At 46.0% G+C, this 69,417-nt stretch overlaps 5 protein-coding genes and 1 non-coding gene across 7 annotated transcripts in view; 4 read left to right on the forward strand and 2 right to left on the reverse strand.

The window, feature by feature from the left end:
- CWC25 (CWC25 spliceosome associated protein homolog) overlaps positions 1-99 on the forward strand; it is a 22,016-nt gene extending 21,917 nt beyond the window's left edge. Inside the window, 1 exon segment of the mRNA XM_043962732.1 lies at positions 1-99. This exon segment is cut by the window's left edge and continues 963 nt beyond it. The gene's annotated coding sequence lies outside the window, so the exon portion shown is untranslated.
- Positions 100-1,636: 1,537 nt separating this feature from the next.
- On the forward strand, positions 1,637-31,873 carry PIP4K2B (phosphatidylinositol-5-phosphate 4-kinase type 2 beta). Its single transcript, XM_044001121.1, has 10 exons — positions 1,637-1,915; positions 14,746-14,844; positions 16,483-16,579; positions 21,321-21,473; positions 22,102-22,248; positions 22,910-22,948; positions 23,430-23,543; positions 25,539-25,797; positions 26,524-26,627; positions 27,767-31,873. The coding sequence occupies exons 1-10, from the start codon at positions 1,758-1,760 to the stop codon at positions 27,845-27,847; spliced, it is 1,251 nt and encodes a 416-aa protein (XP_043857056.1). The 5' UTR covers positions 1,637-1,757; the 3' UTR covers positions 27,848-31,873.
- A 411-nt stretch (positions 31,874-32,284) lies between these two features.
- PSMB3 (proteasome 20S subunit beta 3) lies at positions 32,285-38,599 on the reverse strand. The gene is made up of 6 exons (XM_044001122.1): positions 38,438-38,599; positions 37,989-38,173; positions 37,035-37,142; positions 35,695-35,872; positions 33,347-33,441; positions 32,285-32,418 (listed from the first exon to the last, which is right to left on the reverse strand). Exons 1-6 carry the CDS (start codon positions 38,438-38,440, stop codon positions 32,370-32,372), a joined length of 618 nt encoding a protein of 205 aa, XP_043857057.1. The 5' UTR covers positions 38,441-38,599; the 3' UTR covers positions 32,285-32,369.
- A 7,140-nt stretch (positions 38,600-45,739) lies between these two features.
- Positions 45,740-45,813, forward strand: TRNAN-GUU. Its single transcript has one exon. It is a non-coding gene; the product is annotated as a tRNA-Asn (tRNA).
- A 4,842-nt stretch (positions 45,814-50,655) lies between these two features.
- PCGF2 (polycomb group ring finger 2) lies at positions 50,656-67,668 on the forward strand. Of its 2 annotated transcripts, none has more exons than XM_043963918.1 (10): positions 50,656-50,796; positions 59,390-59,532; positions 60,358-60,454; positions 60,995-61,050; positions 61,167-61,217; positions 61,679-61,787; positions 62,050-62,104; positions 62,290-62,388; positions 65,282-65,362; positions 65,682-67,668. In XM_043963918.1, the coding sequence occupies exons 2-10, from the start codon at positions 59,421-59,423 to the stop codon at positions 66,051-66,053; spliced, it is 1,032 nt and encodes a 343-aa protein (XP_043819853.1). In that variant the 5' UTR covers positions 50,656-50,796; positions 59,390-59,420; the 3' UTR covers positions 66,054-67,668. The 2 variants fall into 2 exon arrangements, with proteins under 2 accessions (XP_043819853.1, XP_043819854.1); XM_043963919.1 differs by having other exon boundaries at positions 62,293-62,388.
- A 1,239-nt stretch (positions 67,669-68,907) lies between these two features.
- CISD3 (CDGSH iron sulfur domain 3) overlaps positions 68,908-69,417 on the reverse strand; it is a 5,527-nt gene continuing 5,017 nt past the window's right edge. Inside the window, exon 4 of the mRNA XM_043964640.1 lies at positions 68,908-69,403. Within this exon, the coding sequence (XP_043820575.1) occupies positions 69,224-69,403 (180 nt within the window). The 3' untranslated portion in view covers positions 68,908-69,223. The remainder of the gene's footprint in view (positions 69,404-69,417) is intronic.

Here is a 69,417-nt window from a genome sequence, read left to right on the forward strand (position 1 = left end):
TTATGTCTCTGGATGTGAAGTTTATGGTTCCAGAGGTACAACAAAACTGCCAACATGCCTCCTGGCTTTTAAAGAAAAATAAAATAGAAATTCTGTTTATTTTCTTGTGTTCCTTTATGGTGGTGTTGGTACATTGTTGGTGTTTAAAAGTTGCTGTCACCAAAAACAAAATACAGTGAAACTTTCAGGTAATACATGAGGTACCCCCCCCCTTTTCCTTCCATCTTTTTGATCAGTGTATTTCAAATGTCAGTGAAGGATTATACAGTTAAAGCTGGAAATGGACCTTTAAACATAACCCTGGTCTAATCCCCTGCGTTGTACAAATGAGGCCCAGAGTGCTGGTAAGTGGCAAGAATGAACACTGGAGCCTTGACCTCCCACCTTCACATCTAGCAACTGTGTCAGGGTCTCTAGTTTTTCAGGCATTTTCATCCAAAGTAGGAATATTCCTTCATTTTTATCCGATGCTGATTTAAGCTTATTCACTATAATAACCTCTTCTGACATTCAAAATAGACCATAATGTGTTCTGTCTCACTGCCCTAGGTTTAGGGATAGAATTTCACACTGCCCTCTCATGCTAGGTAGGGAAATTTAGGGGGTAATTATGTAGTTGCACACAGTCTCAACCCAAAACTCTTAGTGCGGCTTTTATTGCTTGAAAACTGCAAAAGGACTTTAGGACACTATATCTTAAGCTGTAGAGTTAGGAGATGTGGGGCTCCAGGGCACCATGGGGTCAATTCTCAGCAGCTTAGGTGTCTTGGTTTTGAAATACGCAGCAACACTTCTAACCTAGCTGATTCATCAGTTATATATGTTCAGTAAGAGATTCTTCCCTTGGGATGCATACGTCATCATCCCGTGTGCAGTTTAGGTAGAAACTTGATGTAGCCAACCTGAGAATGAGATGACTTAACCCAAGCAGCTGTAGATCCCTCAACTCACCCGATTTAGCGGGAGAATGAAAGGGAGGCCAGGGTGGGAGGATGCTGGACCCATTCATAAAACCCAGAGTTCCCGGTCTTCTTTCTCATTGCCCCGGGGGAGAAGGGGCGTGTCCCGCGGGTGGAGCACGCCCTACGTCCAGGGGAGTGGGACAATCCATGCTTGGAGAGAGCAGGGGGAGATTTCCTTCAGTTTTCCAATTTCCCTCTCCAGTCTACTGCCTTCCTCCCTCGGGGTGGGGATGGTACGTCCCACCTTCCTTGCATTTCATCCCCCGTCTCCCCTCCCGAAGCGCGGCAATTGCCGCCACTTGGCGCGTCAAACTGAGGGAAAGGAGCCAAAGCGGGGCTTGGGGGGCCGGGGGCGGGGGAGCCCCCTGGCGGCGGATAGCTACATTGACCCTCTACGCCTCCCCTCCCCGCTCGGGCGAGGGGTCTTCGGGACTCAGAGGCCCGCCGGCTCGGGCCTGGTGCTGTCAAGCAGTAGCGGGGAGGGGCTGGCGGAGCGGCCGCCGCCTCCCTAGAACAGGCGGTACCACTGGGGTGGGGGCGGGCGGCTCCCTCACCTGGGGGCGGGGTAGGTAGCGGGACGTCCCGGCGCCTGGGGCGGGGGGGAGGGAGGAGCGTGGGGCGGACGGTACCACGGGGGCGGGGGTGGGGGGGGGAGGTAACGGGCCGGGCGGTACCATGCGGCGGTGAGGGCGCCGCCGCCGGGGCTAGGGATCGGGCCGGGGGGAAGAAGCGTCGGGCCGCGGGCTCGGGAGCCGTCTCCGCCGCCGCCGCCGCCGCCGCCGCCGCCGTCCGGGCATGTCGTCCAATTGCACCAGCACCACGGCGGTGGCGGTGGCGCCGCTCAGCGCCAGCAAGACCAAGACCAAGAAGAAGCATTTCGTGTGCCAGAAAGTGAAGCTGTTTCGGGCGAGCGAGCCGATCCTGAGCGTCCTGATGTGGGGGGCCAACCACACACGTAACCACCCTCCCGCGGGCCCCTTGCACCCCCCACGCACCGCCGCCGTCCGCGTGTGTCACCCTGCGTGCCCCAGTGCCCCACGCCCCTTGCATGCCTACTGCCTTCCCTGCCGCCTGCAGGCTGCGCCCACCCTCCCGGGGGTTCATGCACCAACCCCCGCGGCCCGGCCCCTTCGTCAATGCATGCACCCCACCCTTCTCATCATGCCTCCGTCGTGTGCGCCTGCCAGCCCCCCTGGATGCGTCTCCCCTAGACCTGGTGTCTCCCCGGGTAATTCCTTCCCATTACCCCTTTCCCTCTGCTTCCTGCATCTGAGAACCCCCCAACCCCCACATATACATACACAATAACTGACATGTTGTTCTGGCCCTAACAGGACCCCCACCCCCACCCCCCTAGACTGGAGCTCTCTTGGAAGGCATGGGGAAGATGTAAATCTCGCTCTCTCTGCCTTTCTCTTTCCTCTGTATCTCTGCTGCTTGTGTTCTTTCCCCCCATCTCAGCTTGTTGGTCAATCTGGGCAGGATTTGAAGGGTGGGAAATGGAGGGCAGTGAATGAAGAGTGGGGAGTGGGGCTGACCAGAGTCTTCTCCTGCCCTGATGCTATGATTCCACAAAGTTTCCCATCACCCTTGGCCTTAACCATCTCTGCAGAAATTCTGATTTTCCTCATCTCTCTTTCATCCTCCAGGTAGGATCGTAGTTATGTTGGATAAAGAAGTATATATGCTTGTACTAGTAAATAGGATCTTTAGTCTCTCCTTCTTTGCCAGCGATTCTGTAGGAAAAAGAGTAGAGAGAAGGAACGTAACTGATTTTAGGGTAGGTAAGCCCTGTTTATGATGGGGATGAGAAGAAATGTGTCTTTTTTGTGCCTTTTTCACCAGGTGTCATGCCAAAGAGTTGTTGTATATTTTAAAATTTTTACGGAGACTATATTCCAGGGTTCCAATGTCAGGTGGGAGGGGATATGGTCAATGAGAGTAAGGACTTTGTGGAAAAACACCAGTGTAAAATACTATCCCATTTCTGGGTTTCTTTGTCCATCGCTTCCCTTACCAGGACTTACTTGTCTACCAGTACTTGCCTAGGAATGGGATGGCAACAGGGTGCTGAAGCCAACTAACCTAGTGATCATTTAAATAGTCATTAGTCAATCTTTGTTGTAGGTGATAGAAAAGGGGAATTTAAGGAGTCAACCCTTATCTTCAATACCTTTTGGGTTCTCCAGAAATGTCAGTTTTCCAGGCCACCTCTGCCTCATTATCATAGGAAAGCACTAAGATCAGTTACCCAGATTTTAACTGAGAAGTGCAAAAGTGTGTAGGGCCCTGCAGGATTTTTTTACCTTTCTCTACAGAAGACTGGCTGGTTGATTGATAGGCAGTCTGCTGATTCAGGGTATTTGATCTTATTAAGGATGAAAAAAAGTATGCAATGAAAAAGTGTGCACGGTTTTAATGCCCTAGTTGGAAAGTTACAATTTCGTAGTGATTGTCCAGATAGGTTTTCAGGCTCACAACTGCCAGACCTAATTTAGGAGCACCTTTGGGCCACTATTTACATGAAATTCTGAACTTAGAGAGGTTATGAAATTTTGATCACCCTGCTTTTTCAGGGGTCAACCAGGGATAAGTGAACTATCTCATGTGGACTTTTATGTTCTCAAAAGTGGTAGGATCAGGTATTGAAATAGAGGTCTCCATCTAGTTTGTGTTCCTTCCATAGTATTCTTAGAAAACCCTGACCCTAGTGAGCAGCAGCTTCTTTGTGTATAAAATTGGAACATCTTAGCAATATAGAAAGTCAAAGATCACATAATATGCTTCCTCATTTTATGGGGAAGGAAACTAAGTCTTAGGTAAAGTGACTTTTCCAGGGTCACAAGAAAGACCTAAGGGGGTCCCAATGCAGCCAGAACCAGTGTTGTCTGGTGGATAGGCTTATTTTGGCATATTTCATTGTCTTACGTCAGGGATACACTCATTTGGTCAAGGGCAAATGGAAATTGTCTTGGTGTTGCTGAAGAAGCTTGGTAAGTTATTTTTACTTATTGGCAGGAAGTTTTACAAGTTGTGCTTGTAAATATACACAGGATCTGAGGAAGCTTCAGAATGACAGAGAAGTGGGTTCCATTAACTCCTATTAACTTGTCATTAGGAAAGGGTTTCTGGTCCCCATCTCCTTTATTAATTTCTATAGATTCTTGTCTTCTGGCTCTTGGGAATTTGAGGGAAGGCCCATGTTTTTAGGTATAATTTAGATCTCTGGGGAGCCTCACTGGTTCCATGCCTTCGGCCAGGAGGGATGAATCTTCCCATGTTGTGTAATTGCATCTCACATTATATGAAGACTCAGGATTTCAGTGTTCCTAGCTGTGAAATGGGAAGAATCCTTCTCCCCAGATGATATCAGCAGAGTACTTTAGAATCTGCAGGAGACGGAACTAATTTTACTTGGCAGATAGGCTTCCTTCCCTGGAAGACAATTTCCTTGGCTCTTTCCTGAACAAGAGCTCTTTAGCTTCCTAAATGATAAAGATTTTAGCAAAGCACTTGAAAGGATTTCTTGTGTAGTTGTTGTCTACAAGATGGAGTGCAATGAGATAGAAACTAGTACATTTAGGTGAATTCTGAGCCAGGTGAATGGCTGGGCCCAAAGGACAGTCATTAATAGTTCAGAGTTTAGCTCAGAAGAAAGTCTCTGGTCGAAATCCCCAAGGTGCTTTCTTTTCTGTGGCCCTGTTAGCATGTGTGCTGTTAGCATGCCATCTCTGCCTTTACCAGTCATTAATAAAAATGTTAATCAAATTTGCAAAAGCCACAGAGCTGGGAGGGAAATCGAATGCAGAGGACAGAGTTAGAATTCAGCAAGGTCTAGAACATCAGGCCATGTGTAATAAGATGACATCTAGTAGGGGGTAAGTAGGAAGTCATAGACTCTGGTTCAAAAAAATCTGTTTTGTAAATATAAGATGGAGGCCTAGCTAGATAGTAGGTAGTATATATAAAAATATCTTGGACTTTTAGTAGCATGCAAAGTGCAATATGAATTGGTGGAATGTGGCAGCCAAGAACTCCAATGTGGTCTTCAGTTGCATGTTTAAAAGCATAGTGTTCAGGACTAGGGATGGTGATAGTCTTCCTACTGTTTTCCTTGGACAGAGATCTTCACATCTGGGTTTTTATGTTCAGTTCTGGGAGCCTTATGTCAGTGAGGACATTGCTAAGCTGGAGAACATCCAGAGGATGGTAAAGGGTCTTGGGGTCATAAGGATCCCCTGAAGAAACTTGGGGATATCTTCCTTGAAAAAGAGAAGATATGGAGAGACTTGATAGCTGTCTTCAAGTGTTTGAAAGGCTAGTGTGTGGAAGAAACATTAACGTTGGTCTGCTTTAGCCCTATAGGACTGAACTAGGAGCAGTGGGTGGAAGGTACAAAGAGGCAAATTAGGCCAACAGCTAGGACTACCTCAGAATGGATTGGACTGCCTTAGAAGACAGGTTAGCCCTAACTAGAGGTCCTTCATCAAAGCTGGGGGAGCACTTCTCCGCTGTGTTATGAAGGCAAAAGGAAGTTTCTGGTTTGGATGGGGAGGAGCACTTAATGGCTTCTGAGGCCCCCTCCAATCTCAGTTGCCTAATCTGTAAAGTGAGGCAGTTGAATGAAGGAAACTTGAATAGTCCATTCTAACTCTGAGGTTCTGGAACCTCTTTGATTATTAAATCTCTCATTAATTTTCTATCTATGATGTCTTCCTAGGAAACCACAGGCAGCCATAGGGCCGTGATGGTGTCTTGGGCAGATGGTGTAGTAGGTATTTAAGATTGACTATGGCTTCACCTTAGGGTCATATTGCCATCTGACTTCACGGCTCATAAAGCACCTGGGTAAATAAATGTCCTTCAAATAGAGATGGGAAGGAAGAGTTCAAGACGGTGAAATAAATGGGCCCAACATTATGCCTGTTGAGGAGGTAGGGAGCTTATCATGGATGGGTAACACAGAAAGCCAACTGACATTTCAGAGGAAAAATGTGAAACATATTGATTGCTGAAATCTGTACCAGTCAGGGAGTGGGAGGAGGTTGAACAAAGCAGTGCTCAGGGGCAGCTAGGTGTTGAAGTGGATAGAGCACCAGCCCTGGAGTCAGGAAGACCTGAGTTCAAATCCGGCCTCAAACAGTTAACATTTACTAGCTGTGTGACCCTGGGCAAGTCACTTAACCCCAATTGCCTCACCAAAAACCAAACAACAACAAAGCAGTGCTCATTGTGGAAGCATGCAAGTAAAGGGACATGGGTATGGTGGATAGGACAGCCCCAAAGAAAGTAAGTTGGGGCTAGGAAACTTGTGGCTTGGTTAGTTTCTAAAGGGCCTTTGGCCTTGAGGAATCTTTTAAAACTTTGGGAGAATTAAAGGATTTCAAACCTTTCAAGACCTATTCCTATGACCTAACGTTTCAGCTCTCTGCCTGATGGTGACCATCTTCTTGCCCTTATACATTTTATTTTTTTATTGATTTCCTCCCCAGAATTAAGAGTTAAACATCTTCTTCCAAGTTACTGCTCTCTGAAGCATGATGTCTCTGCTTTGTTATGCCCATTCTACCATTTCCAGACTCCATCTCAGGCTACTTTGTATTCCTTTTTCCCACTTCCCTGTCTACCTTCTTTTTGAGTAGTCTTGGTCCAAAACCATCTCGTTTGTCTTCTCCAGCTCTTCTGCCTTTTAAAATAATCTTACTCATTTGTATTGTTTCATGGGCTTTTCTATGACTGATATCTCCCAGAAAAGGGTGGAAATCAGGGAACAGAAAGCCATCGAAGGATAGAAATAAACATAGATGTCACCTGACTAGCACTTGGGCCTCAAAAGTCCCTCTTTGGTTTTCATGTTTTAGGTCTGGAGGTCCAAATGTTTGTATCATCTTATTCTCCAAACACTCTTTTCTCATTCACAATAAAGTCCAGTGATTTGCACATTGAAAGTAGTGATCCTTTGGGAAAGTCGTCATTAGAACTCAGTCCCTTGGGTCCCAAATGCAGCTGTATGAAGGACAGTTAGGTGATGCCCTTAGGCAGAGGAGAGATGTTTAGAAAGGTAGAGGCTGGTGACTGAGTTCTCTTCTTTGGGCTTTTAGTCAGTCATTTCATAATTTATCCATGTTAATTTAGGCCTAGTGCTGGTTTAGATACGACAAAACAGTATTCCAAGGGATCTTCAGTCTCACCAGCATAAATGTTCCTTCCATTGGCATAGATTATAACCCATCTATGCCTTTATATGTGGTGATTATGAGGTGCTTGTGACTGGATAAAGCCTTGATTTTGGAATAGAGTAGATTTTTTTTTTCTTCCTACTTATTGAATTTCAAAGTACTCATTACTAAAAAGAGGAGAGCTGGCCCAGAAGTGTTTTGGTTGACTGGGAGATGATTAAAATACTACCTTAAGCATGTTCTTTCCTACAATGGTACCCCACTCCCTACAGAATGAATTCGGGACAGAAGTTGAACTTCAACACCCTTGATAATTCAACACAGTCTGGTTTCACCCAAGAAGATAAAGTCATGTAGAATCATTCATAAAGAGGTGGAGGGAACACCAGTGACTATCTAGTCCAACCTTCTCATTTTACAGATAAGGAAACTGAGGCTCATGGAATTGAAGGCCCAGGGTTATATAGGTAATAAGCATCAGAGGCGGGATTTGAACCTATGTCCTCTGACTCCAGTGTCCGTTCACATTTATTTATTTATTCATCTATTTATTTATTTATTCATTCATTCATTCATTTATTTAATTAATTTTTTGTGCTAGTAAGTGTCAAGTGTCTGAGGTCATATTTGAACTCAGGTACTTCTATTTTTTGGTTTTTTTGTGAGGCAATTGGGGTTAAGTGACTTGCCCAGGATCACACAGCTGGTAAGTGTTAAGTGTCTGAGGCCGGATTTGAACTCAGGTACTCCTGACTCCAGGGCCGGTGCTCTATCCACTGCGCCACCTAGCCGCCCCTGAACTCAGGTACTTCTGAATCCAAGGTCCATGCTTTATCCACTGCGCCTCCTAGCTGCCCCCCAAAACAGAACTTTTTTTGGGGGGGGTAGGGCAATGAGGATTAAGTGACTTGCCCAGGGTCACACAGCTAGTAAGTGTCAAGTGTCTGAGGCCGGATTTGAACTCAGGTCCTCCTGAATCCAAGGCCAGTGCTTTATCCACTGCACCACCTAGCTGTCCCCCAGTGTCCTTTCCATTGTACTGAATTACTATATGCTGGACCAGGAGTTCAGAAACTTGGTTCTGTTTCTGGCTCTGTCTTGGGGGTTTTGGGACTGTGGTAAATCATTTCCCCATTCTGAGTTTCAGATGCCTTATCTATAAAATGTGGCTGTTGGACTAAAGAAATTTTAATGGTCCATCTTGGTTTATTTAATATCCTGTTTGTCTAATCTTATCCTAATTTACTTTTTGGTAGGAAATCTTTACTTCAGCCAGGTCAGTCTATTCACTGTTCCCTCAGTTCTGTGTGCTTATTTCCATCCTCCCCCCACCCCCGCCTTCACTGCTTGTTCTTCCACAATATCCTCTCCCATACCCTGTGATTATTCATTCCAACTAATCCTTTAGGATCCTGCTTATGTCTTATCTCTTCCATGGATTCTTCACTGGCCATTCTAACCCATACTGATCTTCCATTCTTGAAAACTACAGGACTGTAGTGTCTGGGTGTTCATTTTTATATTTAATCATAGGCAGGTACATCTTATTTAATGTTTTTAATTGGTTCTGTGAAAATATTACTATGACAGGGGGCAGCTGGGTGGCGCAGTGGATAGAGCACTGGCCTTGGATTCAGGAGGACCTGAGTTCAAATCCAGCCTCAAACACTTAACACTTATTAGCTGTGTGACCCTGGGCAAGTCACTTAACCCCAATTGCCTCACCAAAGAAAAAAATAAAATATTACTATGACAAAGTTATAGGACCCAATTGGTTCCCTAATTAAATCATTTGATTTACATTTCAGGTAGTCAGGCAAACATTTGTACAAGGTCTTATAATGTTTCAGTAGGGTTTGGTTAATAATGTACTAATTTCATTCTTGGGAAATGGCATCGATTGGGGCTGCCTTATAAGGGGTCTGCCTGTACAGTCTTATAAGGCAGAATCACAGAATATGAAAGTTAGAAGGGGCCTCAGAGGTCACCTAGTCCAGCCCATACTTGAATAAAAACATTCCATTGTGGTTAGCCATCCTTTTTTGAAGACCACTAAGTGGAGGGAAGGGGTTGAGAAATATGAGAGGTGTAGTGAGGGTAAAAATGAAAAGGATTTGGCAACTAATTTGGCACACGAATGAGGAAGAGTGAGGAACCTAGCAAATCTTGTGCCTAGAAGGATGATGGTGTCTTCAGCAGAAATAGTGAAGTTAGAAAGAGGGAAGGATTTGAAGGAAAAAATGAGTTTTCTTTTGGACCTGTTGAGTTTGAGATGCCTATGAGGCATCTAGTTTGAAAATTCCAACAGGCAAGTTGGCAGTGCAGGACTGGAGCTAGGAGAAAGACTGGCTAACTATCTAGAGCTAAGAGGCATCTGCATAGAGTTGATAATTGTACCTATGGGAGCTGATAAGATCACCAAATGAGAAAGTGTAGAGACAGAAGAGCCAGGTTAGAGCCTTGGGGTATATATGGTGGAAGATGGGGGGGGGGGCGTGGATGGATGTCCAGTCCAGTAAGGGAGACTGAAGAGTAGTAGTTAGATAGGGGAACCAAGACATCAATGTCAGGAAAACCCTGAGATGAGAGAGTGTCTAGGAAGAGAGGGTGGTCAACAGTAAAGAAAGATGAGGACTCCGAAAAGGCCACTACATCACTGGTAACTTTGGAGAAATCAGTGGGAGAAGTACTGTCTCTGGAGTATCTGAGTTTAAGTGCTGTCTTTGACTCTTACTGCATGTGTGACTTTGGGCAAGCCAGTTAACCACCCCAGCCTCAGTTTCTTCATCTGTAAAATAACAAGCTTGTAGTCTTTTATAGTTTCTGTGATGCAATAAACACAATTTCAGTTGAATGATGAGGTTTGAAGTCAGACTGGGGTTGGCAGGGGAAAAGAGTGAGAAGTAAGTTGAAGTGAAGTCGTGTATAGACAGGTTTTTTTTTTCTAGGAAAAGGATAGAGAACAATAGCTTAAGTGGTGGTTGGCCAAGTGAGGTTTTTTTTAGAAATGAGGGAGACCTGTGTGTGTTTCTAGACAGCAGGAAGCCGGTAATAGAGAGCAAAGAGAGGAGGGTGGGTGACGGGACAATCTTCCAAGCAGGAAGTGAGGGGATGGGATCAAGGGTAAAAGTAGAGGGTTCACCTTCAGTAAGGAGAAAGTTATCCATGTTTCCTCTGAGATTAGAACAAAGGGGGGAAGAAAACAAGGGATGATGTCAAAAGGTAGAGATGGGGGGGCAGCTAGGTGGCGCAGTGGATAAAGCACCGGCCCTGGATTCAGGAGTACCTGAGTTCAAGTCCAGCCTCAGACCCTTGACACTTACTAGCTGTGTGACCCTGGGCAAGTCACTTAACCCCCATTGCCCTGCCCCCCCAAAGAAAGGTAGAGATGGAGAATGGGGGGGGGCTCAGAGAAAATGGCCTCTTTTCTCAGTAAAGGATCAGGTCCCCTGCCCTGGGGGTGGGGTGTGTGGAAGGCTTGAGGAGAGGAGAAAAGGGCTCCAATGACAGAGACAGTTTCTTTCCATGACCTGAGCCCAGATGTATAAATTATCTATTGGTTTCAGTTGTCCATGCCAAAACACCACTTGGTGGCATAAATCATCAAGAGGGGAATAGACCCTTTTCCTACCTAGTCAGCCTGCACATAGTTGCTTTTACATTGGCCCCCACACCCTCAACTCTCAGGAGGGATACAGTCAGACGGATAAAACTGGCATTCCTAAACATGGTTTTGCAGTTATTTTCCCTTTCTCAGGCAGTTGAGAAGGTGATCTCACCTTGGTCCCATAATAAAATCTAAAACTTTGACTGTGCAGCAGTTTGCTATAAGCCCTTAATCTTCAGGTCATTTACATTGTCTCCTCTAGAGTGGGGGTTCAGCTGAAAAAGAGATAAATTGTATTAGAATCTCTGGCCTCTTTCAATGTACTAGGATGTACTTCTCCCCCCTCCCCAGACATATCTAAGCTTTATGGGAGAAGGGTGTAGAAATAAAGAAAATCTGAATGGTTTTAGTCAAAACTCAGGTTTAGCAAGCAAGTTTACTAAAAGGTAGCAGAAAAGAGGGCTTGCAAGTCCTCCAAAAGGTAGGATGTCTTCTCACTTCATCCCTTACTGTGACAAACACTGAGGTTTTAGCTGATGGGGTAGGTGTGGAGTACTTAGTCTTGGCCTCTGGGAGTTGTTATGGCACATAGCTGATTGCCAGAAGTAGTTGAGTTCTTTGCCTCAGTTTACACATTAATAAAATGAAGACTGGGGCCTTTCTCATTTCTGGGAAGGCAGGATTCCCCCCAAGCTTGAGTACATGAGTTTCCTGGGACTTTTTCAAAGAAAAGGATTTGAAAGATAAAAAGGGTGAGGAGTTAAAGGCCATTTCTAAGATTCCTAAAAGAATCTTAATGACTCTGGGTTGGGTATTTTTGCCGCAACAAGGGGTCACGTTGAGATGGTGGACGATTTGGATAAAAATCACCTGGCAGATACAATGCTCTGGCCCTGGAGCCTTTAGTCATGACTCAGATCACAGTGGTAAGTCTTGAATACATTAGTGGTGCTCAGAAGTGAGGCAAGGGAACATCTATGGCTAATAAGTCAGCTAGTTAGTCTGCCTTACAGTGGGAAGAGGGTGCCTGGAGGTGAGACAAGTGCCTTGACCCAGCCCTTACCTTACTGCACCAATGGGACTCTCACCCTTGTTTAACATTCCACCCCACTGTGTCCTGGCTCTGCTGACAGCACCAGTGAGTGTTAGGGAGAGGAGGATGAAAGGAATGGGATGATTCATTTCAGTCACTGGTCAGGGTTTGATTAAGAATAGTTGAGTATGGAAAACTAATAGAACTTTCTTGGGGGCGGTAACTCTATTCAGATTTTTGCTCTTTTCCCTAGCCTGACTCTTATGATGGGGATTGAATCCAACTTGGTAAATGATCATGTCCATCTCGATACACCTTTCCACATTTCCCCACCTCTATTTCTATCGTTCTTCTCCATTAATGTTAAAGAGCTATTACATGTATCGAAATTTATAAAGAAACAAACTTGGTCCCAAACAAGAGTGAGAAGACACCTTTGCAGAGGCTATGGATTAGAACATTGTATTGAGATCATTTTTTGATCCTTTGTTACTCTCAAGGAGTAAGAGGGATATAGAGAGAAAAGTAGATGATGTAAAAACAAAAGACATCAATGAACATTTATTTAAAATTTTTAAAAAGAGTAATTCTTAAATTCATTATCATTGGGTCATGGGAGTCTGAACTAAAAAGGAGCTCAGAGATCCTCTAGTTCAATCTCCATCTTTTCATATGAGGAAAATGAGCCCTAGAATGATTGACTTGGCCAACATGATACAGAGTCTACCCAGGTCCCTTGGCTCCAAATCCAGTGCAATCCAAGTAACATTTATTAAGCACCTGCTATGTGCCAGACACTGTGCTAAGCCCTGGGGATACAATTAATTTTACCTTTTTGTGTGTGTGTGTGTGTGTGTGTGTATGTATGTGTGTGTGTGTGTGTATGTGTGTGTGTGTGTGTGTGTGTGTGTGTGTGTGTGTGGCAGTTGGGGTTAAGTGACTTGCCTAGGGTCACACAGCTAGTAATTGTTAAGTGTCTGAGGCCAGATTTGAACTCAGGTCCTCCCAAATCCAGGGCCGGTGGTCTATCCACTGCGCCACCTAGCTGCCCCTGATACAATTAATTTTAAAAAACAAAACAAAAAAAGCCCTTCAATGAGACAGCCCTGGTTGCTGAGGGTTGAAATTATTTGCCTAGGATCATAGAGTGAATAACTAAGAACCAACCCAGGTCTTCTGATTTCAGTACTGATGCCATTTCATTTTTAATGTTTTATTGGTGCTCTTTTTTTCCTTAGATATCACTGCCACTTCCCAGCAGCCCCTGCCCTCAAGGAGCTTACACTCTAACAGGAGGGGATAACACATGGAAAGAGGGGGTGGACAAAACCAAGGGGTGCCATGGGGCAGTGGAAATCAGTCAGGGCAGCAGATGCAAAGGAGAATGAGCTGAATCCAGGTTCTGACTTCTATAAAGAAAGGCACTGGGAGGAATTTGGTGCTCCCATCAGGAGCATCCATCAGGAACAGGAGGCTGAGGAAGGTCATGTCTGTCAAGGCTTGAGTTATCAGCATGATAATAAGATTAGAGGTGATGAGCTTAACTCTGGAGGGGCATTTTGTTTTTTGGAGTTGAAACCACACAAAGAAGCAGATGCTTGGTGGAGATGCAGTGGGGTTTGGGTTTTTTTCCCTACCAATTGCAAGCCAATTTCTTGAAATTTTAATAGATGAACACAATTCAAATAGACTCATAGGGCTTCCCCGCCTTGTTACAGATGAGAAACTGAGTCCCAGATGGGTGAAGTAGCATACCCAAGTTGCCTGGGTAGATTTGGGAATCTTTTATTTTGCCCAAGGTTTTTATTGTTAGTCAGTAGAGTATAAGTAATGATTTAAGTGAGGCCTTCAAAGAGTTTGCAATCTAGTAACAATAATGTTGCATTGGTATACCACTTAATAGTTACAAATAACTTCTCATGAATTATCTCATTTTATCCTCACTTCAACCCTAGCAGGTATGTCATTCATTTGACTTTTAACTCCCTCTTACAGTGGGGCCCTACTTCCAAGATACACTGTCCCAAGCTTAGAAGGTCCCAAGTGGTTTCAGTTTAAGGAAGGGCAGGTTCGGGGAAGCTAGGTGGCGAAGTGGATAAAGCACTGGCCCTGGAGTCAGGAGTACCTGAGTTCAAATCTGGCCTCAGACACTTGACACTTACTAGCTGTGTGACCCTGGGCAAATCACTTAACCCCAATTGTCTCACCAAAAGAAAAAAAAGAAAGTCAGAGCAGGTTCTTCACTGCCTGGCCCATTCCCTGGTCTGTAGATAACCCCAGGCCAACTTGCTAATTAACCAGACAGCAAAACTTTGTGTGCTGTGGTCGTTAGCTCCCTCAAGCCTGCATTTTCAAATGGTATCCCCTTTTATGTAAGGGGTGAAATTGTTTGTCCAGAATCACACAGTGAATAACAGAATCAAACTCAGGTCTTCTGACTTCAGTACTAATGCCTTTTCATTTTTTCCCCTTCAGATATCACTGTCACATTCTAGTGGCACTTCCCCAATCTTTATAACAAAGAGGGACGTTTAAACAAAACAAATCAACCCACTAACCATATCTGATAGTGTATGCCTGATTCTGCAGCTGTAGTTTCCCACCTTTCTGACAAGGCAAGGTTCACCAGCTGTCTTCCAGAGTCACAATCTAGCACCTTTTGCCCTATAACATATCACCTCTTTAGTGAGGGAAATGATGTGCACAAATTAATTATCTATAAGATTGAATGTTATAAGTACCATAAAGGAGATATTTTAGGAGTTGAGAGAGTAGAAAAATGGGCCTTCTTTTGGAGGATCCAGTCAGATACTCACAGAAGGAATGGGGGCATCTGATCTCATCCTTGATGAATAAATCAGGTTTGAGAGGGAAGATGGGGAAGTAAGATGGGCTCTTGTTATCTAGGGTAGATTCCTCTTAAAGGCCTCTGCATAGTCATGAGCCTCATTGTTTTCTCCTTCAGATCAATGAACTCAGCAATGTTCCAGTCCCTGTCATGTTAATGCCAGATGACTTCAAAGCCTACAGCAAGATCAAGGTGGATAATCATCTCTTCAATAAGTAAGTTCCTTGGGTCACTTCTCTTGTGTGGAGGGCAGGCCTTCCCTTCAGTCAGAGAACTTTGGAAGCCAGATCTTGTGCCAGTGGCAGAGCCAGCATCTGTGAGGCTGGAAGATAACATAAAAGCCAGAGACTAATCTCTGGCTCTTTCCTCCCCCAGTGTCTCTCGATCTACCCCTCTTTGTCAGCAATGCCATGAGGCTCCCAGGGGCCTTCAGCTGGCCACCGAGGACTCACTGGGGGCCAGCTGGGATGGAAGCATCTAGTATAGGGCTGCCAAGCTATCTTGATCTTGGGAAGAGGCAGGAAGCTTCCTGGCATGTTTCTAGTCTGGAATGCCGTCAAGCTCCCTGTCGATACAACTCTCCTTTTCCCTTTGAGTGGCACAGGAACAATAAGCCTAGTGAGGAGCCCATTTTTGGCCTCCATGGCATCTCGGGTAGGAAGCTAAAACACTTGGGCTTTCTCTGTGATGATGGAATGGAGGACCCCAGGAGCCATCTAATCCTGCTGGCTCTGGAGGACTCCTGTGGTCTTTGGAGATCTCTGCCCTCTGCTCCTGCCATGGAGCATCTACCTACTGTCCACCCCACTTCCTTTGTGCTTTTGAATTCTGATTCCTTTTCTCGCATCCCACAGCCATGCCTCCTTCAGCAGCCTTACTGCCTTAACCCCACCATTCAGAGACTTGAGTTTGGTTTGTGAACCTCCCTCAATGTCTCTGCCACAGGGAGTAATGAGAACACTTTGTTCTAGAAGCCATCTCCACATCACAGCTGCCACCAACTAAATTGCCACTTAGCTAAGGAGAGGCAGCAAAATCTGAGCAATTGTGTGCATTGTTAGCCTCTGGTTGGGAGTAGGGAAGGAGACTTTGGTATACCTGGGGTCTGGGTGGGATCCAGTAGGATCCAAGGACTTTGGGCCCATCACAGTTGCAGTGTCCATTGACCTCGAAAAGTATTCCCATTGTTCTTGGACAAAAGCAGCGGGTTGGGGCGGCTAGGTGGCGCACCAGCCCTGGATTCAGGAGTACCTGAGTTCGGATCCGGCCTCGGACATTTGACATTTACTAGCTGTGTGACCCTGGGCAAGTCACTTGACCCCCATTGCCCTGCAAAAACAAAACAAAACAAAAGCAGCGGTCCTCTGCCTTTATTTGGAGGATTAGGCTGGGTACTGGCAATGGAATCCTCAATCAGATTTCTGATTGTTAAGTCCCAGAGCAGTGGGTATGGTTGCTTTTTCCTCCCTGCTGGGAACCCCATCAAACTCCAGAGGGGAGGAGGCATGGAAGCAGCAGCAAGCTAGAAGGCCTTCCAGGAAAGGTTTCAGTCTTTTGGTAGGAGACTCCTGGCTTAAAGCACCAGGACCAGTGTCATCTTCCATCTGTGTGCTGGCAAGAGGAAGGCAGAGGGTTTAGGCCATCATATCCCTCTACTGGGAGGTGATCTGAGCACTTCCATTGGCAGCAAGTCATGATATAAATGAGGGTCAAGTCTGAAGACACTTGACATGTCACTCCTCAGGGGCCTTGTATCATAGTCATGGAGGGTGGACTGGTTTGTATGGGTTCCAGTGAAACCCAGCAGGCAGAAAGGTTTTGAAATTCAGGAAGACATCTCTGTTCTTGCCTAGGGAGAACCTACCCAGCCGTTTTAAATTTAAAGAATACTGCCCCATGGTGTTCCGAAATCTCCGGGAGAGATTTGGGATTGATGATCAGGATTACCAGGTAAGGGGTGTCTTTTTCTAAAAGGGTCTGAGGGGTGGAATTGGTGGGGGTATGGGGAGGTGGCACAGGCCTTAGTGGGCAGGAAGCTTGAAGCAGCACCCCCCTAGGAAAATTCTGGTGCTAGTGCCACTGGTAAAGGCACCACAGGCATAGTGTTAGTTGAGAACAGTGCCTTGGCACTTTTCCTTGGACCCAGGAAACCTAAGTTGTAGGGCTGTTGGGAGGCGGAGCAATGGGGTGGAAGAGGGGACTATGAAAACCACTTCATTTTGGTCTGACGTTCCCAGTCTAGGCTGAAGACCCCTTCTTCGTAGTTTGACTTAAGAGAGAGTTGTTCCCAGCAAGAGATAAGAGGCTTCTTAAAGCAGATAAGACAGATTAGGAAAGGAAGACTTCAAGGCTAGTGTAACTCCTTCCCAGGTATGAGTGTCAGGTAATAAATAAGCCCCTTAAGGTTGGGGGAGGGGGGCAGGCAGGGTACAGTTACTGTCCCCTCCACTTGATGCCATTTATTTTCCCCCCTACCCCCGTAAATTGGGGGAAACTGATCCCATTATCAGGAACATTGGTGTATGCAGTATGACTCACACCTCATGGTTTCCCTTCCTCCTCCACCTCTTCTTCAGCTTTCTGAGCCTTTCTCCCATACCCAGCCGGCCCGCTGTCCAATGAGAACTGGGGAGGAGAGGGATTTTCTACCTCACCTAGGTAGTGATAGGAGATACAGTTAGGCCTTAATTATCTGTAAGCACCTGGAGAGATCTGTAAAGGCCACTCATACCTCCATTTAGCTCTAGTCATGGCCTCTCCTCTCCTCCAAGTAGACCTTTTGCTGGAGCAGAATGGGCCTGGCCTTCTCTTCAACTCGACTCCACTTTTCTCTACCCCCATCCTCTCATCCCTTTGCCCTAGGGGGGAGGCACTACACAAGTAGGCATGTGGCGGTAAGGCAGAGACTAACAAGGAATGAGGAGGAACAAGCCAGCACCTGAGTAATTGAAATCAACAGTATCCATATGCCCTGTATTAGGGTAGAGCCCAAAGTAAAATCCGAATTTTAGGAGAGAAGCTTGAGGAGCTTTTAAGCATCTCTAGATGTTGGAGTGATAGCAAGTTGCCTCTGCCCTGACTCACCTCTCATCCCTTTTGTCATATCTTGCTATGTGGATCGCTGTGCTGAGGACTAAATGGGGCTTTGGGGAGGATGAAATAAGTCAAGATTATTCAGGACCTATGCTCTTCATCTCTTTGTTGATTAGAAACCTTGGAAAAGACTATTTTCTTTCTCTGCTTTACTTCCTGCCACATTGGTCTTTCCAGGTAGAAGGTCAGGACTGGGAGCAATAAACATTTATCCACTGAATTTCTACTGTTGAGAAAGTATGAGACAACAGAGCCTTCTCTCAGTCTGCATGCACCTTCTCTTCCTGTTGGGCCTGAAAGCCCGGTCTGAGACTGGCTCTGACATTTCTTTTCAGACTGAGGACTTCCCCCAGCCCTTTAGTTCCCTTCCTCTCTTCACATATGAGGACTGGGCAGACCTAGGAGTAGCAATGTACGTGGGACTGTCAGGGACTCCTTGAATGTTTAATTCTTTATTAGTGCCTCAGTTTTCCATTATCAATAAAAGTGATGCTTCTTCCCTTCTAGGAATTAACCCAGGGAAGTTTGGGGTGAGAAAACTTGAAAAAAGTAAGGAAGGCATCAAGTGAGAGAAAGGGAAAAGATAGAGAAATTGAAGCATTTGCAGTGACCAGATTTCCTGGGCATAAATTCTTTCCCAAATATTTGTAAACAGCTAAATATGGGCCTTATGCCTAAGAATGACATTCTTACATTCATTCATTCATTCTAAAGAATAGTTTATTAAGTGTCTGTTGTTTACAAGGACTGTGCTAACCACTGAAGGAGATAGAAAAAGACATAGTTTCTGCTTTTTTTTTTTTTCGGGGCAATTGGGATTAAGTGACTTGCCCAGGGTCACACAGCCAGTAAGTGTCAACCGTCTGAGGCTGGATTTGAACTCAGGTCCTCCTGAATCCAGAGCCAGTGCTTTATCTACTGCGCCACCTAGCTGCCCCCATAGTTTCTGCTTTCAAGAAATTTATGATTAAGTAGGAGAGATATGACATGTACACAAATAACTCATAACAGAATGTGCTAAGCATGTAAGAGAAGTACAAAGCACTTCCCTGCCTCCTACTTCCCTCTTCCCCTCCAAAATAACCCATTATTTTTCTGCTAGTCTGGCAAACAAAATCATTTTCTTTTCCCCTGACTTTCTAAAGGGTTGCTCTTCTTTTTAAAAGAAATTTGATGGTTTGACAAGAATTTTTATTAATGCCTTTTTGCCACATCATTTCTCAGTATATTCTTCCCTGTCCTCCCAGTAAGCTTTCCCTTTTGACAAAGATTAAACAAGGAAAAAACAAAAGAAATAGTTTAGCAAAACCAACCAGCACATTGATAATGTTTAGCAGTTTATGCATGGCTTATTACCCATGGTCTCTCACCTCTGCAGTGAAAGGAGGGCAGTACTTTTTCTTAACTCTTCTCCAGGACTAAGCTTGTCATCATATTGACACAGCATTTAGTTTTCTTTTATTGGATTTTTTTCCCCATTTCCACGGATATAATTCCGTTTACATTTTGTACATTATTTTCCTCATTCTTCTTCTGACTGCATCAGTTCTTAGAAGTCCATTCTATGCTTCGCTGCATATTGTCCTATCTCATGGTGCAAGATTATTCCATTATATTCACTAACCGCCATTTGTTGAGCTACTCCCCAGGCAATGAGTACCTACTTTGTTTCCCTTCCTTGTCGTGACAAAAAGTACTGGGATGGCTGTTTAGGTATGGAGAGGATTTCCTTTCTGTCTTTGACCTCTTTACAGCATGTACCCAGCAGAGAGCTCTCTGGATCCAAAATTTGGACATGTTAGTCACTTTTTGTGTGTGTGTGTTACGTGAGTCACTTTTTATTGTCACGATCCCGATTTGCTGTCCAGAATGTTTGGACCAATTCATAATTCCACCATCAGTTTATTAGTGAACCCTTCTACCGCTGACTGTTTCCATCTTTAGACAAGTCATTTGGACTAGATTTTCCTCCATGGCTGCTGTTGGCCTCTGTCCCCCAGATGAGATAGTTTTTAAAAGGGGCAGAGAGCCATGAAGCTCCCCAGGAACTCTGAAAGCCCTAATAAATGCAAAGCAGGAGGCCGAAGCAGGGGCAAATGCTGTTCATTGAGAAGGGAAAGCAAGCTGCTATCTGCAGAAAGAGCCTGGCACAGTGTCCAGAATGCTAAAGAGCCATGTCCAGTGTGAGATTAGGTTGAAAGAACTAGGAATATTTAGCCTAGAGAAAAACAAGATGCAGGGAGAACATGATAGCTGTCAGAGTATTTGAAGGACTGTCATGTGGGAGAGAATTAGATTTCTGCTGTTGGTTCCAGAAGGTGGAATCAGGAGCAATGAGCAGAAATTGCCAAGAGGCCAGTTTAGGCTTGGGGTTAGGAGAAACCTCCTGCCAATAAGAACTGTCCAGAGATGGAATGGGCCATCTCAGGAAGTGCTGGGTCCCCCTTTAGAGACTGTCTTCTAGCAGACATTGTTGAAGAGCCACTTGTCAGGAGGATTATAGGCAGTAAGGGATTCTTTTTAGGTTTGGGTTGGATGAGACAGCTGCTGGGGTCCCTTCCAGCTTGACAGTTATATGATGTTGGCATCTCTGATGTCTACCCTCCCTCTAGTCCCATTGCCACCTGCCAGGGCTGTTGCAGTAGCCTCTCTCCTAACACACCTTCTTACTCCCTCATCTAGTCCACCCTTCACATTACCAGATGAATATTCTTTATGCATAGCTTCTGTCAAATGCTCCAGAACCTCTGCTCATCCCCTCTTCCTTTGGCTCCCTACGGCTCACCAAGTGATGCCCATGGCTGTCCAGCCAAATGGACCCATCACCTTCCCACTTCTAGGTGTGCACTGGAATATTGGTTCTCTCCCTCTTCACCCTTTAAAGCCTAACTCCAGTGTCACCTTATACAGTAAGCCTTTCCCCAATCTCCCATTTCAGGAAAACCTTTTCCTCCTATACCTCAAACTTCATTTTGTACTTCTTTCATGAGATCATGTTACTGTGCACCTCAGGATAGTTAGATACTTTTGCCAGACTGTTAGTACCACTCACCTGGTACAATGCTTTGCTCTGAGTATGTGTTTCATATATGTTGAATTGAAAGAATACCACCCAATTTATATCTGTTTTCATGGGAGATAGAAGGGGAGCAGGAAATAACTGGGAACAGGATTAATCTTCTGTGGTGGAAACAGAGGGTAATAGATGTGAAGGTTACATGGTACGTCAGGATCAGGATAGAAGCCAGGCTTTCCTCCATTTCAGTACAGGACTTTGCACAGGAGACTCTGCCTTTAGGTTGTGGGGAAGCTCACTGGAACTAGAATGGAAGGAAGGACCTTCTCCCATAACTCCCTCTTCACCCCAGCCCCAGGATAGAGGAGGGGGAGGGAGAAAAGGGCACTCTCCAGGTAGCACTGGTTCTGTTACTCTTTGGGGGTTACACATTCCCTTTAGGAAATAAGTGGGCAAGACGAGTCTGGAGTTCCTTTGTCCTCAGACCTGTCTGCAGGGGGTAGGAGTGGAACCCATTAAAAGGAGACACCCAGTACCAGCTGGGATCCCAAGGCCAACCTGACTTTTGTCTTGGTCCTCCAGAATTCAGTGACACGCAGTGCCCCCGTCAACAGTGACAGTCAGGGCAGATGTGGAACACGTTTCCTCACCACCTATGATCGTCGCTTTGTCATCAAGGCTGTGTCAAGTGAGGATGTGGCAGAAATGCACAACATCCTAAAGAAATACCACCAGGTATGGTGAGCCTGTAGTCTTAGCTGTAGGGAAAGAAAAGGCGGGGCGGGGGGGGGGGGAGACAGTCAAGAAAGACTATGGTAGGAGGAAGGATCTTACTGGAGAACAGGAGGTGCCTTCTAATAACCAAGCCACTCCCCCTCTCCTGACCCTTGCTGACTCATCCTAGCCTTTGGCACCTGCTTGGTCCCTTTCTGGGGAGGCTCTTCCATCTGGGGGACTCTCCAGCTGTCTGGGAACCATCTGGAAAGGAGCCTGACTAGCATGTTCACCGTTCTCAGGAACCCCAGTGGCTTCTGTCTCCAGTTGCTGAGTCAGTGCTAGAGAAATCCTGGAGACAGGGAGAGTGGAAGGAGCAGTTCTGGTCCCAGGTTGGGGCTGGAACTGAAAGCTGGGGGCTAATCCATTTTCTCAGCAAGTTGCACCTCAGACTAGCCCCCTGTAACATTCTTTTGTCAAGGATTCATTGGAAACGGGGCTGAGGGGGACCTGTGTCCAGCTTCTTGAGGGATAGAAACCCAGAGCTGCTCATGTGATGTGTCGGGGGAGAGGCCCATCTGTCCTCAGCAGTATCCAGCTGTTACTCCTCCCTTTTTTCCCTCCCTGTTCCCATCCCCTCCCATTCTAGTTCATAGTGGAGTGTCATGGAAACACCCTTTTGCCCCAATTCCTGGGCATGTACCGCCTGACTGTGGATGGTGTGGAGACCTACATGGTGGTCACTAGGAATGTGTTCAGCCATCGGCTGACTGTACACCGGAAGTACGATCTCAAGGTATGGAACTGGTGGGGCCCCTGGGCTCCCACATCCAGTGAATTCCAGTGAGATAATGTATGGTAGCCTTAAGTGCCACGTAAATATCAGTTGTCATTCTCCAGGCATGTAAAATAGTTGGAGGATCTGTGGTCTGCCCAAGAGGATGGCTGGGGTGGGGGGGTCTCTGCTCTCTATGTCCAGAAGTGTCCTGTGTCTTGGAGCCAGCCTGGGGCTGCAGGCTGCTTTTACCCCCAAAAGTTTGTGTCCTTTGTGTACAAAGGGGATAGTCGTGAGCCACTGTCAGCGGGATGTACACAGTGAGACTTGAGAGTACAGACGGATTGGCATGAGTTGTCCATGTGGTCACCTGGTCTTGCTTTTGACCTAAGCCAGTTGCCAGAGCCTGGAGTATCATTTGTACTTATAGAACTTCTTTTCCCCTCTATGAATTTAACTGGCCTCTCCACACATCAGCCTCTAACCCCAGCTCTAACACACTCTGCTAGTTCTTTGTTTCTCTGTTTCTCTCAGCCTTCCCTCCATTCCTCAGAGGCCAGGCCACTCTTGTTTCCTCAGGGGACTTAGCTTTCCCAGCGACCCAAGGTATATGCTGTCTTTGCCTCTTCTTGCCATCCATTATTTGGAACTCATCTAGCTCCTCTTTTATTTTCCTCTTCAGGGATCCACTGTCTCCAGAGAAGCAAGCGACAAAGAAAAGGTAGGCCTGGGCGTTTAGGATCCACAGTCCGAAGGTCTGGAATGGGTTCGGTGGGAATGAACTAAATGTTCTTTCTGTTGGCAAGACCCTCCAGGGACCATGCTGTTTATCCCCCTTGCTCTAGGTCTGAGCCTAGCCTAGCCCAGGTGGCCTGGGGGAGAGGGGAGATTCATCTGTTTAAAGAATGAGATTCCTTCAAGACTCCTCAGCCTTAGCAGGAAACTCTTCCATATGTTTAACCTAACACCTCCCTGCTCTGTTTTTAGGTCTTGTCTCTACCTTCCTCTTGTCGCTCATCTCTAGGCCCTCCCTAGGTTCTTCATAGCCCTTTAGAAGCTAGGACTGACACTCCCTGGCAGGGGCTGGTGATCATGCAGGCTGAGCATCTGTGTCTCCAACACTCTGGCCCCTGGTGCCCCTCCCTGGGGTGAATGAGTCCCTAGGCTGCCCTGCCTGCCTGACTGCCCTCCCTCTCCCACAGGCTAAGGATTTGCCGACCTTCAAAGACAACGATTTCCTCAATGAAGGACAGAAGTTGCATGTAGGGGAGGAGAGTAAAAAGAATTTCCTGGAGAAACTAAAACGGGATGTGGAGGTAATAAACATGGCCATCTTCCTGCTTGGGAAAGTGTGGGAGGTGATCCAAGGGAACACCTTCCTTCGAGACTGCACCCACCTAAGTCACTGGGCATCCTCCTTCTCTTTGATTAATTCCATCTAACTGTGTTCCTGTCTTCCCTGCCCAGCTCTTATATTACAAATCTATTACATTTACATTTAAATATTGCTTAAGAGGTTTTGTTCCTATACTTTTTCCTCTGCAAATAAATTATGAGCTTCCGGAGAAGAAGGACCACGTCATTTCCTATTTCCTCTCCTTTCTTTTTTTTTTTTTTTTGTTTTTTGTTGTTGTGGGGCAATGAGGGTTAAGTGACTTGCTCAGGGTCACACAGCTACTAAGTGTCAAGTGTCTGAGGTCAGATTTGAATTCAGGTCCTCCTGAATCCAGTGCTGGTACTTTATCTACTGTGCCACCTAGCTGCCCCCCTTTCTTTTTTTTTTTAACAAGCATTTTTAAGCACCTGCTGTATGTATACTAGGCACTGTTCAGAACGCCTTACAAATATTATCTTCTTTGATCCACATAACCTTGAGAGGGAGATGCTGTTATTATCTCTATTTCATAGCTGAGGAAACTGGGGCAGACAGAAGTTAAGTGACCTTCCCAGAGTCACATACCGAGTAACTGTTGGAAGTCAAATTTGAACTCAGGTCTTCCTGACTCCAGGCCCAGCACTCTGTGGCGCCACCTAGCTACAGCTCTTGTTTTCTCCTACATAATGTTTATTTTTTACATAAAAATGTATAGCCAGCACCTGCTTTTAAATCAATTAATTTATAAATCATTGTGTTCTTAGAGAAACATATGTTAGCATTAAGACAGCTTAAAGAAATGTCATGGTATTTCTAAAGCAGCTTTTGTAGAATAGAGAGAGTGCTGGGACTTGAGTCCTGGACCTGAGTTCAAATTCCGCCTCTGACATTTACTAGCTGTGTGACCCTGAGCAAGTCACTTCACCTTTGCCTGAGTTTCTCCAAGTGTAAAATGGGGCTAAGAATAGCACCTCCCTCAAAGTAATGTCATGAAGACGAAATGAGGTGACATTTGTAAATCACTTAACAAGTGCCTGGTGTATGGCAAGTGCTATATAAATGCCTATTTCCTCTCCTCCCCTTTCCTTCATGGCTCTCTTTAAAAAATCTAGTTTGTTTTTTTTTCTTCCATATTTAATATTGGCATAGTTTCCTCCTGCCCTATCTAATGCAAATAGCGAAAAGAGAGCTGGATTTGGAGTCAAGACCTGAGTTCAAACTCCACCTCTGACATTTACTAGCTGTATGTTCATAGTCAAGTCACTTAACATCTGGGAACCTCAGTTTCCCCATATGTAAAATGGAAATGAGGAAATATCTTCCTTACAGTGTTGTTGTGGGGCTCAAATGAGATATAGAATGCTTTTTTAAAATCTTGAAATACTTTATAAAAGTCAGTTATTATTATTAACACTAATAATAACAACAACAATAAGCTGGACTCAGAACAGTGCCCTAACCTTCATATATGAAGATTACATTCCTGACTCACCAAGGGCTTTGGTTTGTCTTCATGGGCCTAGATGTTTTTTCCCTTCCTGTTTATAATCGATGTGTCACTTCTGGATTATAGCCTACGATGAAGGGTCCTTTGTGACCATTGTATAGTTAACTGGAGCCCCAAGTCCTGGCCTCATTAATAAAGTTCTTGTCAAGTGAAAGCACTTACTGACCAACTGATCCCAGAATTCATTTCTGTTTCCTGGGACCCTTGTTTTACTCCAGGAAAGATAAGAATTAAGGGAAAGGGTAGGAATTGTTGGTATAAGCCTGTTGCCTTCCCTTTATAGGGTGAAGTTTTCCTTTCACCCTTGGTGCCCTACTCCCCTCTCCTGGCCTCTTTCCCCATTTAACTTTCTATCTTGTCCACCTTTTTGCCTTTACAGAGCCCATTGGAACTTTCCATATAACCACTTCCTTTTCTTTCCTCCCTTAGTTCCTGGCCCAGCTTAAAATCATGGATTATAGCCTTCTGGTGGGCATCCATGATGTGGACCGGGCAGAGCAGGAGGAGATGGAAGTGGAGGAGCGGGCAGATGATGAGGAATGTGAGAATGATGGGGTCGGCGGCAATCTGCTGTGCTCCTATGGGACACCCCCTGACAGCCCTGGTAACCTCCTCAACTTCCCCCGATTCTTTGGCCCTGGGGAATTTGACCCATCTGTGGATGTTTATGCCATGAAGAGCCATGAAAGTAAGTAGGAGCGCTGCTCTGTCACCCCCTATTTTCTCCAGCCCCATGGCCAGAGAACCTTGTCGCTTATGAGAGCGACTGTTTGTGGCAGCTACAGCCTAATGGCCGCAGCCCTGCTTTGGGAAGCCACAAAGGGCTTGGACTCTGCAGCTTTCTTCCCTGGAGGACCTAGCCCTCATTTTGGGCTAGGTTATGTCAGAGGTTCCTTTCAGTTCTATATTTAGTTCTTCCCTTCTCCTTGGCCACTGGGCTCACGAGTTATCTCCATGCCCTCCAGGCTCCCAGTGTCAGGTCTCTGCTACGTATAGAACCTCACTTTTCTAGGGATTCCTTCTGGAATCTCCTCAGGATCAGAGTGGGAAGGGGCTTCAAAGTAGAATCTGCTTTCTTCTGCCCTTGTTACAGCTTCATGATCACGTTCTGGAAAGTGGGGGGCTGGGGTGCCAGGGGATAATATTTCAGGTACCTCCTGACCTGTGGGCAGGTGGTTTGGGAGGGCTTCTGAGCACTCAAAAGCAAAGACCTGGAAACACTCCAGGAGTGGACTGGGCCAGCTTGTCTGACCTCTCTGCCTCACAACTTGTGAGGCTACAGGGGGAAGATGGTCGTTGAGAAGGTATTTTCAGATGTTGAGGGCGGGTTGGAGAATCTCAGTTTCACATCTAGGGCAGGGAGAGATGTCCTGTGTCTGACCCTGCTGTCTGCTGCTCCCTGTTTTCCTGCCAGATGCCCCTAAGAAGGAGGTGTATTTCATGGCCATCATCGACATCCTCACACCCTATGACGCCAAGAAAAAAGCTGCACATGCTGCCAAAACAGTGAAACATGGGGTGAGTCTGTCCCGTTCCAGTTCAGGCATCAGCAAGGGAGAGGAAGCCCTTGATGCAGGGGGCTTCAGAGGCCCTTGGTGTCTGAATGAGAAGCCTCTCTGCCTGCAGTGTGCCCAGGTGGCTTCTCTGGTTGGGGGGCCCACCTCCCTGCCAAGGCAGCCCATCTCCTTCTCCATCTCTCTAATGGTTAATAAGTTTTTCCTCACCTCAAACCTGAGTCTGCCTTCCTGTATCTTCCTTCCATTGCTATCTTGCAGCCAAGCAGAGAATCCTTCTTACACTTGGCAGTCTTTCAATGTGTGAAGACAGCTGTCATTTCCCCCTAAGTTTTCTCTTTTCTAAGATAAATGTCCTTAATTTTATCAACTAATGCTCCTGTTCTCCAGCCCTGGCCCTGAGAGGTGGGTGGTCTGAGGCCTGCTGTCCCCCTCCTACCCCTAATGGACTGCAGGAAAAACTGCTGTTTCGCTTTATCTTCCAGCTCCTCCGGGCAGGTGGGCTTGCCTTGGCCTTTCTTCTCTTGGTTTTGGGGAATGATCCCACCTGCTTCTTTTCCCATGGGTTTCCTTACGATGTTGTACATCTCACCTGGTGGCTTGTAATAACTTTGTTTTTGTGTTTATACTGCTCCCTAGAGGCCTCTTTCCCTACAGATTTAAATCTATTCTGCAAAATAAAACTTTAGAAAGATCTGGGACCTTCCCCATCACCTCCCCACATACTTGCCTTCCAACTCTATTATAGGCTTGAGGGGGAAGGGAATCAGAACCTGAAGGAGATCTGCACTGAGAGGAGTAGAAAAAAACCAGGCCCAGTGCAGGAGAATCAGTTCATACTTTAATAATGCTTTCAAGAATCTGTTTTGGGGCAGCTAGGTGGTGCAGTGGATAAAGCACTGGCCCTGGATTCAGGAGTACCTGGGTTCAAATCCGGCTTCAGACACTTAACACTTACTAGCTGTGTGACCCTGGGCAAGTCACTTAACCCTCATTGCCCTGCAAAAAAAAAAAAAAAGAATCTGTTTTATTTGGATGCATACAAGCGTCTGCAGACCGCACACAGACAGCTGGGGACCTTCCTAACGCAGCAGGCTGTGAGTGCTTTGGACCATTCTATAACATGTCCTTTATGTGTTGCAGGCTGGGGCGGAAATTTCTACAGTGAACCCTGAGCAGTACTCCAAACGCTTCAACGAATTCATGTCCAACATCCTGACATAGTTGTCGTCTGCCTGCAGCCAGAAGCAGAGTGCTGGGGTGGGATCTGGGAAGGAAAGGAGGAACAACAGGTGGAGAGTTGAGATGTGGGGAGAGGGGTGAACTTCAGAGGAGAGACTAACAGCCTGCAACACTGTACAAGACACTGTAGCAGCGTGTGCAAGTGAGAGAGAGAGTGTGTGTGTGTGTGTGTGTGTGTGTGTGTGTGTGTGTGTGTGTGTGTGTGTGTGTGTGTGTGAGTGAGAGTGTGTGTGTGAGAGATAACTTTATGGGAATCTTCATCTTCTGTGCACCCTTGATTCCCCCACTTAACCCTGGTGGAAAAGTGGCTCTCTCTTTGTTACTGAGATACCCAGAGGCTGGGCGGGGCTCCGTTGGGTTTATTTGGGTTCTGTTTTTTAAATCGCATTGCTTCAACATTGCTATTTATAATGTTGTGTGCAAGTCATCCCGTTCTCCCCCACCCCAACTCCCTTTTAATGAGAAAGCCCCAGTAGCCCTCCCTGCATGGGGGTCCTTGAGAGCAAAGCACTATGACATCAGAAAGGAGAACGCCAGTAACTTCCAGACCTCTTTGGGTTTGGTTGGATGGAGTCTTTTTTTTTTAAACTAGGGTATCGAGTGCAGCTCTCCCCACTGCCTACCATGCATAGACATGAAAAATGAGCTTGTTCTTCCATCTCCACTTGTTCCCTTTCCCCAGCTCCCCACATGGCCCAACACAGGCCATGGGGGACTGATGGCCAAAGATGTCAGAGTTTGGTGGAGTCCAACCACAGGGAGACTGCTGGCTTTTGGAGCCATTTGTTTGAAAAGAAACTGCACATGTCCGTGGAGTCATGGCAGATGTGTCCTCGAAACCTGTCTCCCAGTGGATCCCAGAAGGATAAAGTGCGCCTATGAATATTATCATATATTCACTTATTTTTCCCTCCTAAAAGGAATTCCCTCCAAGGAATTGAAGTGTGGAAGTCACCCCAAATCTTGTGTATTTCTTCCCTCTTGATCTAATCCCACCTCTCTGCGCCCCTTCCCCACCCCCCCACCCCCAGCAAGCCTTATTTTATTTTGGACAAATCTGTGTCCAAGTTCTTAGCCTGGGGAGTTAAAAATGTTCCTTCCAGAATGTCTCCTCTGTGAGATCTTTCCAAGTGCAAGTGCTGTCATGTAGATGTCTTATTCTTCAACCCCTGGTGCAGCTTTTAGGAGCCCTTGAGGCTAATGAGCAAAGGAGTGCCCCTTTTCTGTTTGCATCCTCCCAATGGCCCCGGAGGCATTTGGGAAAATATTTCCAGCAAGTTAAAATTAATGTGCTTAGTAATATATGTGACCAAGATCCAGCACCATCTGGGATGACTTTCTCTCCCCGCCCCCCAACCTGGATTCCTAGCTAGTTTGCCATCCATTGGTCTTTACATTTAGAAATAATGGGCTTCTTCAGCTTCCTTGTGGGCTTTCTCCTACCTCAGGGGCCCTGATGATTTACTTTTGTTTTCAGAAATGAGCCAGGCACAGGTCTCCATGAGGTCAGGGAGTGTCGTCCTTTTCAGAGAGAGAAAGCCCAGCCACAAGAGACTCAGCCAAGTGAAGTGATCTGGGGGATGGGGTTTGGGAAATGACGTTCTTCCATCTTCTCTTCACCAAGGATTTGGGCGACCAGGGCAAGTAGTGGTGAAACTTGTAAATAGTGTTGTAAAAGACCCTTTGGAATGGGGTTTGATTTCCTTTATCGTAGGACCCAGCTTCTTAGGCAGGAATGGGAAGCTTTTGGTCTTCATCCTTTTGATCTGGATTCATTATAAGAATGGATTAGAAGTGGATAGATTCGATTCATCCCTGCCCTGTGCTTCTTGGATGAAACTAGAAGGGATGGTGGATACAGGGCCACTTGGACCAGCCATCTGCATCAAAGCTCCCAAGGTGACATGGGGCAGAACTTGGAACCAAATGACCTGCAGAAAGCCAGTGAGACTTAGGAAAGGAATTATGTAGCAATGATCTTTGGACTTGCTCCCATCCCCAAATCAAGAATGACAAATTGAATCTGATTCTAGACCTGTTGTCTGAAAAGTTTGGAAGATCATGTCCTCCTAACACTTGTGTTCCACCACCCTCTCTGTCCATGGTATCTGTTGATCATGTTGCCATAATGTGTATAGAAAGTGCAGATGTGATTTTATCATTTAAAGATATACTACCCAGGTATCTTAACTTGTTTAACATTATGGTTTTTAATTTTTTTTGTTTATTGTTTACATTTTTGAGAAGTAGCATTCTGTTTCAAATGCTCATTTCATTTCTAGACAGTATTTTTGGTTGTCTCCCAGCCACAAGGTAAGAGTTACCAGCATTTGAGTTGTGGTTTTTGTGGTTTGGAGTTTCTTTTTTTTTAAAGGTCATAGGCCTTTATTCACCCCATTTTCTGCTATTTTTCAAAACCTTAGATTTGGCCCTTTGGAATTAGAATATTTAAAATCTAGGTTTATTTGAGTTTTCTCATTTTTTGGTGATTAAAAAAAATTTAGAAAAAAAGGAAGGGAACTAGTGGTGTTCAAAGGCTGTCTCCCCCACATCCTTTGGGTGGGTGGAGTCTAATCCTCATATCCCCTCATTTTTGTATTATGATTTTGCACAGAAGTTAGCTCTAAGAAGAGATGAGAAGCTGTTACAGTCTTAATGCTTTTGAGAGCAATTCTGGAGTCTCTGGAGATGAAAGGCAGGGTGAAATAGAAGTTAGAGGGTCTGTCTTTCCTTCTCTCCTTTAGGGGACTAAATAATATGTATTCCTAATAACATGGACCTTTCTATTTGAATGTCCATGGCTGAAAACGAGAATCCAGTAGGCTCCTTGTCACAGTGAAGAATTATCTTATACCTCCACAATAAAGACCACTACCTGAAGGCCCTGGCCTCTTTAAACTCAGTGACCACTAATCTTTGCATGCATTCATGTCCCACTGCTACACTTCACCACAACACACACAAACCCCCTTTCCACCCTTCGTGTTTGGTGGATTAGAAGATATTCCAGTAAGTTATCAGCCCCCCAAAAAAAGCTGGAGCATGCCTAGATCTTCAGGTTACTCCGTCAAGAGGGTTAGCAATCTGTAGCCCTTCTCTTGTCTCCCACAATTCTACAGTATCAACATTAACCTGACCTGTAGTAGGCAAAGAAGCTGCTTAACCCCATTAAACTTCATACTCTCCTGTTCTTGTATTTCAGAACAGGACTGCCCCAGCTGGTGCTTCTGACATATCATACCCTGGGTGAAAGAGGGTATTACTTTGTTTTTGCCCTTCTTATCCCAGGAAAAAGAGAAAAACCTACCATTTCCAATTTAGAATGGAGAAAAAAATATTGACTCATTCTTATGTAAAGCAGCTCCCTTTGCAAGTATATATGAAGGAGAACAGAATTGTAAACTCTCATATGAACTAAAAAGCTGGGGGATGATTGGACAGGTTCGATTTTTAAGCACAGAAAGTGAAGGGGAAAAAATTATATTGCAACACACTCTGAGGAATTTGTAATCATTGTGCTTCTTTTTTTTCCTTTTCTTCTGAAGTCTTTACTTAAAGGTATTTTTACCATCATTTGATGTCATGTCCATATCTCCCAGGAAGCTTGGGGTGGCAGATCTTAAGAAAGGGGAGCTAACTTAGAGAAGGAATCTTTTCCCCTCTCCTCATAGTCACTTTGTAAGAGATTGAGTGGGATGCTTCCAAAGGATTAAGTCCATGATTATTCCTTAAATGGTATCACACTCTTTCACACAGTCGGATCATTGCAATTGAAACAAAATGTGAATAAAGTTTTAGACTCCATTCTTTGGGGGAAAGGGAAAAACTCCACCAATCATGACATCTAGATTACCCACTGTTTCCATTTTTTAAATAGGAATTTTCAGTCCTCTGTGCTTGTCTGTTTGCTCGGAGAAGTTTGAGACCCTATTACTGTTTTGAAATGCATGCATGTTACAAGATGAATCTGACTCCAGGAAAAAAAAATAAAACTCCAAATTTTGTGTACATCTTTTCTTCACTTTGGTTTTTGTGCCCACCTTGGAGTAAAGTGTAAAGTAGCATTTCACCTTCCAGTTTGCAAAGCCAACTTTAGTTCTCACCAAAGTGCCTCAGTTTGGGGAAGGGATGTAGCAAATGCCATTTCTACTTAGTTTATTAGACTAGCCTAAAGGGGCAGTGCAGCTGCTAGTGCCTCCTATCACTTCTCCCAAACCTCCCCCATTCTTTTGTTTTCAACAAGATCTAGATACATGCCAGCCCCTACAGGCCCCCAATCCTACCAGTTATGAGTGGAAAGTACTAAGACCCCTTGAAAACTTTTACAGTAAAGTAAATAGTACCTAAGATTCTCTGCAAGTCAGAAAGAGAATGAAAGGACCACAGTAAATCCCTTAAACAACTATAGAACTATAGAAGTTGCTCAGAAAGAAGTATCTTATGACTTTATTTTTTTTTTTAAGAAAAGATTAATGGGCTCTGGGAGAGGAAAATGGGTGACAGGTTAGTCCATCCGTGCTTTCAGTGTCCTGGTGGTGATCTTGTCCTTCTCACTAAAGGGGATCAAGAGAAGATCATGATTTAAGTTTTCCCTTGTGACTTTCAGGCCACACCAACACAGACATTTCTACTTTTTTCAAGAAGCCTGGAAACAAATTCAATGTCAGAACCTAGATGGGTCCTTGGAGACCACCCAGAAGTCTTCTGACTCCTGATGCAGTGCTCATTATGCTACAATACCAATGCACCAATCCCATTTGGGAATGTGACCCACGTGTTTTGCTCAACCATGCTTACCTGTTAAAAATTTTCTATTTCTTTTTTCAAGGGAAGGAGGAAGATGGGAGAAAAAGTGCATAATTGGAGTACATAACTCTGCCCAAAGTAAATACAACTGTCTGCTAGAACAGAGAGGAGCACTAAGGGGTAATCCCCAATTCCCCATGAATGGCAAGTAATTCACTTGCCTTTTAGTTTTGCTAAACCACATTCAGATTTAATTTAGTCTTGAAAATCATACTGGGAAAGAAAGAAAGGAAATACAGAAACTTGCTGGGAATCAGAGGAAAGAGCCATTCTGAGAATTTTTAAATTGGTCACAGATTTATGTACCCCACCCCCAAAAATCTGGAGCACAGGGGAGGAAAATAAATGAAGTCTACATTCTTTTATTACATCTGGTCTATGTTAAAGTCCAGGGACGAATGAAACTATTTTCCAAGCATTTGTATCTGCCTCATTTAGGCAGAATGGACCCTCAAGTCTTCTGACATTTGGTCATTCCACTCAAGTGCCATGACAAGAAAGGGAAGCTCAGGGTATAAGACTGAGCATGACACCTTAAGGGGTGGGGAAAGAGAATTGGGAAGAATACAAGTGGCTTAGTTTATTCCTACCTCATAGTTGATAGAAAACAAGTGGCTCCCTCTCCCATAGCCCATTCAGGGTAGTAAGAAAAACTTTACACCGCCCCATACTCACATGATATGGACAATCACCCCCATTCCTGACACGGCATCCCGATCCACGGCATTCAGCATTGCTTGGGAGATGGTTTCAAAGAGATGCTCCGGTTCCTACCAAGAAAACAGCCTCCTATCAAGTCCCAAAGCCCTGAAACCCAGACTTGGCCCAGCCCTTGGCATCCCCTTACCCACAACAGTACTTCTCAGCTAAAGTCTTCAGGCCTAACCCAGGGTCTCATCCCAGCCCTTCCTTTTCTTATCCCCAATCTGTAAATGGGTAGGAAAAATAAGCCTTTGAAATACTTCCTTAAAAAGCAGTAGGAGGAAAAAAAATTCACAGGAAGGTGGGTTAGCGGTACCAAACCTGGAGCTTTACTATAAAGCGGCAGTCATCAAAACTATCTGGTACTGGCTAAAAAATAGAGTGGTAGATCAATGGAATAGGCTAGGCTCAGGAAATGCAGTAGTAAATGACACTAGTAATGTAGTGTTTGATAAACCCAAAGACTCCAGCTTCTGGGATAGGAACTCAGTATTTGACAAAAACTGCTGGGAAAACTGGAAGATAGTATGGCAGAAATTAGGCATAGACCAACATCTTACACATTATACTAAAATAAGGTCAAAATGGATACATGATTTAGACATAAGAGGTGATACCATAGGTAAATTAGGAGAGAAAGGAATAGTGTACCTATCAGATCTTTGGAAAGGAAAACAGTTTTTGACCAAACAAGAGATAGAGTATATTATAAAATGCAAAATGGATGATTTTGATTATATTAAATTAAAAAATTTTTGTACAAACAGAAGCAATGCATCCAAAATTGGAAGGGAGGCAGAAAAGTGGGAAACAATTTTTGAGGCCAGTGTTTCTGATAAAGGCCTCATCTCTAAAATATATAGGGAATTAAATCAAATTTATAAGAATCCAAGTCATTCCCCAATTGAGAAATGGTCAAAGAATATGAACAGGCAGTTTTCTGATGAAGAAACCAAAGCTATCTATTCCCATATGAAAAAATGCTCTAAATCTCTAATGATTAGAGAGATGCAAATTAAAACAACTCTGAGGTACCACCTGACACCTATCAGATTGGCTAAAATGACAAAAAAGGAAGATAATAAATGTTGGAGAGGCTGTGGGAAAATTGGAACACTAATGCATTGTTGGTGGAGCTGTGAGCTGATCCAACCATTCTGGAGAGCAATTTGGAATTATGCCCAAAGGGCGATAAAGCTGTGCATACCCTTTGACCCAGCAATCCCACTTTTAGGTCTTTTGCCCAAAGAAATCATGGAAGGGGGAAAGGGACCCCCATGTACAAAAATATTTATAGCTGCTCTTTACGTGGTAGCAAGGAATTGGAAGTTGAGGGGGTGCCCATCAATTGGGGAATGGCTGGACAAGTTGTGGTATATGAATACAATGGAATACTATTGTGCTGTAAGAAATGATGAGCAGGAAGAGTTCAGAGAAACCTGGAGGATCTTGCTTGAGCTGATGATGAGTGAGATGAGCAGAACCAGAAGAACACTGTACACAGTATCATCAACAATGAGTGTTGACCTACTGTGATGGACTATATTCTTCTCACCAATGCAATGGTACAGAAGAGTTCCAGGGAACTCATGATAGAAGAGGATCTCCAAATCCAAGAAAAAAAAAAAGAAAGAAAGAACTGAGGAGTATAGATGCTAATTGAACCATATTATTTCTTTTGTTTTGGGTGCTGTTGTTTTTTTTTCTATTTTGAGGTTTTGCATCACTGCTCTGATTCTTTCTCTTGTAACAGGATTAATGCAGAAATAGGATTAATGTTATTATGTGTATGTATATACATATATATATGTGTGTGTGTGTGTGTATATATCTATATGTATATGTATAGAGATATATAGATATAACCTATATCAGATTACCTGCTGTCTAGGGGAGGGAGAAAAATCTGAAATTGTAAAGCATGTATAAACAAAAGTTGAGAAAAAAAGCAGTAGGAGGAGGATATGGACATCAGGCCTGAGGGTTGTTCCTCTCTGGAGCCAGAGAAGTGAGTATTTGTTAACCAAACTCTGGCTCCAGCTTCACCCACAGGCTTCTCTGGCTAGCACTTGTCATGCAGACTCACTTTTTTTTTTTTTTTTTTGCGGGGCAATTGGGGTTAAGTGACTTGCCCAGGGTCACACAGCTAGTAAGTGTTAAGTGTCTGAGGCCGGATTTGAACTCAGGTACTCCTGAATCCAGGGCCGGTGCTCTATCCACTGCTCCATCTAGCTGACCCCAAGACTCACTTTTTATTTTATGACAAAGGGGTAGAATGCCCCTAGAGTTTGGGATCTCCCAACACCCTCACCTCCACTCACCATATCAGGTTCCCAGAGGGATTCACACATCCCATACATCTGCTCCGAGCAGGTGCCACTGACCACAAAGTCATCAGTCACCATGGGGCAGCCGATGAGGTCCAAGGAACAAATAAAGGGCTCGAAGGTCTTAGGGTGCAAGCCAGCAATGACTGGCTCAGTGTAGTAGGGGCCAAACCTGGCAGTGGTGGGGTGGAAAGGGGTGGTCAGAAGAATTCAGTAGGTACCTTCCCACTCCCACACTTCTCCTAGGCTCAAGTCAAGGCAGAAAGAAAACCGATCCCACCAACCAGGGGGCTGTCAGCTTGTGTTCCTACATCAATCTGATTTTAAGTTCTTCCTTCCCTATTTGGTATCAGGCAATACTTAGGAACCCCTTCCCCTTCCTTTCTCCTGTACTTCCCTTTTATAACTGCCTCTGGTACTTGCTTTTGAGAACCCCCAGCATCCTCATGGTCCCCTCTCCATTCTTCTTTTAATCTACTGCATCCTAAGTAAGACGTGTTCTCTACTCATCAGCATGTCAAGGGAGAGCTCCTGTATGGGAGTCACCAGCTTAGTGATCATGGGGATGGGGGCCTAATACAAAAATAATGAACCATTAGTTATAGGATGCTTCCTTGTTCTCCAAGTGCTTTACATTTACTACTTTAGGGGTTGCCATCTACATTAACAGAAATTGTAGCCATATAAATGAAAGACTAGGTATGAATTTGAATACAGCCCCAATCTTTTTGAATAGAAAAAGTAAATACACGCTGGAAAAAACTGCCATGGTAGGCCACATCTGAGCTTTATACAAGCGGGACTGGGGAGACAGGAAGGGGCCCATTATACAGAGCAGTAATTATGAATTAGGAAGGAGCTGGGAATAGTGGAGAGTATTGGATTTGAGGAGAGAAATGGGCTCAGACTATCTCTGACATCATTGTATGACCAAGGGTGGGTTGCCTCACATCTCACAACAAGGAAAGCATTTTGTAAACCAATATCGAAATGTAAGCTAATAAAAGAATTCAGTTTGACCCTCAAAAGCATTATTATGCCCACTTTACACATGAAGCACAGAAAGGTTAAATGATTTTGACTGTTCACCCAGCCAGTAAATGTCAGAGGCCAGACTATCTAACCCAGCTCCTTCCTGACTCCCTGTGCCAAATTCCTCCTACTCTACCATACTGCTTCCCTCAGGAATTCTCCCTTATGGAAACAGGACCTCCCTAAAGTTGAATACCATCTTTGAGCACCACTGCTGGGTTCCAGAGATGCTCCCAACCATTTAACCCACGAGACCTGTTTTTGGAAGCCCTCATATACCTTTAAGCCCAGGGCCTACTCACCGTTTCTCATAGAGGAGGTTGGCTACCATGCTCATGAGGGTATAAGGCTTGATCTGTCGTCCTTCCTTCAGTTCATATAAATTCAGCCGGAATTTGAGGCGCTGAGCTCTGAGGGAAGAAACCATGAGCCAGTCATGTCAGTACTGGCTTGTGGCCCTTCTGTTACCAGATGTACAGATGGTAAGGGACAAAGAGACCAAGCCAATGTTACCAACCTGAGACAAAACTCACCTTTCAAGAAGCCTTCTCCAAATAACTCCACCTGTTTCATTCAAGACCCCAACAGCAAATCTGTTTTTGCTAATTAGAACTTATGGACATGTAGCTTTATAAATATTTCCTTCTCTAGATAGTTCTGCCTGCTATCTGTCTTAACTGTACCAACAGATGGGTGAAGGGTAAGCCTACTCCATTCCTCTGTAACTTTGAAACTTTTTTTCCATTTTCTTTTTACTCTGATCTTAAAAGGAGCATTTCCATATATAGTTAAGAAAAGGAGGGGGGCAGCTAGGTGATGCAGTGGATAGAGCACCAGCCCTGGATTCAGGAGGACCTGAGTTCAAATCTGGCTTCAGACACTTGACACTAGCTGTGTGACCCTAGGCAAGTCACTTAACCCCCAATGACCTGCAAACAAACAAAAAAAACCACAAACGGCACACAATCAGGGCTAAGTGACAGCAGGGGCAGACGAAGCACCTTCCAGGGACAGGCACCCTGCAGACCAGGGGGTCTTAACTAACCTTCTTGGCATTTCTTGGCATCTTATGAAGCCTAGGGACTTTTTCTAACAAGTGTTTTTAGACAGTTGAAAAAAAATTCTAGGTAGAGATCAGTGAAACAAATGATGCCTTCTCCCCCCCCCCCATCTAAATTCACGGAATCTTTTGACATCTATCCTCGGACCCCGAGCTTGAGAAGCCCGGCGTCAGAGGGCAGAAAGCTCACACTTACACGGTCTGTACGTCGGTGGCGAGCCCGGCCAAGCCGATATATAAGCGGTCACCCATGGGGAAGATCTTCTGGAAGTCGGTGGTTACCATCTGGGCCTGGATGCCAAAGCGCCTGTCCGCTGCAATGGCCACACAGTTCTTCCCCTTCATGGCCATGACGGCCCCTCCGTTATAGGACATAATTGACTGGGGGGGGGGGAGGGAGAGCCGAGGGAGGTCAGCGGTGGAAGCAGCCACGGCCCCTCAGCCCCCTGCGGTGCCCGGCCCCCCGCTCCCTGGGCAGCCTTTTCCAAGGTCCGCTCTCCAGGAAGGCCCTCGGGCTGTTTCCCCACCGTAGTCCCCAGCACCTCCTCTGGTACTGCTCTCCTCCCTCGGTCCTCTCCCCTCCTCGGACCTCCCCGAGGTCTCAGCCCTCCCGGGCCCCGGCCCAGCCGGGGACAATACACTCACCATGGTGCCGGCGTTCGAGAAGTACCCAATAAATCAGCAGCTTATCCCCGACTCCGCCGGACTCCTGGCCTCTCAGTGTGCAGCCGTACTCACTGCCTGTCCCGCCCTTTCTCTTAGCTGGACTCCTAATGGCCCATCGGCCGACTACCCGTCACCATCCCGATCTTTGATTGGTCTTCTCAGCCACCGTCGAGTCACGTGGGTACGAGAGAGTAGGGGTGAACCTATCAGAAGTGGGCGGGGAAGGGGAGGCGGGGGTGGACCGAAAGTGAAAAGTCACGGTCCGGAAGCAATCCTCTATGTGCCTAGGAGCATGCTGGGATCGCGGAGGACTGGGGTACCGGGGGGGCGGGGAAATGCTGTCCTCACCGGCGCGCACGCGCGCCAAGTTGAGCGGCCTCTAGAGCTTTCTAGTGACTACTGCGGTGTGGTTTCTGCGTTGTGCCCTTTACAATGCGTACCACCACCCCAAGCCTCCCCGCTCCCCCCCGAAGAGGCTGCGGGTCCCAAGGATTGCCTCTTTCTAAACCATAACAAACGAGGTTCCAGCCACATGGATTTCACTGTGCACGCATAGGTCATTTATACCATCCCTTTGCCCAGCCCCAGTCTTAAGAAAACGATGGCCGACTATAGTGAGGATAGATTGCACGTGGCGTCCCTTCTTTCCTAAAAGGGATTCAGTCACCAATGCTCTGGTCAAACCTAAAACATTTAGGGGGAAAAAAACAACTCTGTGTCTGCTAGATGATGCATCGGATAGAAATGCTGAACTTAGAGTCAGAAGACCTGAGTTCAAATTCATCCCCAGAAACTTCCTAGCTGTGTGGACTCTGGGCAAGGCACTTAACCTCTGTCGACTGCAGTTTACTCCTCTGAGATGATGATTGTAGCTACCTGACAGGGTTTTGAGAATAACATGAAATAATACTTGTAAGGAGCTCTGTAGCCTTAAGGTGACGTATAGACACTAGATCTTATTAATTGATATTATCACATCGTATGCTCTAACCTCTCACACACCCCCATCGATCTATTTATCTATCTATCCATTCATGCCCACATAACCAGCTGCAAATTGCCAATAATTCTGTTTCTGGTGTACGTAGGTAGCTTCATGGAATTCAGCTAGCATTTATTATGTACCTACTGTGGGCTAACCTGAAAATTAATGAAAACAATTAATATAACAAAATCAAGGACTTTAATCGGGGCAGAGGAGTTATAACTGGTAGTACTGCATAGTAGATGCTAAAAATACTCAAAGATGGGAAGTGGGGACAGGGTTTATATGGGATAACAGATCAGAGATTCAATGGGATACCAGAACCTAAGAGATTGCCTTTGGGAAGACTAAGTTTGTCACAATTCCAGACAGGTGCATTTGCACAAGCTGAAGATCTAGAAGAAACCTTGGGAGTCGCAGGAAGAGGAGAGTTTGTGGGGAGATTTTTCAAATCAATGAGAAGCCAGAATGCAATATTGGATAAGCCCCAGGCAATCCATTGGCCTGGGCACAAACTAGATGGATTTCAGTCAGTTATGTTTGTCACTGTTTAGACCACAGATTGTAGAGAAGGTATCCATCCATATGCATAAGTAGAGAAAGTTTCCTCACTCAGAAGAAACCTATAACTAACGAAATCACAAGCAGTTCCTATCCCTATTTCCATGTATCAGGCACTGTGTTAAAGTGTTGAGAATAAATACTGAAATAAACCTATGAGCTCATCCATTTGGGAATCCTTCCATTGACACAAATCACATCGCATCTCTTATTTGTTCATTCTGGGAGATTCTTTTTTTTAATTATTTTATTTTTTAATCTTAAAAGTATTTTACTATTTTCCAGTTACATGTAAAGATAGTTTTCAACATTTGTTTTTATAAGATTTTTGAGTTCCAAATTTTTCTCCCTTCCTCCCTTCCCTCTCCCCTCCCCAAGACAGAAAGCAATTTGATATAGGTTATATATGTACAATCACATTAAACATATTTCTGCATTAGTCATGTGAAAAAGGAATCAGAACAAAAGGGGAAAGCCTCAAAAAAACAAAACAAAACAAAGTAGAAACAGTATGGTTCAATCTGCATTCAGATTCCACAGTTCTTTTTTCTGGATTTGGAGAGCATTTTCCATCATGAGTCCTTTGGAATTATCTTGGATCATTGTATTGCTGAGAAGAGCTAAGTCTATCACAGTTCATCATGGCACGATTTTTGCTATTATTGTGTACAGTGTTCTCCTGGTCCTGCTCACTTCACTCAGCATCAGTCCACTTAAGTCTTTCCAGGTTTTTCTGAAATATGCCTGCTTACCATTTCCTCTGGCACAATAGTATCCCATTACATTCATATACCACAACTTGTTCAGCCACGCCCCAGTTGATGGGCATTCTCACGATTTCCAATTCTTTGCCACCACAAAGAGAGCTGCTATAAATATTTTTGTACATGTGGGTCCTTTTCCCTTTTTTATGATCTCTTTGTGATACATATCTAGTAGTGGTATTACTGGGTCAAAGGATATGCACAGCTTTATAGCCCTTTGGGCATAGTTCCAAATTGTTCTCCAGAAAGGTTGGATCAGTTCACAACTCCACCAACAATGCATTAGTGTGCCAATTTTTTCACAGCTTCTCCAACATTTATTATTTTCCTTTTTTTTGTCATATTAGTCAATCTGATAGGTATGAGGTGGTATCTCAGAGTTGTTTTAATTTGCATTTCTCTAGTCAATAGTAGTTTAGAGCATTTTTTCATATGGCAATAGATAGCTTCAATTTCTTCATCTGAAAACTGCCTGTTCATATCCTTTTACCATTTCTCAATTGGGGAATGACTTACATTTTTATAAATTTGATTTAGTTCCCAATATATTTTAGAAATGAGACCTTTATCGGAAACACTGGCTGTAAAAATTGTTTCCCAGCTTTCTGCTTCCCTTTTAATTGTGACTGTATTGCTTCTGTTTGTACAAAACCTCTCAAATTTAATGTAATCAAAATGATCCATTTTGTATTTCATAATATTATCTATCTCTTGTCTGGTCATAAATTATTCTCTGTTCTGGGAGATTCTTACTCATATCCTCCTAAACCCAAAGGGGGTCCCTCAAATGAGCTAGAGACCTTTCTCTCCCTGTCCTTTTCTCATCTGTAAAATAAAGAAGTTCTCTCTAATGACATGTTCTCTGATGGATGCTACTATGTTCTTTACATTGGGAGGGTAGCAGTGGAGCACTCTGGCTGTTAGTGAGTCATCCTTGCTTTTTGCCATGTGACCATTCCATCTTTCCTTCCTTTCAAACAAGTCTTTGATGACATCTTTTACTGCTGTTTTCCTTTGGAGTCTCTTCATTGGTTTTACATGGCAGCTGGCTCTCTACAGGGTAGGTTCACCCACCACTTGCTTCTCTCTTGCCCTTTGTGTGATACACATTTTTAATTGTTTGGAAGCAGTAGTGTTGTACAGAAATACCAGCTGACTACTAATATTTATAAGATTTTCATACACCCCAGGGAGGTCACTGACTGTACTTTTTTCTGTTACTGGAAGATTTCACCATCCACAGAGAATTCCTCTTTTACATTAAATCTGTGTTGCCTCCTCTATCATGATGGCAAACTACCTTTGGCAAGCATTCTGTCTTATGTTTCCCCTGAAGTTTATTTTCTGAGTATCATCAAATAGGATTTCCCTGCTGTTTTGTCTTCCAAGATATATTTAATGCTTTTGATGTGTGGATGGGAAACACCTTGTTATAAAAGGTGTTGTAAGCTACCCATTCATCCATCTATCAATTATCATTGGTTTTGTTCAATCAAATATTCTTTCTTTTTAAAAAATTATTTAATTATTTAAATTTATTTTTAATATTAAAAAATGAACAAACTGTAAGCCAATGGGATCTTAATACTCTCAGTTAGAAAGTGGTAAAGATGTGATTCACTGATAAATATTATGCTTATAGCCTGTTGATCCCTATTTATGTTTCCTCTCCTCAGTCACCTCCACTTGTCTCCCATAGGTAACCTATTCTTCCCAGTCCTGTTCTGCTCCTTCTCCCTCCCCCATCATAGGTAAGCATTTTGCCTTATCTTGCCAGGACCAGGATTCCACATCACTGTCACCTATTGCACACCATACCAGTGCCTGCTTTGTGCTCCCCTTTCTAGCACCCCTTAATGTATTATCTCCTCCATTAGAATGTGGGCTCCCTCATCAAAGAGGAAAAGGACCCGTATGTTAAAAACTGTTTCATTTTAGCCCCAAATTGGAAACTAAGGGACCGTCCTCTTAGTAGAGAATAGCTAAACAAATTATGCTATATGGATATAACAACATAGGAAATATAATATAATAACATATGATATGATATAAATATAATAACATATGATATGATTATAAATATAATAACATAGGAAATGATGAAATTGACAGCTGAACCTAGGAGGACCTCTATGAACTGATAACAGAGAAAAGGGAGCAAAGCTAGTTGAGCAATTTATACAATGACAGCTATGTGATAGAGAGAACCAGCTCTGAAAGACATTTGAATTCTGATCAACTCTGATCAAGAGTGCAAAAAACTGAAGATATAACAGGACACCAATCTTCAGCCGGAGAAGTGTCGAACTAAAAATAATGAGACATATTTGGGGGCATGACTGATGACCAACTTATTTTGCTTCACTATGAATATTTATGATGATAATTTTTTGTTGTTGTTAAAGGGGGGTATAGATGGTAGAAGGGACAGAAATACATGTAAAATTATTTTTTTTCCAAAAAAGTTTTTAAAGAATATAAGCTTTTTGAGGAAAGAGACTGGCTTGCTAGTATTTGTATATGCAGGGCTTAACACAGTACCTGGCACATAGTAAACAATTAATAAATTTTTTATAGAGGAATAATGACTAAAAATGACTAAAAATTCCTTAAGGAATTTTCATCCTACTGGGGAAAACATTTACACAGTATATCACTGAGGACCTCTTGTTGAAAGTCACACTGCCACTGGGCCTTGAGGGAAGTGGGGATTTCCAAAGAACTAGGACCTGAAGCCAAAATACCTGAGCTCTAGATCTGCTTGTGACCTAAGTCAAGTCATTTCATCTTTCTGAGCTTTAGTTTCTACCTACAAAATAGGGGAATATTTTCATTACCAGAACACAGAGTAGTTGGGAAGAAAGTCCTCTGTAAACCCTGAAAGATCATAGAAACATGATAAATGGAGCATATTTTTGTGATTTCATTCATTTGGACAACCCCAAATGAGGAAACTCCCTCTACCCTCTACAGGTGGTACCTTTACTGTATCTTATAGTTTTATAGAATTGCCTGGTGAATTGAGAGGTTAGGTGACCTGTCCAGGGTTATACAGCCAGTACATGTCAGAGGTTAGAATTAAACTCACACCATAGCCAGGTCTTCCTGGATATGATTATTTGTTTGTTTGTTTGTTTTGAAGGCAATGGGGGTTAAGTGACTTGCCCAGGGTCACACAGCTAGTAAGTGTCAAGTGTCTGAGGCCGAATTTGAACTCAGGTTCTCCTGAATCCAGGGCTGGTGCTTTAACCACTGCCATCTAGCTGCCCCCACCTGGATATGATTATTAACTGCAGATAATTAAAAAAGAAATTCCTAGCCCAGGCAGCCTAAAAAAATATGACTGATTTCCTCCAGCAAGTATAAGGATGGAAATATGTGTAATTTCATATAAAATAGTAGAATTTGTAGGTAGAAAAAGGACTTTAGCCATCACTAAGAAGAGGAAAACTAAGTCTTAGAGAAATTAAACAACTTATCCAAGTGGCAGAGCATAATTCAAAGGCAGCTCCCCTTACTTCAGCTCTAGTACTCAGGGTGATAGTGACTGTTTAATAAATGCTAGCTCTATCACCTCTCTCTCTTTCTGTCTCCCCCTCTCTCTCATTTATCCATCCATCCATCTTTTAGCTATCATCTATCTATCCATTCTATGTATCTATCTAACCATCCATCCATTATTTGTTTATCATCTATCCATCCTTTATCTATCATCCATCCATGTATCTCCATGCATCCATATTTTAATCTATCCATACTTCCATCCATCATTTGTCTAGCATCCATCAATCCTTCTATCATTTATCTATCCATCTATCCATCTGTTATTTATCTATTATCCATACATCCATGCATCTATTGATCTATCCACCCATCATTTCTCTATTAATTCATCTATCTTTTATCTTTCCATCCTTCCATCCCTTGATCATTTATCTATCATCTATCCAAATATCCATGCATCTATCACCTATCTATCCATGCATCTACCTATCCATCCATACATCCATCAATCCATGCTTTTACCTACCTAGTTACCTACCCACCTATCAATTATCTATCTATCCATCATCATCATCAATCTATCAATCCTCTATCATCTATCCATCACTGTTAGCTACCACCGAGCCTCATCAAAGAAGGGCAGTCTGCCAAACATTTTTGAAAGACTAAATAACTCTGATCAACCCCAATTACCAACCTCTATTCCAAGGACCAATGACGATCGCTGGCCACCTCCTGCCAGAAAGATGATGGACATAGGACGCAGAATGAGACATATATTTTTGTATGTATAACAGTTTCGTATGTATACAGTTTTGGACATGGCCAATATGGGACTTTGTTTTCGTGTGGCTGTACTTGTTTGATACAAGGGGTTTTGTTTTTAACAATGGGAAGGGCTAAGTGGTGAGAAGAGAAAATAAATGCTCCTTAATTGAAAATAACTACCATTTAAAAAGCCTTAAGAAAAATAAGTCTCTTTCTTCTCTACAACTCCCCCCCCCCAAAAGAGAGAGAGAAAAAGAGAGAGATCGAGAGATCGACACCTCAATGTGTTCCAAAGTCAAATATACATTTTGAATCTTCTGCTGTTTGGGGATTTTTCCCGCCATTTTATCCTTTTTTCATTAGCGGGAACACAATGTTCTTTCCCCTGCACACACACCCCCGCCCCTGTGAAACCCGTCACGGACACTCGTGAAATGCCTAATCCTCAGAATCCTGGAACCACTCCAGCTTCTGTGCCCCCTCCCTTTCTCTCCGTAGGTTCCTCCTTGCTTTGCATGCTTCTTCCCATTTCCCTGGGCCTCTGTTCCCTGGACTTGGCTCCCAATCACCCCGCCCGCATCTGTCATCCTCCCAGGTCGGCTTTCTTTGCCTACTCCTCAGTCAAAGCTTAGCCATCGACTGCCGCCAGTGGGCCCTCTTCCATTGACTCAGGACGCTGCCGCATTAGTTTTCAACATGGTCTCTGTGGCGCAATCGGTTAGCGCGTTCGGCTGTTAACCGAAAGGTTGGTGGTTCGAGCCCACCCAGGGACGGGAGTTTTTTTCCAGGAGGAGAAAGAAGCTTGTGGAACACTCCAACCCCTTTCCCCACTTCCTCCCGCACAAGATCCCTAGACTCCGGTTTGAGATAATAGCAAATATGTATGACGTCTGAACCAATGTGCGGTGGAAACGGCGTTTGCTTCCGTGCTTGACCACCCCCACTCTTGAATTGAGCTGCTGCGTAAAAGAAAAAAGGGGAGGAGGGAGGTACGCTCCACGTTTTATAATGTGCTTTCTGTCGCCGGTTTTGGAGGATTTGGAAGAAATTTGCACGGATCACTGGACAGGCTTCTATTGTCCGTAGCAGTCTGTGTGGTGCGTTCAGGGTCACATTCTGGTTCTCTATGGGTGCTGCTGCTTTCTCGGTCTGCAAAAGAGGAGGAGAGGAGGGGGAGGGGAGAAAAAGACACAGAGAAGAGATGAGAGGGACATACGGAGGAAAAGTGTTAAAAGAGAGATAAAGGAAAAATAGGGAACATAAAGACAAGGAGACAAAGCCAGAGATAAGGGGACAAAGAAAAAAATATATATAGATATCTATAGATCTATAGATATGGAAAGTTAGAAAGGGAAATTCAGGAAAAAAGAAGGGGATGAGATGGAGAGATATAAAAAAGGGAGAGGCAGAGAGATGGAGGAAAGAAGAAATGGAAAGAAAGAAGAATATGACAGTTAAGTTCTCATTTCTATCATCATTAGCCTCGTCAAAAAGACGTTATGAATCTCCTAATTGTTCCGGGTAATGTGCTGGGGTCTGAGCAAAAATAACTGCAGTTACCCAGCCCTTGCCCTTTGATACAGACAGACTGACTCCAACGTCAGAATAAAATATTGGACCCAGTACCTCATGAAATTGTAAAGTATTAAAATCAGATACGTCAGTGGGAGTAGAGTTGGGGTAGGGGGTTGGTGCTGCCATCTGAGGAGTTAAGGGAAAGGGGTCTTGGCAGGAGGAAGACACTATTTTAGTGGGAAGAAGAAAGAACAATTTTGAAATTTCGTGGGATCATAGATTTAAAATTGGAAGGGACTCCAGAGGTCATCCGGTCCAGCCCCCTCATATTACAGATGAGAAAACTGAGTCCCAGAGAGTTTAAATAACTCCAAGTTCAGCAAAAAAATTGCCTTTCATAGAGCCAATAAGACTACTTGAATGCTCGAAGGGGGCTTTTTGAAGTGGGTTTGCAATGACTGGGTCACACCTTGAGGGCTTTGACCTCAAAGAATCTATTATTCCCTTTTGCTTCTCAGCTCACCTTCCTATTTCCTCCCGGCTGTCCTCCTGGATTAGCTGGCAGTTGTGGAGCAGAATAGCATCTGCTCTCTACAAATACAACCTGTTACCCCAGGAGTCTAGTCCAGCTGTGACAACTGGCCTTGATTCGAATTGTTGATAACTCGTTTGGAATAAGCAACGTGAGGTCTTTTGATCTAAAGGAGTATAGAAAGAATAGAGGAAAAGGGATCTTTGATACCTTTGAATTCACCCAAGGAGGCATTGAATTTATCTGAACTGGGGGGAGGGGATTGAGGGGAGGACAGCTCTGGTCACATAACTCAGGAATGTGCTGACCCTTGAGACAGTCTACCCCTCTGGGCCCCTACACTAGCCCTTGATTCTCACAGCCTTTCTACTGCACCACGGAGATGGATCTTAGGGGGAGAGAAATAAGTGGCTTAGGTTCTCCTGATATTCCCAACAGATTCCTCAGAGATTCCCCCCAGAGTGTGGGTCCATCTTCCTCCACTTCTTCTTTTTGTTATGGGCCTGGCACCCCAGAAGTTTTCTGTGGTACATCAAAGAACCTTCTCCTTGAGAAACTAAACCAAAGGACAGACACACCTAAAGAGATAAGGGGCACCCGATCTGGACTGAGCTAGCCCCAGGACCATCACCCTTCATTCCAGTCTCTCCTACCCCTGGGGAGATAAAATTAGGTGTGGCTGCTGCCTTTGTGGCGGGAGGACGAGAGAGATGGCTTGAGAGATCTGAAGCCACCCCTCACCCAACTCCCCCAACCACCACCAGTGGGGGATGGTCCTCCCTCAATAGGGGAACTTTCCAGTCAGATTGGACCTCTATAAAAGTATCTGCCTGGGGCAGCTAGGTGGCGCAGTGGGTAAAGCACTGGCCTTCGATTCAGGAGTACCTGAGTTCAAATCCAGCCTCAGACACTTGATACTTACTAGCTGTGTGACCCTGGGCAAGTCACTTAACCCCCATTGCCCCGAAAAAAAAAAGTATCTGTCTGTCTCCTGCTGGAGGAGATTGGTATCTCAGAGCCATGCTCTGTGCCATGCCTTCTCCCCATGAGAAGTCCAAGGATTTCTCTCTTGGTTTCCCTTCCCTAGCCCCTAAATAAACTATTATCTTATTCTATTGGATTTGTGTGCAAGAGGGTGTAATTCTTTAAAGAGGAATTCCTAAGGACCCCTACCCCAAACCCCCCACCTATTTCTCCCATAACACTTTCCTTGCTCTTCTTCTCTTGTTCCTCTTCTCTTTTCCCTTCTCCCCCTCCTCTATTCTTGCATCTTTCCCCTTTTTTCATTTCTTTTGCTCTGATTTGTAAATTCCCCTCCTTTGACCTCTTCTTACTGCCCCCTTCCTTTTATCCTTTCTCCAGCTCTTTCTTTTTCTATTCCTACTCTTCCAATTCAACCCAACACACATTAAACGCTTCCTACAGGAGATGCAAAAAGAGATCCAACAGGGCAGGTATACAAAAAAGAGTGAGATTAGTGTAAAGGAGAGACCCAAGTAGAGTGCTAAGGCAAATTTGTAGAAGGAGAGCTCAATTTCATTTCTATCTCCTCCTGCTTTTTCTTTATCCTATCCATCCCTTTCTTCTCTTCCTCCTCCATCCCCCCTTTTTTTTATGTGGATGGGGGAGGGGTCACAATTTAACTAGCATGGAAACTGCATCCTGGGCAAATCAGCGATGAGAATTAAGCCTCGATTTATTTATTCCTCTGGTCAGTGGCCAGCGAATGAAGGCAGGGAACTAGCCTTATCATAAGTGATGTGATTAAAATTCATGACTCAAGCATCCACCCACGTGCCTAATTGCACTTCTAGCCGGATAATCGAGCTCTGAGAGGAGCGTGTTCTATCCATCAGTCTCAATAAATCTTGTAAATCGAAAAGCAAATCGATCTCCCTTGTCACCCCTGCTGGCGGTCGCCATAACACAGTAACGATTTGCTAGTACCTGCAAGCGTGGGCTCTAGGTAGATTCTTTCGAAGACTTCTACAAGCCTTTCTCATCCCTTCATCACTCGTCTTCTAGTGTCTCCCCCTTTCACCTGGGAAACGATGTCATGAAGAGGAGGGAGGGGACTAGGGAAAGGGGTCTGGGCTGGAGATCATCTTCATCGCATCCTGAGATATTTTCTGTCTCGCTGGGTCTACCCCCCACCCCCACCCCGCACAACCCTCCTGCCCTGCTCCTCCGCATTAGAGAAATGAACTAGAAAGTGGAGATGGGGAGAAGGAACTGAGGACGCCAAACGCGCAGGTTGCGCGAGAAAGAAACGCAGGCAGAGGGAGAATCTGGCCCACTCTGGCCACAAGTTTCTTCCTCTGGCTATTTGGTTTTCTTTTATTCTTCATCGTTTCCCTTCCTTGTCCTTTCCTTCATTGTCTCCTTTCCTGTTTTCTTTTTCTACCCCCTTTCCTTGCGCACACACACACACACACACACACGCACACACACACACTGTCCATCCTGGGGCAGGATGCGCGAAGGAGAGCGCCCAGAGCGCAAACGCCAAAGACTGTGGCACCCCCGCTGGGCCTGGGCTTTCCATGGGTTTGCGCTCCAGCCCTGCCAACCCCTCCTCCCTCCCACTCCCTGGCCTCGCACCCCTGTCTGAGCTCCTCCCTCTCTGCTGTGTCTTGACACGCGGTCCTCCTCCGCGCCGCTGTCGAAACTGGTGGAGAACAGCACCAGGATTTGAAGGCTAAAGAGCCCCCCCCCCCCCCCCCCCCCGCTTCTCCGAGGGGCCGGGCCGGGGCCCAGGGACGGCTCCTCCTTCGTCAGGCTGGCGCCGAGCCGCCGTGGTCCCTAGGTTGTCTGAGCGATTTCAACCCCCGGGGAGGGGGAGCTAGAATTAAAGATGGGGAGGAAATTGTATGCCCATATTATCAGTGCGTATACACACACAGAGACACATATGCATCATGTGCGCGCGCACACGTATACATATACATAATTGGCGATTGAAAATCAATTCCACTTGGATTAAGCATAAAGAGCCAAAACGAACAATACAGAGGCCGGATGGACGGGCAACCAAGGCGAGAGGGGCTCCCACCCAGAGCCCCCGGCCTAATCGATAACATATTTAGACTGAGCACAGTATTGCACTTCGAGGCTTTATTTCTCGATTTTCCCAGCCTCTGGCTGCCCGCTCGGAGTCCAGCCTCGTTCGGGGAGTCGGAGGTGGGGTCACAGGATTAGAGGGGGCCAGACATTTCGGGGTAAGAGGGGCTTTTGGAGGGAGGAACAGAAAGATACGGCTGGAAGGCTACCATAGGTGGGGGAATGAAGAGGGGAGCTGTTCGAGGCCGGAGGAGGTGTGTCTTCGCTTGAGACCGGGTAGCAATTGTGGGGGCCCAACCTAGCCTGCCTCCCCCCACCCCCCCTTTCCCCCTCTCCGCAAACACCCTGAAGGAATGAGGTCACGTGGGGTGGGGAGTGGGCGGGACCAACTCTTGTCTGAAGGAAAAAAAGCCATTTTGGTCCCCCCCCTCTCCGCCCCCCATCCCCAGTCCCTCCCCTCCCCCTTTTCGTCCCCTCCCCTCCCCTCTATCCCTCCTACCCACCCACCCACCCCAAGCCGCTTTCACAAACTCCTTTCTTACGCCAGGTTTCTCCCCTCTTGCCGCCGGAGCGGGAGACTCGGCTGGGGCCCTCTTCTCCCTCCCCTCCCACCCCTCCTTTCCCGCGACCCATCGGACCCGGGACCCAGGTAAGCGCGCGCACTGCCCCTGCCCTTTTTCGCTCTAGCGCCGGGCCCCGGATGCAGGGGCTCTTTCCCCCTTTATAAAGCTACGGGAGGGGGCAGTGGCGCCCGGTGTACTGCCCCCCCTTTTCTACTACCCCCAGCCCGCCCCGTCTGCCTTTCTTTCTCCCCCTTTTCTCTTTTTTTTCCTTTCCTCTGCTTCCAAGATGGCCGAAGCGGATTCCCTCCCCCCCTTTTTTAAACGACTTGCTATCTCCTCTCTTCTCCTCGACCACCTCCATCTCTTTATACCGCAGCCCCCCATTCCCCTGCCTTTCGGATGGAGTGGAGGGAGGGGCATAGGAGACCTGGGGGTTGGGGGGGGGTTCGTCCTCTCGACCCTTTCCACTAGCCTCAGAAGCACCAGATTCCCAGCCTTCCCCCCATAGGACCCCAGGCGTAAGAGACATTCGAAGAGTTGGGGAGGTGCTCCCCGGTTCTTACAGGGCTGGGGGGGGAAACGGGGAGATGCCCATATGATTCTGCGCGGGTCGCGGTATCTTTCGCCATGGGGTGCTCCCCCCCATATATTGGCTTCTACTCCTTTTCCACCCAAAGAAAAGAGACAAGTGTCCATGCCCTGCCTATAAGACACTCCCTCCACGGGCCCCGCAGAAAGTTTGACTCCAGGGAGGTGGAGGCGGTCACCCCAAAACTGAGGCCCCATATTTAAGGGCTAGGAGGGAAAAGAGGGTTACTTATCGCGATATTTTCCATCGGTTGTGGCAGAGGGGAGGGGTCTGGAGGGCTAGCCCCTCCCCCACTCCCGAGCTGGAGCCTGGGGCTTCCTCCCGTCCCCCACCCCACCCCCAATCTTTTGCCTTCGGCGCCTCGATCCGTGGGTCCGACTACCTCGCCTCTTACCCACCTACCCTTCCCTTACCGTATATGCGCAAATGCCCCCGATCCCACCTCCCCACTTGAGGTTGAGACTCTCTGGTCGAGGGGGCAGGGGGCGAAAGAGAGTAAGGATGGTGTAGAAATTATCCATAAATAGAGAAAGTACTGGGTTTTTGCTTTCCTCCTCCCATTCTCTCACTCTCTTTGTCTTTTTCTCAGTCTCTGTCTCTTACGTGTATCTGTATGTGTGTACTTGGAGTTGTACTCCCTCTGTTGTCTTTTTTATGTCTACCTCAGAGGGGGCCTCTGAAAAACCCTCCCCGTGTCTATCTCTGCCTCATGTGGTCTCACTTCTTCCCCATGTTCCCCACATCTTTGCCTAGGGCCCCATCCCAAATTGTTATTATTTGGAGAGAGAACACAAAGCCGGCCTTGGTGGGACTTCGTCCCTCTGGAACCCTTCTGACATGTAAGGGTGGAGTTAAGGCCAGTTTGGGGGTGAGGGCGGGGAAGGGATGAAGAAGAGATCGAGGTAGGAGGCATTCGTCAGTCAGAGAGAGCTGGAGGTGTATGTGTGTATGTATGGCTGTGAGTGCTGGAAGCAAGAAGTCTCTGTCCAAGGTGAAGCTTGGGGGTGGGGGGTGGTGGATAAGTATGAGAGGTAGAAAAAGATTTGGGATGACGGAGCTGTCCTTATGGAAACAGGATCAAAATCAGCATAGAAGGATTACTTTGTTGGTGTAGCCAGATTTGGAGGGTTTTCTGGAGGAGTGTGTGTGTGTGTGTGTGTGTGTGTGTGTGTGTGTGTGTGTGTGAGAAAGAGAGAAAATATGGTTGCCTTTGTTTAGGAGAGAGATTTGTGCTGAAACTTGCCTTGGGTTTGGGGGAGAAGTGCACAAAAGATTAGTGTGTATGTGTTTCTGGTTATGGTGTATTATGTCAGGCTCCGTGTATATAGACCCTTGCTGAGGAGGGAGTGTGTGTGTGCAGTACATTCATCTGGCAAGACTTCGTGTGCCTGGCTCAGTTTGTCTCTGTCTGTATATGTGTCCGGGTGTGTCTGGTTCTCTGTGTGTCTGGCCAAATGTATATCTGACCACATCTCCATGTGCATGTGAGAGGGAAAAGAGAGGGAAGATGATTCGAGCTGTCTGGCTGTGTGTTTTTGTGTGTGTTTGGCTATGGGTCTGGTTCTTTCTCTGTGTTGGGTCTTTGTCTAGTGCCACCCTCTGTTGTGTCTCTTGGGTTTGGCACCTTTCTTGGGGGTTCCCTGGATGTCTGCTGACACCACAGCCAACAGGCAGCTAGCACTGAAAAATTGGAAGGACTGGGAGGCAGGACAACAGTCAACAACGGCCTGACCAGCAGCCAAGGGGCTGGGCTATGGTAGAGAGGGGTAAGGGAATTATAGGAGAGCCAAGGGACTAAGAAATCAAGGGCTTCTTCCTCCTGCACAACAGGCAGTGGTGACCAGCAGAGCTAAGGAATGGATTTCTTTTCCATAATGCCTGGAGAAGAAGCCCAGTATCCCAGGGGAAACTGATCAAGGCCTGACTATCTCTCTAAGACAGACTTCGAGTTGGAACAGATAGCTACAACTATTTGCCAATAAAACTGACAATCTAAATGAAGTGGATGAATTTACAAGAAATATAATTTGCCCAGATCAACAAAACAGGAAATAGAACGCTTAAATAACCCTTCCGTAGGACAGATATCTCAGCCTGACAACAGAGAGGGGTATCATGGAGCAGACCTTGGGATTTCAATCAGATTTTGATTGTGCCCTCCTACTTGGGATATGACCTTGATAATGTCTTTCTGAGACTCAGTCTTCCCTATTTATAACGTGAGGGGGGGGGGGAGAGAGAAACTAGGTATTGAACTTGATCCTGTCTTCCTCACCCTTAGCCAGCTAAGTATTGGTGTAGTATATAGTAGACACTTAACTGTATAATCCTGGGCAAGTCTTCAACCTCTGTCAGCCTCAGTTTCCTCATCAATAAAATGGGGTACTATTAAGTACCTATGAAGTAACAACTCATGAAGAAAGTATTTTACAAACCTTAAAGCACTGTGTAAACTTGTCATGTGAGTGTCTTGCTACCTTGATGGACTTTAGGGATTGTATCCATGGGAACCTCAGAGAGGTCACCTCTCTCACATTCCCTTCCTTACAGGCAGTGATGTGTCTCCCATTCAGGCTCCCCTGGGATTATGTTGGGATGTGAGGGGAAGTGGAGGGGACTGCTAACTCTTTGAGAGCCCTGGACCCAGAGCCAGCAGACGCAGGTTTGCTTCCAGCCGCTACTGTTCACTAAAGGGCATGATCTCAGTCAAGGCCCTTTCTAGGTTAAGATCATGGTTTCTGAAACTTTTTTGAGTCATGGACTCTTTGGTAGCTTGTTGAAGTTTAGGGATCCCTTCTCAGTAATTTTTTTTGAGCACATAAAATAAAATACATAGAATTACAAAAGAAACCGATGGTGAGTGAAAACAAAGATGTAACTGGTTTTCCCCCATTCCACTTCATACATTTCCCTGAGATCTATCCAGGGACCCCTTGGGGGTCTGTGTATCCTTCTATTTCTTTTCTTTCTTTCTTTTTTTTTTTAAGGCAATTGGGGTTAAGTGACTTGCCCAGGGTCACACAGCTAGTAAGTGTTAAGTGTCTGAGGCCAGATTTGAACACAGGTCCTCCTGACTCTGGGCCAGTGCTCTATCCACTGCGCCTCCTAGCTGCCCCTGTGTATCCTTAGGATCCCTTCCATGGCCCTGTATGACAATTTGTACGACCTTGAGTGACCTCTTCTGAGACCTAGACATCTCTGGGTTAGGGAATTGGGATTCTTTTCTTTTTTTTTTTTAATTTTTTTTTTAAGTGAGGCAATTGGGATTACGTGACTTGCCCAGGATCACACAGCTAGTAAGTGTTAAGTGTCTGAGGTCGGATTTGAACTCAAGTACTCCTGACTCCAGGGCCAGTACTCTATCCACTGCGCCACCTAGCTGCCCCCTGGGATTATTTTCACTGGAGAAAAGAAGTAGGGGTGAAGGGAGGGGAGAATCTAACTGTCTTCAAGTATCTGAATGGTAATTCTGAGCATGTTGATGCCCAAAGTCTCTTAGGAAAGGTCTAAAAAAGACTGAAACCAAGAGAGACTTTGGAGCTAGGGAGCTTCTATTACTGTGAACTTTGGAGCCAAAAAAAGACACCTGAGTGTGGAGAGGGAGAAGGGAACTATGTGGAGGCTCAGGACCTTGAAGTAGATGGTTTGACTGGGGGAAAGGCCACACTCTTTGGGGGGGGAGGTCAAAGGAGTAAAGACTCTATAGACATTCCATTTCTTTGTTTTAATTTTTTTTTTTTAGTGAGGCAATTGGGGTTAAATGACTTGCCCAGGGTCACACAACTAGTAAGTGTTAAGTGTCTGAGGTCGGATTTGAACTCAGGTACTCCTGACTCCAGGGCCAGTGCTCTATCCACTGCGCCACCTAGCTGCCCCCGGACATTCCATTTCTGAGCTGGGTCTGCTGGGTGAATCCTCCCCTTTTCATTCTTTCCTTCTTTCTCCAACTCTTCCCTGGCTAGACTGTCAGGGTTTGCCATTTGAGCTGTGCTACACCTCCCTGTTTTTCTCCCCCAGCCTGGACCCCACTCTCTTCCCCCATAGATATCCTAGTGGCATCGGGGGAGAGATTAGGTGTCAGGTGTGGAGCGTCCCTGAGGCTCAGAGGGGGGGAGGGGGCAGGGCCAAAGGCCCTAATATTTATAAAGGCTCCTGTTTACTGTACCTCTTGGCATCCTGCCTAAAGGGCTCTGCAGGTAACCATGGAAATCAGGTGAGGGAACCAATCTGCGTCCCTCAACTCCCTCCTCCCCATAGGTAAGTCTGAGGCCCCTCCGGATAGGAGGGAAAGGGGGGAACATCTTCTAAGATCTGGGGAAGAGAATAAGGCCACAGTGGAAGCACTTACATTCATCTGAAGCTTTCAGGGGGAGGAGAGGGGACCCGCTTAACATTCTGAGCTGGCTTTTGCTTTGGAGGAGAGGTACAGCTGACTCCACTATGGCTCCTGGTCATTTCTGAGCCCAAGTCTTGTAGCCTGGCTGCTAGTGTGTCTATCTTGACCAAAACTACCTTGGTACATGCATTTAAAGCAAGAGTCTGTTGTTTTGGAAACACAGCAAGTGTGTGAATGAGGTGGCTGCGTTGGTGTGAGGAGCCTGTGGATTTATGTGTAAGGAAAGGGGGAACCTGTGGAAGTTGGAGCATGAGTAAGGCAGCGATGATGGCAGCCTTGGCTCCATAGGAGTACCAGGTCTCAGCTTCTTCATGTAACTGCCTGCCCCTTCACCCTTAGAGGCAGATATCAACACAGACAGACAGGTAGACAGAGTTTCTTTCTGTCTCTGAACACTGGAATGAAGCATCATGGGAAAGTGGAAAGGGAACTATATTTGAAGTCAAGGGACCCAGCTTCAGGTCTCAGTGCTGCCTGAATCACATGTGTGACCTTGGACAGGTCACTTTATCTCAAAGGCCTCAGTTTTTTCATGTGTAAAACTAAAGGGTTAGGGCAGCTAGGTGGCGCAATGGATAGAGCACTGGCCCTGGAGTCAGGAGTACCTGAGTTCAAATCCGGCCTCAGACACTTAATACTTACTAGCTATGTGACCCTGGGCAAGTCACTTAACCCCAATTGCCTCACTTAAAACAAAACAAAACAAAAACTAAAGGGACCCAGAGGGGTGGGAATCAATAGATTTCAAGTTGGCAAACTTCAATGGGAAGAAAATGATCTCTTTATATTTTCTTTCTTTTTTGTTTGTTTTGGTTTTGGGGATTTGTTTTTTGTTGTTGTTGTTGTTTTGTGAGGCAATTGGGATTAAGTGACTTGCCCAGGGTCACACAGCTAGTAAGTGTTAAGTGTCTGAGGCCACATTTGAACTCAGGTCCTCCTGAATCCAAGGCCAGTGCTCTATCCACTGCCCCACCTAGCTGCCCCTTCTTTATATTTTCACTAACCTTAAGTTTAGCATTTCCTTCAGTTATGAATTTTAAAAGACGCATCATTCTGAAAAGGTGTCCCTAGACTTCACCAGATAGCTAGAGGGGTTCATAACAACAACAATAAATGTTAGGAACTGGATGACAAGAAGGTTCTCCCAAGTGTTCCTTCTAGTTCTAAATCTTTAATCCCGTGATTTTAGAAATTAACATGTTGCTACCTTGCCAGGAATGGAGTTACTACAGAAATGGGCAAACAGCCTAAGATCTCTCCAAGGTGCCTTCTGGCTTTAAATCTCTGACAGTTTCCTGTGGCCCAGGAAAGGAGGAGAGACTGACATCTGTGCATGGAACCTGGGAACACCTTGTGTCCTGTTTCTTTAACCTGAATACGATCTCTGTATACTTTTGCCTCTGAATGAATATTGCCATGTCTGTCTTTGTCCATCTCTGAGCATCTCTGTACACCAGGCTGTGTCTGTATGTCCCTAGGAATGCATGTTTATGTCTGTCTTTCTCTCTGTGTGTGTGAGATTGTGCCTGTTATTTACATTTTTCTGTATCTGCTCACGGCTCAGTGTGTCTCTCTCTTAATTTCAGTCTTTTGCAGCTCTCTCTGTCTCTTTGTCTCTGGTCCTCCCAGTCTGCACTTTTTCCTCTCTTGGTCTTTCTTTGCTCTTTGGGTCCTGGCCAACCTCATCTCTGGAGTCTCTATAGAAACCCCTGATCCTGGCTGTGAATGTCTTGCCCTAGAAAAACCAAATGCTATGGTTTTAGAAATCTTTCCTGATTTGGGGGATGGTGGGGGAAGAGGGAGGAGCGAGAAGGGATATGGAGGGGATGGTGTCTGTAAGGGCTACACACAGTCTACTCTGACCTTACACTCTGGAGTTTCCCTGGGTGAAGGGTAATGGTGGTGGATTCGGTGGCTTTCTCCTTAGGTTCACATTTGAGATGTGATTTCTGAAGGGAAAACAGATTAGGAAATTGAGCTGGAGACTTTGACACCCTCCCCTCCTAGGCTGAGCCCACCTTTGGGAGAGAGAATCTTTTCTGTGGTTGCTTCAGGCATTAGAGAATCCCAAAACCTTAGACTTGGGAAGGACCTTAGGATATCCTTGAGCCCAGTCCTGTTATTTTCATTCCATCGAACAAATGGTTATTAAGTAGCCTATATTAATTATTTCTCTATATAGCTCTAGTTGGTTGTACAGTTGAGGTTAGAACCCAGGTCTGTCTCCTGTACATGGTTACTGCCCCTCCCTGTACTGGGCAGAGGGGCTCTCACCAGTGGGTACTGACACATGTGGTGGTGTTTGTCTGGAAAGCTGTAAGGGGGAGGGACATTCATTGGTGGGAAACAGAGCTGGTTCCTGCTTAGAGCACACAGGTAGTTGTGGTGGGTGTGGTTTTTGTCCACCTCCTCACCTCTCTCTGCCTCCCTGCCCCCTTTTACCTGAAGGGCCCCGTGTTTGGGCCCTGGGAAGTGGCCCAGAGGAACATCAATGCATACTCTCTGCCCTCTGAAAGCTGCTTGTTTGTTGTGGGGCAGGAGGTAGCACGTGTGCCCTTGGGAAGGGAGCAGGGCTATTTATTTATCCAGGATACAGACAGGAAGATTGGGTACAAATGAATAAACAGTGGCCATCAGGGCAGAAGACCAAGTTGGGGATGGAAGGAGTAGAACCAAATGTAAGGAATTAAAAAAAAATTCCTTTTTATTAGAAAGGAAATCTGGAACACAGATGGAAAGGGATAGAAGGACCAGGGTAGGAAAAAGGGGAAAGAAAGATGCAGGGCCTCTGAGAAAGGCACTGGCCAGAGAAGGTGAGGTGTGGAATGGGAGCAGGGTTAGTGCAAAGATGGAAGTTGGGAGGGAAGACTAAACAATGTGGAGGGCCTCAGGTCAGGGGTAGTTGTTAAAGTTGGTTATTATGGGGCAGCTAGGTGGCACAGTGGATAGAGCACCAGCCCTGGATTCAGGAGGACCTGAGTTCAAATACATTTGTTGTTATTCAGTTCTGTCTATTGTTTCCAACTCTACATGACCCCGTTTGGGGTTTTCATGGCAAAGATACTGGAGTGGTTTGTTGTTTCCTTCTCCAGCCCATTTTACAGATGAGGAAACCAAGGCAAACAAGGTGACGTGACTTGCCCAGGGTCACACAGCTAGTAAGCATCTGAGGCCAGATTTGAACTCTGGAAGATGAGTTTTCCTGACTCCAGTCCTGGTACTCTATCCACTGCAGCGCCCCCTAGCCTTCGATATCCTTACATGCATGTGTGTATATATACACACAAGTACATATGTCTATTTTACATGAATAAACATGTGCATTACATGTATATACATAGATATATTGTGTACATATATGTGTGTATACAGATTGCTCCGAACACTGAACTCCAGGAAAGATCTCACAATGTCTTCCTGATCTCTTAGTCTACCTTCCATCCCACCGCCCTCCCCCCTCCTAACCCCCGCCAACTGGGGGAGTTCTTCTGCTCATCTAATCCAAATCTTGTCCTCAGCACAGACCTTGAGCCTGCCAGTTCCCGTTGTCTTCCTGGGACATGCAGATGTTCAGTACCTGGCTGTGTGCAGGTGATGGTGGAGACAGGTCATAGAAGGGCCCAGGACTCTACCTTCCTGTCTTCAAGCTTCTCCCATAGCTCACCATTTCAGGTTGTTCCCTTCTTTTTACCAGGACGGTGTTCCCCCTCCCTCACCCCAGCATCATGCATCGGACAACTCGGATTAAGATCACGGAGCTGAACCCCCATCTCATGTGTGCCCTCTGTGGGGGATACTTCATCGATGCCACCACCATTGTGGAATGTCTACATTCCTGTAAGTGGGGGGAGGGGCTGTGGGGGGTGAACCCCATCTTTCTATGGCAACCCAGGGAATTGGTAGATGGAAGGTCTAGGACTGATGAAGAAACTCAGTTTCTTCATTCAGTCTGATGGGAGTGACACAGTCCTAGGTCCTTGGGGAGGTCTAGCTTTAATTGAGACATGATGTGGTCTAGTGGGAAGAGGCCAGAGACTAGATTCAGAGGACCCAGGTTTGAATGTGGGCTCTGCTAATTGCCTTCTGGGCAAGTCTCTTGCCCCACCTCGGTTTCTTCATCTGTAAAATGAGGGGGGTTAAAGTTTGTACTGGATGGCCTCTGAGGGGCCTCCCAGGTCTCTGTCTATGATCCCATAATGGGAAAGACTGGATTTGGCCTGAGAGAATTTCTCATAGGATGCATTGGATTCCAAGATTCCCAAGGCAAAGACATAGATATTAATGAATAGGGTGCAAACTATAGATGGGAACAAAGAGTCTTTAAAGTAGCATTCAGCCCCTGATGGGAGGGGGCCGATTAAAGATAGGGGGGAGTTCATCAAGGAGCTTGGGGGGGTGGCGACCTTGTCTAGCTGTAGTCTCTCTAGGGGATTGTACCACATTTGAGATCAACACCCGACTTGAGTTTAGCAGTTCCTGAGGAGGGAAGAGGACTATCTTGGCCAAGACCCCTTTTCCCCAGCCTCACTCCATTCCATCCCCAAGAAGATAAAGCTAGTCCAGCAGGCATAGAAGATGGGCTGGCCATGGGGTTACTTCTGTTTTGAAGCCATATATATGCAGGGCTCTTCCTGACATCCCAAACTCTGTTCCTCTCCTCAGTCTGCAAAACCTGCATCGTTCGATACCTGGAGACCAACAAGTACTGTCCCATGTGTGATGTACAGGTGCATAAAACACGGCCACTGCTGAGCATCAGGTGGGGCCCAGAGACAGGATCTGGGGCTGACATCCCTTTCCCTTCCAGCTTCCTGCCCAGAGTTCTCTGCTGTTTGCCCGCCCTCCCTCACCCCTCACCTGGTCACTTTCTTTTCCTGCCTAGGGGACCCCTAGATGTGTGTGGGGGCTGAGTCAGGAAAGAGTTTAAGAAATCACTAGGGAGGGGCAGCTAGGTGGCACAGTGGATAAAGCACTGGCCCTGGCGTCAGGAGGACCTGAGTTCAAGTCCGGTTTCAGACACTTGACACTTACTAGCTGTCTGACCCTGGGCAAGTCACTTAATCCCAGTTGCCTCACCAAAAAAACAACAAAGAAAGAAAGAAATCACTAGGGAGGGATAAATTCTTGGGGTGGGGGTTGTAATATAAGACACAAGAGCCACTTGTCTGGTGACCACTGAGGACAAGTGGCTTCAAAGAAGGGCTTCCCAGGGTCCCTGGGAGATGGGGAAGGTCTTTGGCTTCTCTTGACATTCTCTCTGTGGTGAGGTCCTTGAATCCACTTGTGGCATCTTTTCCAGGTCAGACAAAACCCTTCAAGACATCGTATATAAACTAGTCCCTGGACTTTTTAAAGGTACAGGCTGTCCTCATTTCTTCCCTCCCTCGATCCCCAACCTCCCCTCCTTCGTTTCTGTGAGGGTCCCCGAGTACCTCACCCGGCTCACGGCAAGCTTGTCTCTTCTCTTCCAGATGAGATGAAACGCCGGCGAGATTTCTATGCAGCCTACCCTCTCACTGAAGGTGAATGTTTCCCCTCAGTCCTGGGCTGAGTCGGTCGGGGAAGGGAGGGGAAGCTGAAGCACACGTGTGTATGTGTCAGACTCTCTCTCTCTCCCTAATTCCCCACCAAGACCCTGTCCCCACCACGGCATGACTTGGGTTTGGTCCTTCCCCACACTGGGCTGAGTGAGTATGCCTGCCAAGAAAGGAAACCCGTTGAGTGTGCAAGTCCAGAGCCCTGGGTGCGCCAGCAGAATGTAAGCTCTCTGAGGGCAGGGACTGTTCTCATATTTATCTCCATCTCCCCGGTGCCTAACCCTGTGTCTGGCAGAGAGTTGGTGCTAAAATATTCAGTGAATTTAAAAGGAGTTTGGGAAAGTGGGGAGGAGTGGCAAGTGTGGGCCCCTTCTTGCCCCACCCCAAGGCAGAGGATTCCTCCCCCTCCCCTCTCCAGCCACTAACTCCAGTTCTTTCCCCCATAGTCCCCAATGGCTCCAACGAAGACCGGGGGGAGGTCCTGGAACAGGAGAAGGGGACCCTGAGTGATGATGAAATCGTCAGCCTCTCCATTGAATTTTACGAGGGTGTCAGGCAAGTCCCTTGCCCCTGCTCTGCTCTGCTCTGGGGGACCTGGAAGTTGGAATAGATCAGGATACCTGCCTGGGACTTGGGGGCTTTTTTCCTCTTGCTCCTTAACTGGAGTTTCTTCATTCTCCCCCATATCAATGGGATTTTCAACTCAAGGTGGGAGTGTTTCTGATAATTAGCCCCTCCCTGGAGGGGTCAGGACGGGGTTGGGAAGGGACCTCCTCCCTCTCCTGGGATTTCCTGGCTTCATTCCTTCCCCCAACAGGGACAGGGAAGAGAAGAAGGGCGCCCTGGAGAATGGGGACGGGGACAAGGAGAAAGTGAGTGCTAGAGGCAGAAGGGAACTGTGGGATTGGGACAGGGATGGGAGCGGGGAAGAAGCCAGGGTGGGGGGCAGGGGAGAAGAGGGATTCAGGTAAGTGGTGGGGAGTCGATGGAGTAGACTGCAGTGTTGTTCCTTCCCTCCTCCTGCCTTGAACCCCTCTGTACCCTCCCTTTCCCCCAGAAGACAGGGGTACGGTTCCTGAGATGCCCAGCAGCCATGACGGTCATGCATCTTGCCAAGTTTCTCCGTAACAAGATGGATGTGCCCAGCAAGTATAAAGTGAGTCCTCGTCCTCAGGAGTCCCAAGTGATCATAATCACATGACAGATGCTGTGTGTGTGTGTGTGTATACCTGTGTGCAGGTTCATGTTTATGTGTCCCTTTGCTCTGCAGGCTGCTTGGCCGTGTTGACTTTTCTAGGTCCTCTGTTCTTTCTGATGCCACTTCAAGTTTGATGACCTTTCCCTGTGCTTATTGGTGCCCCTAGAGGACAGCTAGGGAGATAAGGATATACCCAGGAGGGGTTGGCCAAGAGAATGGGATAGGCTCACTTGGTCCAGGGATCTGTGTTTCCTGACTTGGCCCTGGACTCTTTCTCATAGGGCAGAACCATTTTGAAAACAGTAAAACCAAGTTTGATTTCAGCAAGATATTTGGCCGGGCCTCTCGAATTTCCTTGTAAACATGATAGATTCATACAGGCTGGATGATTACACAGTTAGGTTTTTGGGGGGGGGGCAGGGCAATGAGGGTTAAGTGACTTGCCCAGGGTCACATAGCTAGTAAGTGTCAAGTGTCTGAGGGCAGACTTGAACTCAGGTCCTCCTGAATCCAGGGCTGGTGCTTTATCCACTACACCACCTAGCTGCCCTGCACAGTTAGGTATTGATAACTATAGGGCAACCAAAGAATGGTAAATACCTGTTTCAGCCTACAGGGAAGTCTCTAGTGGAATGCTATAAGGCTCTGCCTTTAGCTTTGTGATTTTCAACATTTCTCTTCTGTATCACTAATACAGTTAGTGATGAATCAGGATCTGAAAAGATATTGATGGGCTAAAATTATAGGATCCAATCTAATAAGATGAAATTTTTTGTTTGTTTGTTTTGTGCGAGGCAATGGGGGTTAAGTGACTTGCCCAGGGTCACACAGCTAGTAAGTGTTAAGTGTCTGAGGCCGAATTTGAACTCAGGTCCTCCTGAATCCAGGGCCATTGCTTTGGCCAGTGCTTTATCCACTGCGCCACCTAGCCGCCCCCAAGATGAAATTTAATAGAGAAATTTTCTTTTGCTTGAGTATGCATATTTGTTATGAGGTATTTTTTAAGGGAGAAAACAAATGCAAATTGAAAAAAGATAAAAGTTTAAATTATTTAAAAAAATAAAAATATGAAATTCAATAGGAATAACCATAAAGTTCTACAATGGGATTAAAAAACCCAATTGTAGGGGCAGCTAGGTGGCACAGTGGATAAAGCACTGGCCCTGAATTCAGGAGGACCTGAGTTCAAATCCGGCCTCAGACACTTGACACTTACTAGTTGTGTGACCTTGGGCAAGTCACTTAACCCCCATTGCCCTGAAAAACAAAAACAAAAAAACCCCAATTGTATAAGTATGGGATCAGGGAAACATGCCTTAGACATATTTCAAATGACAAAGGCCTGTGGGGTTCATTTAGTGGATTGTACAAGTCCATAAATGTTTTGTTTTTTTAAGCTGCTCTGATTTTAATTAGTCAAATAGAATCATTAAACAATCATTATTAATCACTTGTAGAACTAGAGTATCCAGAGCAAGAAAAATAAACATCCTTCTGTCCTGGTCAGACCAAAACTAGGGTATTCAGTTCTGAGTGCCACAATCTGGGGAGGACATGACAAGTGGCAGCCTATGGAGAGGGTGGTAACCCTGTTGGTGAATGAATGAATGAATGAATGAATGAATGAATGAACCAATTAACGTTTCTTTTTTTTTTTTTTTTTTGCGGGCAATGGGGGTTAAGTGACTTGCCCAGGGCCACACAGCTAATAAGTGTCTGAGGCCAGATTTGAACTCAGGTACTCCTGAATCCAAGTCCGGTGCTTTATCCACTGTGCCACCTAGCCACCCCCACCAATTAACTTTTAAGTGCGTACTCCATGAAAAGCACAGCACTAAGTGCTGGGAATACAGATAGAAAAAAGTCATATGAGCACTGCACTCCAGGAGCTCATATTCTAATGAATAGACTCAAAATGATAAATGGAAATTATTTGAAGGGTGTTATTTAATCTAGAGAAGAGATGGTTGTCTGGGAAGACTGGGGCATTTATAGCTGTTTTCAAGTGTTTAAAGGACTGCCCTTGTGGAAAAGGAATTGCATTTGTTCTTCCTGGGCCCCTAGTCAGCAAAACTAGGAATGATGGGAAAGAGGCAAATTTTGGTTCCGTTTAAGAAATGTTAAAAAATCACATGTGCTGTATTATCCATATTGGATTGCTTACCCTCTTAGAGAGGGTGGAGGGGAGGGAGAGAGAGAATTTGGAACTCTAAACTTAAAAAAAATGTCTAAAATTATTTTAACATCTAATTGGGGGGAGAAATAATATTAAAATTAATTTAAATGTTTTTTATGCAAAAAAATCCTATGTGCCTTTATAACAATTAGAAATATTTTTTTTAATGTTATTTTAAAATTTTTATTTATTTTTTTATTTTTTTAGTGAGGCAGTTGGGGTTAAGTGACTTGCCCAGGGTCACACAGCTAGTAAGTGTTAAGTGTCTGAGGCTGGATTTGAACTCAGGTATTCCTGACTCCAGGGCCGGTGCTCTATCCACTGCGCCACCTAGCTGCCCCTAGAAATAGTTTGTTTGTTTTTTTTAAGAGAATGAATGGCCTCATGAGGTAGTGAGCTCCCCATCAGTGGGCTGGATGACCATTTGTTGGCAGTGTTGTAGAGAGGATTCTTAAATAAATATTGGTTGGACTAGATAGTCTCTGAGGTCTCCTCCAGCTTAGGGGTTTGAGTTCTAAAATACCTGTTCCTTCGATCCTACTGAAAGGGAGACTCGGGGGGGGGGGGGGGGCTTAGGAAAAACGCCAAGAGAAAAGTGGTGTCTCCTTGAGCCAGTCACAATGTCTGTCCTCTGTCTTCTCCCTCCCTCTCTGGGGGTGGGTGTTGTTTTCCTAGGTGGAGGTGCTGTACGAGGATGAACCCCTGAAGGAGTACTATACACTCATGGACATTGCCTACATTTACCCTTGGAGACGGGTGAGCATTAGGGAATGGAGTGGGGGGACATGGGGTGGAGGCAGGCAGGGCTGGGGGGGATTCACTCAGCCAGAACTGAGTTCTTTCTTTCACCCTCATTCCTTTTTCCTGTAACTCTCTGGGTGTGTCGGTGTCTGTTTCTCTCTGTGGCTCTTTCTGCCCGTTTCCCTCCCATCTATCTTTGTCCTCATCCTCCCTTCCATCTTGTCTCCATGCTGATGTTCTTGGGATGAGGCATGTAGGGTAGGAGGGTCTTTTGCCCCTGACCCTCCCTTTCCTTTCCCATCTCTCTCCCGGCCCCTCTCCTTCCCCACTACAGAATGGCCCTCTCCCACTCAAGTACCGAGTCCAGCCAGCCTGCAAGCGGCTTCCACTGCCTACTGTGCCTGCTCCTTCAGAAGGCACCAACACCAGCGGGGCATCTGAGTGCGAGTCGGTCAGCGACAAGGCCCCCAGCCCCGCCACCCTGCCTGCCACCTCCTCCTCCCTGCCCAGCCCTGCGACTCCGTCCCATGGCTCCCCCAGCTCCCATGGGCCTACAGCTACCCACCCGGCCTCCCCCAGTCCCACATCCGCACCAGGGGGCACCACCACCAATGGTGGCACCTCGAACTGCCTGCAGACAACGCCATCTACCAGCAGGGGGCGCAAGATGACTGTCAATGGTACCCCAGTGCCCCCCTTAACCTGAGGCCTAGGGCTTTCCTCCCTGTGCAGCCTCACTTCTCTACCCCCTCCCCCTTTTTCTTGACTTCCCCTCTTCCTTCCTTGACCCAAGCTCCCTCTACTCCACCCTTGGTGGGGTAGAGGAGGGGTGGGTTTTATAAATAAATCTATCTATATATATATATGTACATAGGAAAGCCAAATATACATACTTATTTTCTATGGATCAGCCAGATTAATTTAAAAACTGCAGGAAACAGAGACCTTACATGTATGTGTGTGCAGGTACGGGTGTGGATTATGTGTGTTTGGGTTTTCTTCATTCATTTTTTAGGGAACTGCATGACTTCCTCTGGCTCCTTCCCCTTTTTTGATTCAACATTTTGGGGGGAAGGGGAAGAGAAGTAGAGTCTTTGGGGGTTGGGTCTGCCCCATCTTCCCGCTCTCCCCTCTCCTTCAGGAACAGGTAGAGGTATGGGTCTGATTCTTTCTGTTCCGTTTGGGGTCCCCCTCCGAGGCCCCAAAGCTTTAGGTAGCCCCAGGTCCTGCAAGGACAGCACACCTGGGCTAGCAGAAGCTGCCTTGGGTCTTAGAGGCAGCTTTTGGAGATGGAGTGTGACCAGAGAGGGGAGGAGGGGGTGGGGAGGAAGGTGGGGAGAGCTCAATTCTCCACTCATCGGTCCTTAGTCGCTCCCACCCACCCCCATGCTTAATGTAGGGAGCGTTTCTCAGACAGTGCCTTTTGCAAATGCGGTTTGTCCTTCAGTTCAGAGTGGGGAGATCTGGAAGAGGGGGGCAGGAGTCTCCACCTCTCCCCTTCCCCCTTCTCCCAGCCTTGTAGCTTCTGTGGATAGATTAGATTCTTTTTCCTTTTGTTTGTGACCCTTTTGGCATTAATCTTGCTGAAGGAGAGAACTGGTGGGGGAGGAGGGGGAAAGGAGGCATCAGCAGCTCCTGAACCCACCCGGAAGTTATCCCAGGGTGGATATTCTTCCCCTCCCCCCCACTCCCATTCCCCTTTTGCCAGGGGTTAACTGAGGCCACAAGTGAAGTCCATGTTTGGGACTTTTTGGGGAGAGGGCATTTGAACCTCACACAAGCCCCTCACACAAGCACACTGACCCCAGACTTGGGAAAAGTTCCCGGGAGGGTTGGCAGCCCCCCTCCCCCTTCCCCCTCCCAGGGGCCCCACGTTCAGGACAGATGTAAAGGGGGATTTCAAAGCACAAGACAAAGGTAGGACTACCAGGGTCCCTCTTTCCCCAGGACTGATGTCTGCAGATTGAGCAGACACCTCTGTTTGGGTGGGGTGGGGGCAGCCCCATCTAGAAGGTAGAATTTACTAGGTACAGGGCTGGGTTGGGCTTCTCCTCCGATCTCATATCCTCCTCAAGCAGTCACAGCTTGGCCCTGTCATTCCTATAGTGTAAATAATGAGAAGGTGGGATGGGGTAAGGAGGCAGGGCAACAATCCCTGACTCTTCTGTAGGGGTACAATCAACCAAATGGCTTTGTCTGTGTGCATCCTGTCCTTGTTTCGGGTCCTGTGATCTGTGTGTTCCCTCCTTCCCTCCCTCCCCTCTGCCTTGGCATTTGTACGACTAATCAGCTTTGTAATAAATGCTGCAGATTCTCCTTGGGCTTGTGCGTGGTTTTTTTTTTTTTTTTGGCGGGGGGGAGCATGTGGCATGTGATGGGGAGTCCATCATTAAGCAGCAACCCACTTTGTGACCTCAGTCTAACTGCCCCCCCCAATAGTCAAGAAATAGAGAAGCTATCCCCATTCCCCTGTGGAAGCACTGGAGAATTTTAAAACCCCTTACTAGGATCACATGGCTAAGAGAGACATGAATAGAGGCCTTCCTCCCTCCCAAGTCCAGTGTCCTATCCAGTACTCCAGGCTGCCTCTCGATCTTAGCCGAGGGGTAGCTAGGCAGCGCAGTAGATAGAGCTCTGGCCCTGGAGTCAGAAGGACCTGAGTTCAAATCTGGCCTCAGACACTTGAAACTTACTAGCTGTGTGACCCTGGGCAAGTCACTTAACCCTCATTGCCCAGTCCCCCCCCCAAAAAATGATCTTAGCCGAGTCTCACAAGAGCCCTGGGAAGTGGGTCCTACAGGTATGGTCACCCCCACTTTAGACATGAGGCCTATGGAGATTAAGTGCCCCAAAGCAGGATCACACAGCTAACAAGAGTGTCCCAGAAAGCTTAGGGCACTAAAACTTGTGGGACACCTTGCATGTGTTAGAAACAAAAGTTGAATCTGGGCTCTCACTCCTTAGAGCTAATTCTCTATCCAGCAGGCCCCACCATGGCCCCACCGAATGTCTAGCATTTTGCTTCTGCTTAAATCCCCTAGGCCCAGAATTCAAGATTTTAATTCTAGAATTGGCATTTTCCCTATCTATAAAGATTTTTCCTAAACCATAGGGGATTGGGGGTGGGGTGGGGAGAAGGGATCTTTGACCCGCAGGGAGTAAAGGGAACAAGGCTAGAGAACCTTGTCATCAATTCAAATTATTAGTAGTATTACTGCTAGTATTTGTATTTATCTAGTCCTTTAAGATTTGCAAAGCACTTCACATAAAAGCCAGTCTTTAAGCCTTAGTCAACAAGCTTCTTCCTGTGTGCTAGGCAAGTAATAAGTGTTGGCCATACAAAGAAATGCCCCTCCAGGAGAAAACATTTTAATATAGGCTTCAGTGTCATCATGTGTCCAATGAAGGAGCTGGATGAGTGGCTGACATCTAACATTTAGGAAGACCTTAAATAGGGGAGAGAGAAATGTGTCAGGCTACCAGTTCTGGAACTGGATCTTCTCTCCTACTCACATTAATAAAAAAGAAAACGAAGGAAAAACAACACACTGAGAAAAAAACACATTACTAGGTACGTTTAATGGTGCCTAATGGGGATGAATACATGTTCCTGGGTCCTAAGGGGAGGGGACCAAGGACCCTTACACTGCAACCAACAGGTCAAGGGATCAAATGCAGGGAATAACACTGAAAGCCTCCCATCAGAGGAAGTAGACACAGAGTCTAGACCCAGGTGTGGAGGAACAGAAGGGTCTTGGCAGGATCTCCCAGTTGGGAAGGCACTCTGACCCTCAAGAATGGGAGAGCCCTCCAAGGTGCCTGGAAGAGATGCTGCCAACCCAAACCCAAGCGAGGCCTTCAATGGTGGTCTGCTGGTCAGAGCGGGGAGCCCTCTTCCGCATTCTGAATCCGGTCGGTCTTGTGAGTACCATCACAGTATGGGGGCTTCAGGGTTGCCTTGCAGGCGCAAAGAAGGACTGAACGGTTTTCTTCAACTTTGAACCTCAGGGGGAACAGACCCGTTCGCTGGAAGAGGTGGGAGCCGTCGCAATAAGGCTATGGTGAAATGA

This window comes from Dromiciops gliroides, chromosome 4, assembly GCF_019393635.1.
Source record: "Dromiciops gliroides isolate mDroGli1 chromosome 4, mDroGli1.pri, whole genome shotgun sequence".
NCBI classification, from domain to species: domain Eukaryota; kingdom Metazoa; phylum Chordata; class Mammalia; order Microbiotheria; family Microbiotheriidae; genus Dromiciops; species Dromiciops gliroides.

Excerpts from the sequence above, each read along its gene's own strand:
- PIP4K2B (XM_044001121.1), top strand. The coding sequence starts at position 1,758 with ATGTCGTCCAATTGCACCAGCACCACGGCGGTGGCGGTGGCGCCGCTC. Across the intron at positions 14,845-16,482 it reads GATAATCATCTCTTCAATAA|GGAGAACCTACCCAGCCGTT; the intron begins GTAAGTTCCTTG and ends GTTCTTGCCTAG. Across the intron at positions 16,580-21,320 it reads TTGATGATCAGGATTACCAG|AATTCAGTGACACGCAGTGC; the intron begins GTAAGGGGTGTC and ends TTGGTCCTCCAG.
- PSMB3 (XM_044001122.1), bottom strand. Across the intron at positions 37,143-37,988 it reads GCCACCGACGTACAGACCGT|AGCTCAGCGCCTCAAATTCC; the intron begins GTAAGTGTGAGC and ends TTCTTCCCTCAG. Across the intron at positions 33,442-35,694 it reads CCCTCTGGGAACCTGATATG|GAACCGGAGCATCTCTTTGA; the intron begins GTGAGTGGAGGT and ends TTTTCTTGGTAG.
- PCGF2 (XM_043963918.1), top strand. The coding sequence starts at position 59,421 with ATGCATCGGACAACTCGGATTAAGATCACGGAGCTGAACCCCCATCTC. Across the intron at positions 61,051-61,166 it reads AGTCCCTGGACTTTTTAAAG|ATGAGATGAAACGCCGGCGA; the intron begins GTACAGGCTGTC and ends CTTCTCTTCCAG. Across the intron at positions 62,389-65,281 it reads ATGTGCCCAGCAAGTATAAA|GTGGAGGTGCTGTACGAGGA; the intron begins GTGAGTCCTCGT and ends TTGTTTTCCTAG.